Source organism: Archocentrus centrarchus, chromosome 1, assembly GCF_007364275.1.
Source record: "Archocentrus centrarchus isolate MPI-CPG fArcCen1 chromosome 1, fArcCen1, whole genome shotgun sequence".
NCBI classification, from domain to species: domain Eukaryota; kingdom Metazoa; phylum Chordata; class Actinopteri; order Cichliformes; family Cichlidae; genus Archocentrus; species Archocentrus centrarchus.
Genome location: NC_044346.1, coordinates 18,096,391 through 18,157,338, shown reverse-complemented (window position 1 = coordinate 18,157,338; position 60,948 = coordinate 18,096,391). Strand labels below are relative to the sequence as shown.

The 60,948-nt window shown below is 38.7% G+C and overlaps 3 protein-coding genes across 4 annotated transcripts; all 3 read right to left on the bottom strand.

Moving 5' to 3' along the window:
• Positions 1–862: 862 nt before the first annotated feature.
• On the bottom strand, positions 863–33,086 carry tacr3a (tachykinin receptor 3a). The gene is made up of 5 exons (XM_030755241.1): positions 32,489–33,086; positions 27,483–27,671; positions 26,555–26,705; positions 6,476–6,672; positions 863–3,686 (listed from the first exon to the last, which is right to left on the bottom strand). Exons 1-5 carry the CDS (start codon positions 32,854–32,856, stop codon positions 3,353–3,355), a joined length of 1,239 nt encoding a protein of 412 aa, XP_030611101.1. The 5' UTR covers positions 32,857–33,086; the 3' UTR covers positions 863–3,352.
• Positions 33,087–41,445: 8,359 nt separating this feature from the next.
• Positions 41,446–47,994, bottom strand: cnga1a (cyclic nucleotide gated channel subunit alpha 1a). 2 transcript variants are annotated; one of them, XM_030727703.1, is made up of 8 exons: positions 47,798–47,994; positions 47,124–47,237; positions 46,958–47,020; positions 46,493–46,684; positions 46,306–46,410; positions 44,518–44,624; positions 43,758–44,368; positions 41,446–43,654 (listed from the first exon to the last, which is right to left on the bottom strand). In XM_030727703.1, exons 2-8 carry the CDS (start codon positions 47,213–47,215, stop codon positions 42,620–42,622), a joined length of 2,205 nt encoding a protein of 734 aa, XP_030583563.1. In that variant the 5' UTR covers positions 47,216–47,237; positions 47,798–47,994; the 3' UTR covers positions 41,446–42,619. The 2 variants fall into 2 exon arrangements, with proteins under 2 accessions (XP_030583563.1, XP_030583555.1); XM_030727695.1 differs by lacking the exons at positions 46,493–46,684; positions 46,958–47,020; positions 47,124–47,237; positions 47,798–47,994 and having other exon boundaries at positions 44,518–44,715; positions 46,306–46,387.
• Positions 47,995–48,916: 922 nt separating this feature from the next.
• Positions 48,917–51,173, bottom strand: enam (enamelin). The gene is made up of 7 exons (XM_030743982.1): positions 51,138–51,173; positions 50,882–50,940; positions 50,739–50,762; positions 50,514–50,576; positions 50,356–50,397; positions 50,018–50,101; positions 48,917–49,412 (listed from the first exon to the last, which is right to left on the bottom strand). Exons 2-7 carry the CDS (start codon positions 50,933–50,935, stop codon positions 49,029–49,031), a joined length of 651 nt encoding a protein of 216 aa, XP_030599842.1. The 5' UTR covers positions 50,936–50,940; positions 51,138–51,173; the 3' UTR covers positions 48,917–49,028.
• Positions 51,174–60,948: the final 9,775 nt, after the last annotated feature.

The following is a 60,948-nucleotide window of genomic DNA, read 5'->3' as shown; positions in this document are numbered from 1 at the left end:
ACTGTGATATTATGATTCAACTTGATCGACAGAGAGATTTGGCCACAGGGGGAAAAAAATTAAAAATTTACCAGCTGCCTAATGAGTTTAACTCAGTTATAACCTAGACAGTTTTTCTTTTTCACTTGACTAGTGACTGTCACATCAAGCTACTGCAACCAAAATACTGATGAATAAGTAAAAAGAACGAAGTAATCAAGGAAAGTAATATTGAGTGTTCTATTTTGATGACAAAACCACTGGAAGCTAAAAGCTCCTGTTAAGCACATCAATTTCAAAGCGCTTTTAGATTAGACAAGTCACGCAGTAATGATGCTTTGAGGCGGCAGAGAGATGAAACATATCTAAGCGGCATAGCTTGTAATTGAAAAAGTTAGGTGATTGAGACAGCAGCAGATAAAATTTCATTTACTCATTCTCGAAACAGCTAAACACGATTAGCCATCTCACTGTGAAAACTCAATAAGATACCTCAAAGCTGTTTTTTTTTTTTTGGTCACCTTCAAGTTTCTTTAATACTATTCATTTTTTTTCCTTTAGCCATGCTTACACAGCCTTTAGTACACTGCCCACAAATCAAATCAGATTTACTCCCAGTGATATCTGCCATAAAGACAGTTTGTAGAACTGACATCATTTTGAAGAATTGCCTCAACAACTTCAGATGGTCCCCTTGAGAGACTGGTGGCAAATGAGTACCTGGTACTGAACCCCTTTTCCTCCAATGTTTATACTGTGACACTATAATAAATTTGGCTGGTTTGTCAAACACTTTTATATAACAAAACAGAGGACGCAACACGCATTGGTTGTTTATTAAAGTTTAATATAATGTTATAATCTGTAACATTGTGCTGTTGATTTTTTTTTTCCCTTTCATGATGACTGATCTTTGCACTGCATTTCACTAGTCAGACAGCAGCTGCTAAACCACAAAATAGATGTGAGTTATCGTTCAGTAACTGCAGGCACTAAAACTGACATAATGACAGAGAGCAGGATTAAAGTCTGTGTGCTGTGCAGCGATAATGTCTACAGAGAGCAATGTTTAGGATTAGGCATGCACACATCAAATACAGTTTGCTGTGTTTTTAATCTCTGATTGCCAAAAATTAGCTCATCTCTTGTTATTTATTTTTTTTCTACTAAGGACTCACTTTTCAAAATTCAGTTAGCTGATATTTACAACAGCACATGTAAAATATTCAAACACACCGACCGAGGTCGACACAGAAATACATCACAATAATGAAAAGATGACGCAAGATGAATAATAAAGAGAAAACGATCTCATAACTGCAAAATCAAATTGTCTAAACATGGTAATTTACTGCATGTGGCCGAGCTAACTGCACAAAACATCATTCTTGGATTCATGCACTTTTTCCCCATTATGTTGAATCTATGCTGTACAGTATAATATTTTGAAGTATAAATAAACAGCAATTCTGAAAAGCTGAGGATTATTAGGATACCCTCCTGTTGTTTTTATGACATTTAACACACTTTTCTTTTTCTCATTAAAAGTTTGCAATAAGTCACAGCTACATTTCATCATAGGCATGTTTAATCACTTGTAAACACTCATAATGCTACAAAGAAGACCAAAATGCAGTAAAGCCACAATAAGCAAATATATCAGTACTCACCACTGCAGAGCAATGAGAAATCTTTTGGAGGCCTTCATATAAGAAATATTATATAGAATTACAAAGTTAATATTAATTATTTGACACTTACCAGGTATAATAACTATTTGGTTAAAGAATACTTCTTTTACATCAAAAACAAAGAAAGAGGCCCAGGCTGAAAAAAAAAAATCGTAACGACACAAGAAAAAATACAGTCACCACTTAACAGAGAGAGGCACACACTGTGCTGTACATTCAAACAAACATGTTTAAAAATGGCTTGATTATTACATACAAATATTTATACAACCTTAATAAAAAAATGATTAGACAACTTAAAAAAAAAAGCAAAACACTGAAATGTACATTCTTCAAAAATACTTTCATGAGTCTTGTAAAATTCAAATCTGTTGGGGATAATTAAGGACATTTGTGTGGTGTTTGTATGGCTCTACGTTATGGCTGATTTAAAAAAAAAAATTAACTATTACTTTCTTTACTATGTGGCAGATGAATGTCTGGGAACTCTTTGCTATGCGTGAGTCAACATGGAATATACATGACAAAATACTGAAACTACTTTCATCACAATTATACAGCTAATCTTTTTTTTTTTTGTTGCTTTTTTGCTTTATTTTTAAACTAGTTTTGTTCAGTAGGAAACTAAAACTATGAATATGTTTAATTACTGAAACAAGTGAGAAATCCCTCAACAGCAAAATCTCAGAGTCCACTAAGTGAAAATGTTCTCAGTCACTACCAGTCACATCCGAGTCTCGATGAATACTGATTCGGAGAGGATCCGTCACAGTATGTTCCACTTTACTGTAAGCTCAACATAACACAGGTTGGTGTGCTGCCCGGTGCCATCTCAACACCTGATGCTCATACAAGCAAGAATCAACATGTGACACAGGAAAACAGCGTTGAAACATCAGCAGCAGCACCGGTGGCAGTGGCAGGCCAACATTATTCTCTTTTTTTCACTACTTGTTGTAGAAAGGCATTTTAAGCAAGCAGTATACTGCACTTCATTATGCAACTTCCTGTATTTTCTTTTTACCAAAAAAAATAAAATAAATGACACTCTAGCCTCTGGATGGTTAGTTTGCTTTCAGTAAGCTCATCGAGCTTGCCTGTTTACTGACATGCTGGAAATGTTTACTGGATTTCACCTCTGGCTTGTTGTAGGTCACCAGGAAATGCTCCTTACAACAGTTACATAACCAAGAGTTACACTCAGAGCCACACATGTGGTGCTAGAAAAAAATTCAATCAGCAGCTATTCCATTGGTGACTCTCTGCAGGCACTCATTCATGGCTTCAGGGGAAAATAGATCCAAAGCCCAGCCTTTGTATCACATGAAGCTCACAGCTGTTACAGGCCGAAATGAAAAGTATGGCATACTTGCTTTATTACAGTGATGAATATTCAGACTTTTAATAGTCATTCTCTCTCAGAACTGAATAATTTTGTCATCTACTAAATGAGCTGTAGGCCAGAGATGTTAATAGACACTCTGGCTGAGTTTAAATGCTTCTTACACTGTTTTTGTAACAAAGAGTGACCTCAGTCGGAGAAGAGTTAAGCTTTTCTCCACGGTGAAATCACTAAACTAAGCAAACACCATGCGCACTGTTTATATGTGCAGTGCATTATGCATGCACATAAACGTCTACACACGGAAATGTTTTGTTGTATACATGTTTGGAAATGCTCTTCAAGGGAATTCCTCAGGCTGAGTGCTGGGAGTGCTTCCATTTTGCGTTTTCACACTGTTCTCACTGCATCCAGCGATCTCTGTATGACGAGAAGTGATGTAGCTTCTCTTCCTACCAGGCAGGGAGTGCTTCCTTCCAGTGCCGCCTACAGCGTTGCCATCACCTTCAGCAGGGTCATAAACTACCACCATAGTGTTATCCATTCGCGTCAGTGTGTACATACTGCTCTGGCGTGTTTGGGTCAGCCGTGTAGAGCGTAGTTCCAGCTCATCGTAGCTGGACACCTTGATGAACGGGCACCAACGAAATGCTTGCTTAAAGCCTGCTCGAAACCTGTTGTAGAGAGAAGAACACATGACCAAAAAAAAAAAAAATGACTTAGTACTAGTATTTTCTCCTATTTGAAGAAATGAACCTGAAGCTTTTAAACAGGCAGCTGGTGTCTGTGTCAGTGTGTGTGGAAATGCAGTGTTATTTAGAAGGAGGTAAACAATAAACAGACAGTGTTTGAGATTGTGAAAGCACCAACAAACCAAACATCAGTTGCTTGACTGAAGCGGCACAAGATGTAATCCACTTCTCCATTTATAAACACAGCAGAGAGCTGCGTGTCAGCATTCTGAACTCACATCTTCTGAGGTCTAGAAATGCACAAATCCATCACCCACTAGGACATATCTGGAGAACTAGCCACTGTGTTTATGAGGGACTAAACTAATTGCTCTTTTCTCTAACAGAGGAGATTTCCTCTCATAGGAAGCAAGTGGTTTCCCCTCCTGGGGTTGTGAATGAACCACCCCATGAGGTGGGGACAGCATACAGCGAACTGCTGTCTGAATCACTTGGTTAGTGCTCTCATAAGCCAATTTGAGTCGGTGTGTTCTGAATTTTTGATTCTCAGTGATACTGGTGACAGGCTAGTCTGCAATACATGGAGGAAATTGCTTTCCTGCGTAGCGAGATGCAGAACAGCTGAGTCTGTATTATCCATCCGATATATTGGTCAGGAGAATGTTGTCACTCTCTCTGAAGACTGAGTGAACAAACCCTTTTGCAGTAATGATTTTGGTTTGTTTTGCTTTTTTTTTAATTGACCCTTGGCACAGTATTCAGGTGCAACAGTTGGGCCAACTTTAGTTTCTGCCAGTGGAAAGTGTCTCCACTTGCTAAACAAAGTATCAGTATCAGTATATGCGCTGTGCAGACATAAACAGTCCTGTCATTTGGGTGGTAGGCATTGTGGAGAGAGCTGCTCCAAAGAGCCTCTGAGAAAAATGTCAATAAAGTCCCATTTCTCCTTGGTGAAGAGAGCAGTGAAGCCTCTAAGCTTGTACCTGCAGAACTATGACTCCATCCAAAGCCTGATTTGAGTGGTGGTAGCACAAACATTCTCTAAGAAAAGTCCAGCCCTTAGGTAGGCAAAGACCTATCACTTGCCAAAGCTGTACTTGAGGATGGGGCTTTGCAACACAACTCACTGTTGCCAGGGGTGGATTGTGGTCATCAGTGATGAGAAGATCCAACAGACACATCATCACCCACCAGTGGAATACTCCTGTGGCAGCGGGTCTACAGTGTCAAACTGCTTGCCCCAAGTTACAGTATGTGTCTAGAATTCCAAGGCCATCACTGGGTCATTGCAGGACAAGTTCATTTGACAGGCCAGTCAACATTAGAGCACCTTAGGTTCATAAGTGTTTGCAGTTGGCTGAAGACTCAAGGGCAGTTTTGGTAGTTTCAAGACATATATCACACAAACTGGGTGTATGTGGTCTGTATCTTACTGCCACAGACACAGACTCGTGTCTGCATTTTCTTCTTTGCTTTAGTGGGAAGCAAAGTGATATCCATCATTATTAGTAGGGATGCTAGACGTGAATCTCCTTGACAGAGAGCTGTTATATTACTGTGGACCAGTGACGTGCAATCAGGGGAGGCAGGTGAGGCACGGCCTCACCTGTCATCGTGGAAATATAAAATTAAAAAATAAATTAAATGGTTATATTCATTCAGTGATTTGTATTTTAAAGTTCTTTTCCATTTAACTACACCATTTTTAGATTAGTTTTTTTCAAAATCGTTGAATTTTCGCATTTGCCGGTCAAATACTAAGAGACGAACGGTGAGGCACCAGCCCGGCGAGCCGTGGTGCGGCTCAGTATAGTCATTGCCAATGACTACTAACTGTGCTGGCATGCTATGCAGTGAGACCGGATTACTTTCCCTTTGCATGTGGCTATTAAAATGTTCTAACACTTTTACTATATGAACTAAATTTCTATATTTTAGCTGGTGTGTATAATGCACAGTTTTTTTTTTTGTTTTTTCATTAACAACTGTATGTGTGTGTAATGCATTCTTGTGTTGAGCGATCATGAAACTGCTGCGAAGAGACACTAGGTGAGGCACGCAGTTCTCGTGCCTCATGGTAGGGGGCGCTGGTGATCCCAGGGACTCTACGACTCCTCGGCGGCAAGCTACCATAAACAGTTAGCAAGGCCAGTTAGTTTTTCCTGTTGCTTGGCCTTATGTTCAACATGGAAGATTACATAACTCAACTGAAAGAATTTTCTAAACTGGACTTTCAATCGAAGCAGAAGATAATAATTAAAGGAAGACCAACACCGGAGCTAAAAGGTTTGCTTCAGACTATGTTAATGTTAAACAAAACAACTGTTGCCAATCAAATGGTGAATAAGCTATATGTTTGTAAATCTGATGTGATGACGTCAGTGCCTCACCAGTCACGACCCTCACCGCACGTCACTGCTGTGGACTGATTACTATAGTTGAGCAAATTCAGATGGATTGAGAGATGTGGTAGTGGAACTTCTGGTTGTAGAAAGAAGAGGTTTTCCAATTATTGTTGGGCAGTGTTAACCCTGCTTATAGAGAGGGGTATCCTAGCCAGCAGAATAGCTTACACTGAGGTCACACTGTAGGCCTTCCTACACATCATACAAATGCAATGAAGGGGAATGGAAATGTCTTATTTCAACATTGTTTATCTTTCTCCTACATTTATGAGAGAATAACAACCCCCACACTGCTTTTTAGTTGCCTTTATAGAATTAGTTGCACTTTTGTAACAATGCTACATTAGCAATGGTGTTGTTACCCACCTGCTGTTGAGGCAGCAGTAGATGATGGGATTGTACATGGTGGAACTCATTGCAAGCCACATAACTGACAGGTAAACCTGCTGGATGTACTTCCATTTGCTCAGACGCTTGTTGAGGCCTGTTGCGATGAAGTAAACATGGTATGGCAGCCAGCAGAGGGCAAACGTCACCACTACAATGATCATCATCTTAACCACCTGAAACAGAGAGAGCGCCCAATGGTGAGAAACATTCATAGATGAATGATAAAAATTTGACTGAAGAAGACAGTGCACATAACTTCATTCCGTTTGCGTACACGCAGGTAAATGACAAATGCATTAAAGCACATGTAATGCTATATAATAGGAAACAGGATAGCGTGTTCCAGTTCTACTGTTATGATAGCAATTCCACATCTGATCTCAGTATACACACATGAATGTGTATAACACAAAAGACTTAATCCCAAAAAGAGCTACTCTTCCAACTCTGTTACCATAATAGTGGCCCTAAAATTAGTGCTAAACAGCACCCTTCAGTTTCTGTGGAACGGACTGAAGCGATAAAGATTCCCTATCTGCCTCTACTTCTACTTTTTACACATGACAATTGAAATAATAATAATAATAATCATAATCACAATAGTGTCATGGCACCACTGTGTGGCAGACAGAAATAGGACCCCAATGTAGAATGAGAGGAGAGTGGAAACAGCTGGGGAGAACAGGTGAACTGAAACACACTTACAAAACAAGGGGAAGCAAAACTGGATACAAAACACCCGATGCAAAGGGCTGCCAAAGTAAAACAGGAAGTGTCAATTAATGGAGCTATGTATGTGAGGAAGAAGGTGGGTGGCTGGGTGGGTGGATGGATGGATGGATGGAACATATCTGCCAAATCTTCCCTTATTCTGCTACTGACTCTTGTTTCAGGTTTGTGACAATCATTGTCATTACTGGAGGCAATCTCAGTGCAGAGACATATCAAAATGACATCCTACAACCAGAGGCAATCCCATATCGCATAGCCCATATCACAGTCTAAGACCAAACTCTATCCTCCAAAATGACATCCCTCACCCCTACAGAGCAGGGAGTGAAGAGGATGGAATGACCTTCCTGCAGTCCTGACCTCAACTCCATTGAAGACTTGTGGGATCAGCCTGGGCTTGCTGTTTGTGCCAGAGTGACCAGCACATCCAAACTGGCTGACTTGTGACAAATGCTGGTTGAAGAATGGGATGCCATCCCACAGCAGCGTGTGATCAAGCACGCACCTCCAGCATGAGAAGGAGGTGCCAAGCTTTTGTGGCTGTGCATGCTTCTTTCACATGCTACCTGTTTGTTCAATGAATAGATTGTTAAATTGCCAATATGTCTTGTTTCTTCAGACTTCAATCAGTCTGATTCACCTTGTATTCCTGCTCGGCTCTTTGAGAAAAATTAAGTTAAATAAAAATCAACTTAAAGGAGAACATACTCTTTTGCCTGAGTATTACTATTCCCCATTATTAAGTGTTATTAGGATTACTCATTAGCATTCATCATTACTATTACCAGTGCTGTCATTACCATTACAATATTGTCTTTAAAACTTGTCCAGTGATGATAGTTGAAAAAAAAAAATCCCTTTTTTTTTTATACCTTAGAATAGTTCTAAGAGTTTCTACTAATGTGCACTGCCCCTGTAGAAATCAATAAAGTCTAACTTGTAACAACAAAAAACCTATTTCATTTTATGTAAAGGGATTTGAGCTTAATCTCCTAAATTGCTGCTCATAATTGTTGAAAAATTGATCCATCTACTCACATTTCAGTAATCGTTTTGTGTCTCCTTAATGGGAAAATTTAACTGCAGTGGACTGTATCTGGGTGGTTACCAGGAACAAAATCTGCAATAATTTATGTGTCTTCAGCGCCAGGCTGGAGAGGCACCATGAGCAGAAACATTTGCAGAGACAAAACAGACATGACTGAGTTCCCTCTGAAATTTAAACAGAAATCTTGGCACCCTTTGTTTTGAGCGCATGTTTTAAAAAGACGTTTATGGTATAATACAAGCTGTGTGGTAAACTGCAGTGTGTGGCTGCTAAACAGCGGTGAACCAGTGTTGATGTTTTGTTTAATGGCAATATGATCATTAAATGAGGGATGCTCCCAAAAAGATAAAATGCAACTTAAACATGGAGACATAGAAGTTGTTATGTGCATAGTGGAAAACTTTCCATTGCATGTAAGATCATCTGTAGCCAAAGAATCCTCCAACAGTTTGGGGAGCAGAGCGGAAGGCGATGACTCCAAAGTTTATTTTAAACGACATTATTTGTAGGACCTACCTACAGTTATGAAAGACTGAACAGATTTTTGTATGCGTGTCGCTGAGGCAGAAGAAAAATTAATACTACTTGAGCAACAAATTTTTGGCAGTTTATAATCACCTTGATTTGTGTTAACTGATTGTAAGTGCTGCCTGAGAAACACTGAATCCTATGTCAATATTTATATCTTATGGTCTACACTGTTTTTGTATGTGCTTGTTCATCTTTTAGTTATATATATATATTTAACTTACTTTTTTCTTAATGTTCTAACAAGCATTTAGCACACGCAGAAGTCTCAAAGTAAACTTCTGTAATAATAATTCATAACAAGAAACAGTGTGGCTAAATATTTGAATATCACCTGTGGGCTGTAGTGGAGGTCTGTGCCACAGAAGAATAGCCGACTAACTGCTGGTAAATTAGAGTAGTTAGCAAGTTAGTTATCAATGCTACAAAACCAACTTGTTACACTGTTGAACTCTTGCGATTACACTTTAAAAGGCTAAGCCACACATATACTTCCTCTGCAGGCTAAACATGTAAATAAACTTAAGGAAGATAGACATTTGCTAACCTCTCTTAGGTTCTTGTTTAAAACCTAAGAGGATTTATAGAAAACTCAGTCAAAGATCCCAAATGTAAACATTTAAAGTAGGCATATGTTTCTTGGTCTTGACTTATTGTACTTTAAGAACTTTGCTTTACATATAAGACTGAAATACTACATTAGCAAACAGAATATGGAAAAGTTGACCTGAATGCACAGCATTTTCTTTGAAGTCTTGGATACCAAACACATTGTGCATCACATACTCGCAGCTAAAATAGAACAAAAAAAAGCACCTGTTTTGCTAAAACAGTGTTTTGAAAATGTCAGAGCAAGAGCATGCATTGTTTTCAAGCTTTTACATTAAAATAAAGTACACACTGGTCAACATATTATGTACAATAGAAAGAACCCTCTTCCTCATTCAGCTGTGGTACATAAATAATATTAAAAGGGATAAAAGGATGTCCTGTGACACACAAGAGACTGAAACAAATAATGGCAAGAGTGCAAAAGGTTTATTTCTACATGCACTATCTTCGGTATATTAGAGGTTAGGAAAAGGACAAAATACATGGGAACAAAGGGCTTATTCTGTCTGCCACTGTGCTCAAATAAGTTTTGAATTCAAAATGATGTCAGGCAATATTAGACTGAAAAAATGAGCACACATAGGGGCTCATATCTAAAATTATATAAGATCATAACAGCGAGCTTAAATTTGAGTTAAGCCTAGTGAAAACAGTAAGAAAGATGTACCAACAATTATTTTAAACCCAGCCCAATTACAGTATTTGGAGTAATTTAGCACCAGGATGCTTCACGAAGAAAACTCCAAACAAATGACAAAAGTAAGAACAGGGTAAGCATGGAGTCTAATGAGTCACATTCTTCTATAAATTTAAAAAAAAGTTGCAGTCTAATACCAGTGTTTTTTTTTAAATAATGAATTCACAAAATGTCACTTAAAAAAGACAAAACACACAGACATGAAAACAAAAACAAACAAATAAACAAAAGCACGGTTCTTGGCATGGACAGTGTGGAGTATAGATGTGAGGACCCAATTGCAGGAGGCCAGCTAAATGGCTTAACCAAAGAGGAAGATTTAATAACTGATCCAAAATTAATAAAGACAAAGAGTATATATACACAAACTTGATTTTTTTTTTAACCTTTGGCTGTAAACAATTTTACAATATAGTTGTTCTATAAGCATTACTAAGCACCTATTTGTATTTGTGGACTTTACACCAGTTGCAGGTGGACTAAGCCTATATTTGAATACTGTTTTCGTGTTTATTCTTTACTTGCTCTCACACTATTAAACACCATTGAGGCTGCAGCTGAAAGAATAAAAACTAAAACAGTGTTATGCAAATTTGAACATTAATTTAATGGCAAACTCGATTATAAATGCCTGTGTCTTAGTAATTGAGCCAATATTGATAAATCTGTTAACTCACACAGTTGCCATTTTTGCCGGCTTTTCTTACAGCCTTCAATTAAGCTACACTTAATTAATATAGTAGCTTTTTCCAGTCTTACTGATCAAGAAATTTAACCCTTTATAAGGCACTCACTGAAATACTTTAGTGCTTACTTAAAGTGTTATTGGAGGACATAATAGGCCTTAATTACTTTTGTGACATTTTTCGAAATGTTTCATTTTCATGTATAAAATCAAGGTCAATGAAATTACCATATTTGGTTCCTTGTCGTGAAAAAAAGTTCCAAGAACTGGACAAGAAAAAGACATATATGGTGAACAGAACATGTATTTTAGAACTTATAACAGATTCATTACAACATCACTTTTTAGAACATTACAACATACACATTAAAACTTTAAACAACATTAGGCCATTTCTTCATGATCACATGTTTCTTAACCTCACTGAGACACGGGAAGGGCGTCATCTATAAGGAAATTACCAAAAATATTCACTTGCCCTGTACAGGGTTAAAGTGCACACATTCATGCAACACTACTGCAGAGTGAGTTTCCTCTCAGATCACTGATTTATCTGGAACAGCTCTGTTGCTTTAACACTGTATTATGCATGTAACCTCTTCATATTTTTCCAATATTAGAGTTCACTCTTCCATTAGAGAATCAGCTGCTCAGTTGCCGGTACAATAATCACTGTGGCTGGTCAGATGCTGCTAACGCCACCCCATTTATGAGAATGTGCTCCTATCCAGATCAGGAAACCCTGGGTTAACTTATCAAGTTGATAACCAACTTAATGTGACTGCTTATCCTGATAACCAATGTTAGGGTAAGAAAGTACCCTAGGTACTTTGGACTTCTTTTGTAGCACAAGGCCCAGGAAGGGCATTTGGCATAAACATAAATTTCTTGTAAACAAGGGAGCAGGTGCAAATAATCAGGTAAGGACAATCAGACAAGAAGGAAGCAAAACATAAAGCAAGACACAGCAGAAAAATATCAAAGCTACGCTACATTGCCAGAAGGCTCTCCTGCCTTCCCACACATGCGAACTTGAGTGATATACTATTCTTAATCTGTGGGGTTTAAAATGATGTCACACTCAGCATCCACTGACCTGGCGCTGTCATTTTACGTGGCCTACCACTTCATGGCTGAGTTGCCAATTGCTTCTATTTTGTTATAATAGCACTAACAGTTGACTGTGGAATATTCAGTAGAAAGAAATTTCACAACTAGATTTGTTGCACAAAAGGAATCCTATCACCTATGGCCATGGACGTGATTGGAACACCTGAATTAAGAAGTCACAAACAAAAACATGGATAAAACTATAAGAATAACAATCAAGTCAAACAGGAGTCAAAACATGGGATCGCAAAGCTGAAAATCATTCTTATGATAACTTTGAAGTTAAAAAAGGTTAAATACCACTAGAAATAAGGCTGACTGTTAGAATAATAGTTCAACAAAAATCAACACACACAAAAATCGAAACTTAAAACACTAGAATAGTAAACAAAAAACAAACGCAAACCAAAACTCTATAACATAAACCAACTAAATTCACTAAAAAGACAAAAATACAAAATTGAAAAACATTGATTTTCTACTGCTTATAGCTGGGTCTCAGAGGCAGCAGTCTAAGCAGAGCAGCCTGGACCTCCTTTTTCCCAGCCACTACTTTTATCTCTCCTGGCTCAACACTGAGGCGTGCCCAATGCAGCTGAGAGACATGATCTCGCCAGCATGGCCAGGACATGCCTGAATCCATGGGTCATTCTAGATAGATGCCTAAATGACTGTGTTTGATGCGGAAGAGCAGCAGCGATACTCTGAGCCCCTCCTAAATGACTGAGCCTCGCCTTATCTCTAAGGGTGACCCCAGACACTCTTTGGAGGAAGCTCATTTCTGCCGCTTGTATCTGTATCTTGTTTTTTATTCTTTATATCACTATCCACAGCTTGGGGCCATACATCAACCAGTAAATTGACAGCTTTGCCTTCATGCCCTGCTCTTTCAAGCAAGTTCTTCACTCCTGAACTGAAGTCCTTGTCAATCTCCTGCTCAATACTTTCCCCAATTATAAACAAGACTCCTAAATACTCCTCTGGGCAGCAGCTTATCTCTGTTGAGATCAAGTTCATATATATAACACCTGCTGTGAAAGAAAAACAGCATATACAAAGATATAGCCTTTTTATTCACTAAGATTATCTTGTCTGAACTAATTATTGTGTCCTTGTTTTAATATGAGGATAAAAAGGTTGTTTTGCTTCTAGATTAGGCAGTGATAACATGCACATGCTCATTTTTGCTAGATTAATAAAAAAGAATGGAATTAAATTGGTTGAGTCCTGGAAAAATTCACCTGGGGTTTTTTGGGATAATAAATATTTAAATGACCTGGTGCAGCTCTTTGCCTGCATTAAAGAAGCGAAAGACATTTTCTTCCTTAACAAAGAATTGTATTTTTTGCCCTTTCAGCAAAACACAAGAATGGTGCTGGTGCCCGTATGAGCACACGTACTTACAGTAAACATCTGCATGCATGCTAGTTGCTCAATGTTGATGAATATGGATATAAATAATAGAGCCTCTTCACAATTAACAGCTTGTTGCAATCAATCTATCCCACGCTAAACATGAATGAAAAGTGCTTGTGAGATAGTGATTGAATTATAAGCCAATTCAATTTGAAGAAGATTGTTTTTATGGGCATGTTAATTTTGCTACAGCAGCGGGGTAGCAGAGTAAGATCTCTGGAAAATCATAACATAATTAAATCAGTGTCTTAAAACTGAACTCAACATATTTACTCAGTTTTATCTTGAGAGAAAATATTAAATGCCTTTGAGACCGCTCCAAGAGACTGGCTGACACCTGCAGTTATTATCATGTAAGCCCTTTTGTCTGAAGAGGCCAGCCCAACACTCAAGTCATCAAATAATCACGGTCATGACCTTGTTTGGTTATTTGATGCTGGCTTCAAAAGCCATCTCACTGTGCTAAGTGCACAGCTGCTTGTTGCACATGTTTTAATACTAGGAAGGATTGTATTTTAACCCAAATCATTTACTAAAATTATTCAGTTGTTTTGTCTTCTAAAACTAACCAAACATTGACTGAGAGCAAAAAGCCAAAAATAATAATTAAAAGGGCTAGCCTACAGTGGAAATAAGATCCCATCTTTTTAATGGTAGTGGTGTGAACTGACGTCTCAGTAAGATGCTATTCTGTATTACTTCCAAATGTGCTGAAAAAAAAAATATTAAAGGGAGCCAGCTGAGATGTTTAGACAGTTTCAGGCCCCTCCTCTGTGCAACCAGCTCCCAGTTTGGATTTGGGAGAGAGACCCCCACTTTATTTTTAAGATTAGGCTTAAAACTTTCCTTTTTGATCACGCTTATAGTTAGGCTGGATCAGGTGATCTGGAACCATCCCTTACTGTAGTTATGTTGCAATAGACCTAGGCTGCTTAATCTGTTTATACACCACTCTGCATTTAATCATTAGTTATTATTAATCTCTGTCTCCCTCCCCTCAGCCCCAACTAGTCACAGCAGATGACTGCCCCTCCCTGAGCCTGCTGGAGGTTTCTTCCTGTTAAAAGGAAGTTTTTCCTTCCCACTATCACCAAGTGCTTGCTCATAGGGGGTTCATTTTGACTGTGGGGTTTTCTCTGTAATTATTGCAGGGTCTTTACCTTACAATATAATGCACCTTGAGACAACTGTTTGTTGTGATTTGGTGCTATATAAATAAAATTGAATTGAACTGAATATGACAAGGATCCCTCCTAGGGAATTCAAGAACCCACAGAAGCCCACAGTGTAATCTATAAATTTTATATCACAACACAGAAAAGAGGGACTGAAGGTGACATTGCAGGGATTTATTTGGTCTCTTGTTGATGTAAAGCTTGTAGTGAAAGCAAAAAATACTTTACTTGCAATTTGGAAGTCATCCTGAAAAGCACAGACTGGGAATCAGATGGAATGTAGAGTTCAGTATTAACACTGAAATCATATGCATTTATATTACAGTTCTGTACATAATTTAACAATGATAACTAAAAGGAAACCTAAGTAAACATACTCACTGTACCTTGCTATCTAAATCTCCATGACCACTGTATTTCACATCTAAATTAAATGAGAAGTGGGAAATGTGAGAATACAAGTAAGACATATTGGTTTAATGCTGAGTTGCTTTTAAAAAACAAAAACTCACAAAGCTTAGACACTAGTGAGATAAGCACAGTTTGAGTGTAAGCCAGTAAAACAATCTGGGGACTAGACTGAAGCCTGTGAATTACCACACATTACTTAGACTGAAACAAGAACATGATAGAGTGAGGACAGATATTGCCAAAATGTGTGTTTGAATTAAACACACTATTGATTAGGCGATTAAGCAAGATTCAATAAAATGAAACGGTGAATGAGGAAATAAAGATGACTAAAGCACTAGTGGGAATTTTCAATATTAACTATCAACTGTATAACTAGTAAAGCTATACACCAATCAGACAAAACATTATTACCACTGAGAGGTGACGTCAGTAACATTGATTTTCTCTTCATCATGGCACCAACTGGGTGGGATATATTTGGGAGCAAGTGAGTGAGTTTGCTGACGCCTGGGTCAGAGCATCTCCAAAACTGCAGCTCTTGTGAGGTGTTCCCAGTCTGCAGTGGTCCGTATCTATCAAAAGTGGTCCAAGGAAGGAACAGTTGTGAACCGGCAGCAACAGGGTCATGGGTGGCCAAGGCTCACTGATGTACACAGGGAGTGAAGGCTGGCCTGTGTGGTCAGAGCCAACAGATGAGCTACTGTTGCTCAAATTGCCAAAAAAGTTAACACTGGTTCTGATAGAAGGGTGTCAGCATACACAGTGTATCACAGTTTATTGTGTATTGGGCTGCATAGCCACTTAGGGTACCCAAGATGACCCATGTCCACTGTTGAAATCGCCAACAGTGGGCACATGAGCATCAGAACTGGACTGTGGAAGTGGCCCGGTCTGATGAATCAGCATCTTGGTGCCAGATACCACAGCACATCTTCAGGGGTCCAGTTGAGTCCATGTCTTGATGGGCCAGGGGTGTTTCGGCAGCAAAAAGGTGGACAAACACAATATTAGGTACCTGATCACAATGTTATGCTTGATCGGCGTAAATATGAATATAATATATTAAAACTATATAACTGCTAACAATCCAGCCTATTATGTTTAAACTATGTTTAACTAATTTACAAATACAAAGGATTTTTTTTAAACTTTCTTTTACTTTTTTTCTTTAACTTCATTAATATATCACCAGTTCTTTTTGGAGTTATTGAACAAAAGAAAAGAAGATCCAAGGTACCACAGGGTCTAAATAAAGTAAAACTTTCAGCGTGATTTATGCCTTCAGTGAGCATCCCAGTTGGAGAATCTGTATTATTAATGATTATTAATTACCTTTAATAAAACGTTTGCAGTAAAACCCTCCACACTGACCTATGCTTCTATGACTGTCTCTCTCAGGATTCACACGGATCCAGATGGGATCAAAACAGTTTCATTATTGCTGGATGTTAGTGCACCATTGCATAACACTGTTGTACTTTATATATATATAAATAACTGATCTTGTAAAATAATTAATCCCAGTCCTTACATTCCCACATATAAATCCATCTGTTATACCCAAGACTCCATCTACAAAGAAAAATTGAACACTTATTACCTTAAAGAACTGCACAGCAGTCTTGCGACAGGTCACCAGTGTTTCATGTGTCAGACTGACATTTTCAATGCACAGCCCCAGGCAAGAGCTTAAAATAGAGGACCTGTGGCGCAGTGATTGCAGGAGAATGGATTAACTCAAAACAATGCACTAGTGTGAATCTTTTTTCATCAAAACTATGAGAAATGATCCACAGATGGAGATGTTTTTATTGCTTTCTATCACCTCACAGACCTGTCGCACAGGGAATCTGTGATTAGAATGAAATTTTAGAAAACTGGGCATAAATACGTTTTTATACGATTGTTTCAAATAAATAGGACACTGTCAAATCATTTCAACACCACAAAGATGCAAATGTGGCTTTAGGTATTCCAATGCAAGTTTGTCTATACAACTGAATAATATTTTGTCCAGACATTCATATTATTTAATCTGACTTATGTCTGACATTGTTAGATTTTGCATATACAGTAGACTGTTATTTAAATTTATAACACATCCCTGTCAGAATGAATAGTAACTTTTCATCTAGTATTATCAGGTAGGTAAATGTTTAATTTGTCTAATAAAAGATTTACAAAGCTAATATTAGTAGGTATACCTTATGTTTAGTACTAAATAACAGATCTGTTAACACACAAAACTAAAATGTGAACATGGAAAAAAAAACTACCTACAAATGACTTTCATATTAGCGCTGTCATTTGTCATGTTAATTTGCATGCTGATTAACATGACAGTAGACACTCAGGCAGAAGACCCACTGAAGGCAGTTTAGCATGAGGAAGATATGAGCAAATCATTTCACAAAAGTGCACTGAAAAAGAAAGGAGGGGTTCAATAGTTTAAAGTATTAAAATTTATGCAAGTGAAGGTATCATTTGACTGATGACTGCAGTGTTTTGCCAAATGAAAAAATAACATAGTAGTGTGTAGGTAATTTTTTATTTTTTACCTGCTACAGCTAAACAAATGAGTATACAATTTCTATTTCTAAAAGAAAATCGGGAAACCACTTTTATTGTTGTTTTGATTGCATTTCAGAACAACACCTGTAAACTGAATTGTACCCGTAGCGCTCGGCCCCAATTATTATTATTATTATTATTCAAATCTTTTTATTTGTTTTAAACATGTAATAACAACAATGAAACAAAAACAAAAACAAAACCAAAATGGCAACAGGTGCTGACATCATATATGTAACAGGAAGGAGGGGAAGGGAGGAGGGAGGAGGATATAGAGGGGAGGGCAGGTGGGAGGGCTATATGCTCAAGAGATCTTTGTCTCAAAATACAAAAGAAATGGCTGCAAGGTGATGTTGTATTGTTGAATTGTTTCAGATGCTCAAGCTTCAGATGGAACATAACATCTTCTATCCATTGCTTATGAGACGGAGGAGCAGCTCTCTTCCAGTTGACTAATATTAGGCGTCTTGCAAGTAGTGTAACAAATGCTGTGGCATTGGCCTGCTGCGTTGTTATTGGTGTTGTCAGAGGGACAACCCCAAATAAGGCAGTTAGTGCACTTCGATCAATATTCCTCTTACATATAAATGTAATCGTCCTAAAGATTGACTCCCAAAAGGGGAGGAGCCTGGGGCAGAGCCAAAACATATGACTGAGATCAGCAGGGCTGTGCCCACACCTAACACAAGATGAGTCTACGCCAGGAAACATTCTAGATAGTTTATTAGGGGACAGGTGTAATCTGTGCAGCACCTTAAACTGTAGCAGGCTATGTGCGCTCGGCCCCAATGCTTGGATTTACTCTCTATGAATTCTGCTTTTGCCTCTGTTTTAAAGGTCCTACAGTATATTGAGTTCATTATTGTTACTGTGGTTTACACATTCACTTGCCAAGCGAAAAGTCGCTGGTTCATTTAAAGCTGGAGACACAAATTGGGTTTGCATCAGGAGCGGCATCCGGTGTAAAAGTCGGACAAATCAAACGTGGTGATACCTGCTGTGCCGACCCCTTGTGAATAAGGAAGCTCCCATATTGGCTTCTCTTTATTGGCTACCTGTTAAATCCAGAATTGGGCTCAAGGAGGGGCAGTCATCTGCCGTGACCGGTTGGGGCTGAGGGGAGAGAGACAGGACAAAAGACACACTGTGGAAGAGACCCAGAGATTAATAATATCTAGTGATTAAATGTGATTTGGGATGTGAATGAAAAGAAATACTCAGTGCATCATGGGAACCCCCCAGCAGCTGAGGCCTATTGCAGCATAACTAGGAGATGGTTCAGGGTCACCTGATGGAAAGGTTTTAAGCCTAATCTTAAAAATAGAGAGGGTGTCTGTCTCCTGAATCCAAACTGGGAGCGGGTTCCACAGAAGATGGGCCTGAAAGCTGAAGGCTCTGCCTCCCATTCTACTGACCACAAGTAAGCCAGCATTCTAGGAGTGAAGTGCTCTATTGGGGTGATATTATTCAAGACCTTGTATGTGAGGAGAAGAATTTTAAATTCTATTTTAAATTCTATTCTAGATTTAACAGGGAGCTAAAGAAGAGAAGCCAATATGGGAGAAATCTGCTCTCTCTTTCTAGTCCCTGTCAGTACTCTAGCTGCAGCATTTTGGATCAGCTGAAGGCTTTTCAGGGAGCTTTTAGGACTGCCTGATAATAATGAATTAGAATAGTCCAGCCTAGACGTAATAAATGCAGGAATTAACTTTTCAGCATCACTCTGAGACAGGATGTTTCTAATTTTATAAATATTGCACAAATGCAAAAAAGCGGTCCTACATATTCGTTTAGTATGTGCATTGAAGGACATATCCTGGTCAAAAATGACTCTCACAGTGTTACTGGAGGGTTAAGATAATTAACCTTAGTGTGTGAAGAAGACTCCCCATTTACATGAACAAACTGGAGTCTATGAGATAAATATGATTCAAACCACTGCAGTGCAGTACCTTTAATACCTATAGCAAGCTCTAATCTCTGTAATAAAATGTTATGGTCAACAGTATCAAAGCTGCACTGAGGTCCAACAGGACAAGAACAGAGATGAGTCCACTGTCAGAGGCTCTAAGAAGATCATTTGTAACCTTCACTAATGCTGTTTCTGTACTGTGATGAATTCTGAAACCTGACTGAAACTCTTCAAATAAACCGTTCCTCTGCAGATGATCAGTTAGCTGTTTTACAACTACTCTTTCAAGAATCTTTGAGAGAAAAGGAAGGTTGGAGATTGGCCTATAATTAGCTAAGACAGCTGGGTCAAGTGATGGCTTTTTAATAATGGTTTAATTACAGCCACCTTAAAAGTCTGTGGTACATAGCCAACTAATAAAGACAGACTGATAATATTTAAGAATGAAGCATCAATAAATGGAAAGACTTCTTTGAACAGTCTAGTAAGAATGGGATCTAATAAAAACGTTGATGGTTTGGAGTAGGGTTTAATATTTTTCCCGAAAATGACATGAATCAAATCCCGGGAAATGACGAGCCATTTCCCGGGAATCCCAGGAAAAAGTTTATTTATTTTTTTATTTTAATTAGGCCTTCTGTAGCCTGTGTCGGCCTTAACCTATTGTGATATTGTAGAGGTAGCTTTCCAGCTATGTCCTGTTATGCCCAGTAGGGGGTAACGTCGGCTTGATTAACGCAATAAAACCTACATCTCGACATTTGAGTGCTCGAGCTATGCGGTGTTGTATCGTTCCTCAACACTCCCTTAACAAATATAATTCGAATATTCCTCCATTGTACATGGAATTATACCAAGATATTTTACAACTGCTGGTGCAAAACAATACGGTTCATCTCCACAGCATTGATAAAGGCTCAGCCACGCTGTCGTGGCGACATCTGTTGCGCTATATCTCCACCAGTGGAACGCTGTAATAGTCATTGAAAAGTTAACTACTGTACTACACTATAATATGACATAACACAGGGCCTTGAGTAATGCACTACGACTTGGTCATTGCCATTCTGGCAACAGCAAATTTATAACACCGTGTCTGAGGGTTAAAGTAGGTTCGCTGTGAATCGTCTATTGAAAAACTGGCCAATCCTTATAGCCTAAAAAATATACATTTTACTCAACTCCATTTTAAAAGCGAAATATGTTAAAGCAATCTATTTCATGATCATTTCTTCACCCATTAGGCCCGTATCCTAATTCATGATTGTTAGTAAGCGGCTGCAAACGAGGAAAAGAAACACTCGAAGTTAAACAGATATTTCTTTATTGTTCAGGGCAGGCATATTTTATAGGCTATATAATGCAATATAACAATATATAATAATATGAAATTATATAATACAAAATACCTTAGGGTAAACACATTGCCTACGATTTCAACAAATTAAAGAGGAAAAAAGTACAACTGTGTAATACCTCTATTAAAACGCTTGAGATGAAGGCTGAAGCCTTAAACGGAGGCTGAACGTGCCTGAAATGTAGAGCAATGCTTTTCGCATTAAACGAACCCTTCTCTCAATATTTCCTTAAATTTAACATTCTGAAGCTTTCTTTTCTTTCTGAAAGTCAAATCGACGCGCGCGACTTTTTTCCCGGTTTCCCGTCTAACGTTTCCCGGGAAACGGGAAATTGTTCTGATCGCATTTCCCGGGAATCCCGGATCCCGGGGATTAAACCCTAGTTTGGAGGAAGTAACTACTGAAGTTAACTCTGAAAGATCAACTGGAGTGAAAGAGTCTAAACAAATACCAGAAGTGCAAAAAGCAGCCGAACATGAAGAAAAGTCTTTAAGATGGTTTTGAATAATTTTTTCTCTAATGTCTAAAATTTTATTTATAAAGAAATCCACGAAGGCATTACTAGTTAAAGTGAAAGGAATGCTCGGCTCTACAGAGCTCTGACTCTTTGTCAGCCTGGCTACAGTTCTTATTCCCTGTTCTTATTTTCTTCAATTAATGATGAATAGTAAGATGTCCTAGCTTTAAGGGGGGCTTTTTTTTTTTTATAGAGCAACAAACTCTTTTTCCAGGCTAAATGAACGTCTTCTAAATTAGTGTTTTTTTTCGGGTACTCCGGTTTCTCCCACAGTCCAAAGGCATGCAGTTAGTGGGGTTAGGTTACTTGGTGATTCTAAATTGCCCATAGGTGTGAATGTGAGCGTGATGGTTGTCTGTCTCTCTGTGCTGGCCCTGCGACAGGCTGGCAACCTATACAGGGTGTACCCTGCCTTTCGCTCAATGACAGCTGTCATTGACCTTGAACAGGATAAGTGGAAGAGAATGGATGGAATCTATGAATGAATGAAAAGTAGCTTCTAAGTCATTGGCCTGTTTGCAACGGAGCAAGCTTGTAAAAGTTGACACATCCACAATGCAATGAGCAAGAAGCAGCAGTGGCACTGCTATCTTCCTAATGCTATTACAGCTTGTTGCTTGTGAAATAGTGATGAAAAATGAATCTTTTTCATTTTTATGTCCATTGATGTGAACTGTAACATTTTTAATGTGTGTGTGTCAACGAATACAAATTTGTAAGTAATGCATTTTCAAGTTTTATAAGATGTGGCGATCATATTTTAATCCAAACCATAATATTTTTATAAATTTCACCCAGCTGCTTTTAATAACTAATCCTAATTCAGTAGTTTGTAGTTTGCATAAACCTAACCAGGTAATATATTTGTAATTATTAACATTAAAAAAAAAAAAAAAAACATATAAATGATGTGAAAAACTGTGACATGCATGACTCAAACCTGGGTCTCTATTAGTGATTTATAATTATTTAACTTACTGAAAGCTAAATATTTTTCACCACAGTTCTTTTAAAAATTGATGACATTACAACTAATTTCTTTTAGACATGTGCTGCTCCATTATTTGTATCGGATGTCAGTCCAATACTGACCAAAACACATTAAAATCAATTCACTTCAGATAAGCTGTTCTCTATTTATTTCACCACACAACAGCAGGAACTAGCATCAGATCTAACATGGCATGAAGGAAGCTAACAGGAGAGGGAGAGCAGTTTGCAGGTGCAGAGCTGTGAAAAAGTATTTGCTCCTTCCTGATTTCTTTTCTTTTTTCTTTTTCTGTTTTTCTTTTTTTTTTTTGAAGGGGGGGGGGGGGTATTTGTTACATTTACATGTTTCAGATCATCAAGCAAATTTTGATATTAGACAAGGTACATTTGGGTATACATTAAATGCAGTTTTTAAATGATGATTTCATTTATTAAGGGAAAATGGTTATTCAAACCTACTGAATTAAGAGTGATTAACCACATTTTTTGAAAAGTTGAGTTCACTAAAGCTGTACCCAGGCCTGATTACTGTCATACTTGTTGAATTAAAAAAAAAAAAATCACTTAAATAGGAACTCTCTGACAAAGGGAAGTAGGCTAAAAGATCTCAAAAAGCAGCACATTGTGCTGCCAAGAGTTATTAAATTTACATGTAAGTGTGACATATATGATAAAATCAGGAAGGGGGCAAATACTTTTTCACAGCTCTGTATGTTACACTGCCACACCAACAGCTTTGGTTAGTATGTTTGCAGAGGTTTTTTACATCAACTGCACACAGTGGTTAAAGTGAAGCTGACATCCGACAACCAGGATGCTTTCTCTCTCTCTCTCTCACTTGCTCGCTCGTGTTCAGTCAGAATACCGAATGGTATCATAACTTGTTGTTACCAACCGATTAAATATGATTTCACTCCAGTCTCCTGTCAGCTACACAACTGTGTTAGAAGGAAAAAGGAGAAACTGCTGTGACTGTAAATGATGACAATTTGCAGCCTAATGACACTCACTTTGAGATAAGACAAGTGCAAATAAATTACATGAAAAACCACAGCCAAGGTATCGGATTGCAACCAGAAATGGCTGGATTGGGCCATCCTATTTTGATCACTGAGGAAATCTACAGCCATTTATTAAAATATGCATTTCTCCAACTATAACTGCTTTTTGAAATGAGAATTTAATGACATTTAATTAAGGTGTGTGTGGTTTTAAGAAAATGGTTAATCATTCCAGAAAATTTGGAAATAATAATACTTCCTGTTTGTATATCTGCTTAAATTTTTTTGGCAACTGTGAAAAGCTAATCAGTGTTTATCATGCCGTGAACTGACAGCACTGGTCATGTGCAGCATGGTTAAAAAAATTAAACCCATGGAGAGTGCACACTGATGTATTTGAGCAAGTCTTTCCGCTGTGAACACATTATATTTAATCTGCTCAGAATTAATATGTAGAACTAAACTGGGACACAGTTAATGAGCCATATTTTTGTTCACTATCGTGAAAAGCTAAAAGCAATTTAAGGTCAATTTCGTGTTCTGTTTCCTTCAAAATGGGCTTACAATACACAGTTTGACCTCTCTGACCTCTTCGATAAAAGACATAATCCTGTAAAAACTGGGAAAAAAGATACAAAAACTCTTAAACTAACTGTAAGAACAGAGTTATAGTGACTATTTTGCTGCTGACACAACATTTCCATCACACTTATTTAAATTTCTGTGCCAGTCACCAAGCTGATTTTTTTTTTTTTTTTTTCTGAAGTGATTCAGCTCACTGACCTGAATATATTTATTTATTTAGTATGTTTTGCCAGGAGTATTGTGAAAACATTAGCTTTTGAGCCTGGGGCTGTTCTCTCCTTTCTGTAACCTATTCTGACCAGAGCCTCACAGCACTACACTCTCAGCTTACATGACATTCATCTGCTCGGATAAACATGCTGCACCGTGTAAACCAGCAATGAGAACAGGACAGTATTAGGTGATGAACATGCTTTATCATTTACAAAAAACAAATGTTATAATTTAGATTGAAAAAAAATCTTTTGTATTTTCATATAATACTCTAAAAACAAAATAGTGGATGTCTGAGGTAAAATCTGAATACTTCTGTGCATAAAAGAAACAGCACCCAAACAGATATTCATTTTTACTTCTTTTTTTTAATCTGCATAGACTCTCAGAAAACAAACAAAAACAGGAGTAAATGGTGACCATGGTGAGGCTCAGTATGGATACACAGAAAGGGTGAAAACATGCAGACAGAAATTTCGACCCTGCATTTAGTGCTGTCAGTTCAGAGTTTGTAGAATCTTCAAGGAACCCATGATATAGGATGACAAAATTAAAAGCGTACAATTAGGAAATGTAATGGAGGAGAGATCCATACAGAGTTCTACATGTGACTGGAACCTGCATCTCCTCCAGTATTTCCAATATATTTGCTTTTCCAATGTTGTCTGACAGTTTCCTATGGTTCTTTTCCACTCGTAGGTTTTATGCAGCAATAAAGTATCACTTTTCTGGCCCTTGTTAACAAAGGTGGAAATCTGAAGGCACTGCAAAATGCATTAATAGCATATCCTGTCTTTTAACAAATAGACCTTTCCTTTAAAAGAAAAAGAAAAAGAATGAAACAGCTAAACCACAGCATGATCAGAATGCAGCAGTGTTAGGATCTAATACTTGTGGGTGAGCTAACAATGTAATCTTTTTTAGTGTCTTGATCAAATATACTTTCAGTTGCATTAGGCCTCATACACATAGGCCTAGAGACCAGTCAGCAACCCTATGACAACTTCTGGTCGCTAAGAAAAAAAAGTGTGTATGCTGGCTGTCACTAGGTGAAACTGGTCACTGGGAGGGGGCTGCACTAAAAACGTTCTTGGAATGGCTGTGGTCACCAGCATATTGTCACAGTCACTTGTAGTTTGCATGGAAAATGCATACTTGTCTGCCAACTCTTGCCATTCACGCTCCCAACTGTAATGAAACATGAAAAAGTGCAACGCAAGCAATTTTAAAGCAAAAGTTGCTCCTTTTAAGATGTGCTGGTTGCGGCAGTAAGGGACAACTTTTACTCTGAAGGCAAACAGTCTCTATTTCTAGTTTGCTTCACAAGTGGGGTAAAAATGTGCATGCAGATGCCTTCCTTTTTGTTGATATTATGATAAATGTGATTTATTACAATAATCTCTGTGGTTAAAAGATCTGCTTTTTTTTTTTTTTTGCTTTATTAAAGGTATAGTATATACTACATACAAAGATGTACAAAAGATTTAGGCATTTGAAGTAAAAGAAGAAGAAGAGTTTTTACCCACAAGCCATCCGTCTGCTCAACTCTGAGCCCTAACTGGACCATTATTGCACAATGTAAATATTATAATTTATAAAAGTGTGTATAGTGTATAGTATATAGAGTATAGTGTATAGTGTGAATTACTTTTTTTTTTTTTTTATTATTCTTATTTATATGTGTGTGTATATATGGTTGCAGGTACAAAATACATTTCACTGTGCATTGTACTGTGTATAACTGTGCATGTGACAAATAAACACTATCTTAAATCTTAAATCTTAAAAGATGATTTCAAAATTAATACCCAGTGTTTGGACAGTCACTGTGGCTGCAGTCATTAGTCAAAGAAAAGTGCTCCATCAATAGCCTAACAGCAGTAATCCATTATTTTTGGAAAGTGGGCTGCAGAACATGTTACCTGTGAAAATGGTGTGTTTTAACAACAGCTGCATTTTCACAGCTTTAAATTCTCTAATGGAGACTACAAGGTCAAAATTATTTGACATCTACTTCCACTGAACGTTTATTCCAAGGCAGCATCGAACTAATCTACACCATGTCAAAGGAGTACACAAAACAGGCCATGGGAAAATAATTAGGTTTGGGGACAGTCCTGGATTTCTCTCATTCGACAATAAATCTTTCAGCCGCTGCAAATGAATGATAAAAAACAGAAGTTGCAAAATGGTATATGTACTGCTGCATTATTGCTCCGCTTTGCTGGATGCTGAAATGGTTTCTAGCTTGAACACAGCAATGACTGATACATGTGCCAAAATGGCGTGCTGTCCTTTTTCCTCCTCCTCTTTAGGTTATGAAACAGAAGCAAGATAAAAGTACCCTGGAGCGTCAGGATGCTTATTATTCCCAGTTCTCTGCCTTTTTAGCATTCAACAGTTATCACATTCACAGCACAAATTGGGTTCCCTTAGGTCATATCTTGAGTTTGAGAAACGGGTAGAGTAGTTCCCCTTTAAGCCCACTCACCTTCCTTTTAGCCCGGAGCTGTCCGTGATAGTTATCAGATGAATCTCCAGGGATCTCACCTCCCCATAGTGTCAGCCCCACTATGGTGTAAGTAATGCCCATCACCACTAAGGGCAGCACGTAGACCAGAATTGTTACTATGATATGATACCTAAGAAGAAAATGGAAAAAATGTCAAAGTAGTGAATTCCTTTTAAAATAATCATATGTAATTTACACAAACTATATTTTTATGTGGTTTAAACATATCTTGCCTTGTGTGATCTTAGTTCCTGTTGCAAATGATGAATGTAACATTCTGGGAACACTGACACTCTCCTCTATAATGCTCTATAATCCCATAAATGGCTGCATATTGTGCTGCCTTCCAGCAATATAGGGTAGTGTAAAAAAGACAGTAAATTAATAAGCAATTTTTGTTGTATTTACTTTTTTTTTTTTAAGGTACATACTGATTATGAATTTATTACCAGAAACATCTTTCTGGTCCTTGCATACAAACATTTTTGATTCTCTTTATGTTGCTAATGAACATGAAAATAAAAACTGCAACAGTGCTGCTAATGAACATTGCAAACATTCTTCATCAGATGTCCATTATAGAGTATACATGTTTTGCAAATAATTGTAATCTCTTCACATTTTAAACAGACCCACCACTATATAACTAGTCAGTTACAAGAATATTTCAAGATCACAAATAAAATACATTTTTTGGTGAGCTTAAACGCTGACATGGGAAAGAAACCTTTAGCCTGTAGTGTTTCCAATAACACTGCTCTGCTCTACTTTGTTTAAATGTATTGAGTGAGCTATAAATTGTAATATGTGTTTTATTACATTATTGCATTGTGCTAGTATTATTTGTATAAATATGAACCACATTTGAACTCAGACAAATCCGGATAAACAGGTAAATATTTCTCACATGAAGGGGTCATCCGCCATGCGGGGCCAGGCCACATAGCAGATCGTCCTGCGGGGGAGAGTTCGGATGGTTGAGAAATAGCAGAGCGGGAAAGCCAAAACTACAGCTAGACTCCAGATACAAATGATGACCCCTGTGGTGACCTTCGCTGACAATCGTGGCTTCAGAGGATGGATGATGGCCATGTACCTACAGCAAAGAGGTTAAAAAGGGAATTCTGTGTTTATATTTAATTATTGAGATGAATTTCAGAGTTTTCAAGAGAAAAAGATCATTTGTCTTATTTTTTTTTTTCTTTATTCCAAATACTTTTTATAGATTGTGACATCTTAAACCAACATAATAACTATAGGCTTAGGTTTTTTTGTCTTCCAATCAGTGGTCATTTTACAGCCTCAAGAGGTGAACATCAACAGTTCCTTTATGTTATGAATATTTGAAAAAAAATGTGAAATTTAAACAGTGTGAAGTCTATTTGGTGTACGTGATAAAGAAAAAAAAACTTACCTAAGCATTGAACTTTTACAAGCAGCAAGAAAATGAAGTATAAATTTAAAGCAGAAAATGTCACTGATGAACAAGTGGAATTGACTGAATCATCCACTAATTCAACCTATGATTCAGTGACATTTTCCACATTAAAAATATACTTCATTTTCTACAAGGCAGTCTTGTATAAGTCCAGTTACATCGGGGGGTTTCGGGGAAGCTGATGGATGATTCATTTCTAAAATGCTTTGATGAGATTTTGTTTGACTGACACAGCAAAACACTGAAAACTGACAGGAGATTATCATTTACATAAACGCAGTTCAGGATACTGGACATGATTTTCAGTAGGTGATCACAGGGGCTTAGAGCTGCTAATTCAGTCTTCATAAAGAATAGGCCTTGTCCTATCACCCCAGTGACCACAACTCTCTGGGGGGACGACAGCGAATTCACCAGTAATTGCTTGGAACTTACTGCTTTTCACTGAACCTTGTTAGATGCCCAATCAAGTATGTGCCAAAGCAGCTGACATATTTCATTTCCAACAAGCTAGCATAATGTCAGCTGAATGAACAGACTTATCAGCACTGAACAAACTTGAAAAAGCAGAATAAAATCACACACACACACACCTTTTTAGTATCTATCAAAACACATTTAGAGAGTCAGCAGAACTGGGCATGACTTGGAAGTCTGTTGTGCCTGAAGCTCCACAGGACACCTTTTGGACTGCATATTGTTTTGAAACCATGTCACAACGGTGTGACAATTACAAGTAAACACTCACTCAATCACAATCTGGTGTTTAAACTGGCTGAGATTACCTTAGATGAGACTTCCAGACCAAAAAAAAAAAAAAACGTGTAGAGCTAAATGTCAAGTATGCTCTTAAAAGTCCTCATAGGAAAGAAAAATGCTTAATCATCCTCCAAACCTCACTTCACAGTGTCACAAAAAAGACTTATTATCAAATGTTATTAGTACTTAATGCTTACTAGCAGTAGTTTTCTATGCAATTCTTTTTTCCTTTTCTTTTTGTCATTTTTCATTTTGAAATAGCATTTCATTTTCTATAATAAAGGCTACTTTCTTTTCTCTTAAGTAATTCCAATTACAACTGCACTGCTCAAAAACAAAACATTAAAGGAACACTTTTAAATCAGTGTTTAACAGTGTTGTTCCATTAGGATAAGGCAAACTGTGCTTGTCTCTATTTGTCTTCCTGTAAAAGTCACCGCACACCACTGGAGCATAGCATCAAGGCAGTTTAACTTCTGAGATATTGATCTGGTCAGTTAATTAGCAGAGGGGGTTGTTAATCAGTTTCAGCTGTTTTGGTGTTAATGAAATTAACAACAGGTGCACTGAGGGGCAACAATGAGACAATCCCCCAAACAGTTTTTTTCCCTCCTCATCTTTTGTGAGTGTGTTTTCACTAGTTTTACATTTGGCTAGGGTCGGTGTCAATGCAGGTAGCATGAGGCAATACCTGAACCCTGCAGAGGTTGCACAGGTAGTCCAACTCCTCGAAGATAGCACATCAATATGTGCCATTGCCAGAAGATTTGCTGTGTCTCCCAGCACAGCCTCAAGAGCATGGAGGAGATTTCAGGAGACAGGCAGTTACTCTAGGAGAGCTGGACAGGGCCGTAGAAGGTCCTAAACCTATCAGCAGGAGTGATTTCTGTTCCTTTGTGCAAGGAGGAACAGGATGAACACATGAGCCTTACAAAAGGTCCTCAAGCAGGCCACTGGTGTAAATGTCCCAGACCAAACAATCAGAAAGAGACTTCATGAGAGTGGCCTGAGGGCCGAATGTCCTCTAGTGGGCATTGTGCTCACTGCCCGGCACAGTGGAGCCCGATTGGCATTTGCCATACAATACCAGAATTGGCAGGTCCACCACTGGCACCCTGTGTTTTTCACAGATGAGAGGAGGTTCACCGTGAGCACATGTGCAGATGTGAAGGGATCTGGAGAAGCCATGGAGAACATTATGCTGCCTGTAACATCATTCAGCATGACTGGATTGGTTGTGGGTCAGTGATGGTGTGTGGAGGCATATCCATGGAGGGACGCACAGACCACTACAGGCTAGGCAACGACACCCTGACTGCCATTAGGTATCTCGATGAAATCTCAATGAAATCCTGACCCATTGTCAGACGCTGCACTGGTGCAGTGGATGCTAAGTTCCTCCTGGTGCACGACAATGCCTGGCCTCATGTGGTGAGAGTATGCAGGCAGTTCCTTAAAGAGGAAGGAATTTATACCATTGACTGACCCCCAAGTCCTCTGGGACATTGTGTTTTGGTCCATCTGACACCGTCAGGTTCCACCTCAGACTGTCCAGGAGATCAGTGATGCCTCAGTCCAGATCTGGGAGGAGATCCCCCAGGACACCATGAGACATCTCATTAGGAGCATGTCCCAACATTGTCAGGCATGCATTCAAGCATGTGGGGGCCACAAAAACCACTGAGTATAATTTTAAGTTGCTGCACTGACATTTTGGCAAAATAGATTAGCCTTCTGCTAATTTTTTCACTTTGATTTTCGGGGTGTCTTTGAATTCATCCGTCTGTAGGTTAATTTTCATTTCCATCAAATGATGTGGCAGCCTTTTGTTCCTAACACATTATCCAGTCCATATTGGTGTAAATATCAAGTATAATTTTTTCATACCATTGAGATCTGATACAGTATGTTCACAAAGTGCTCCTTTAATTTTTTTTTTTGAGCAGCATATTTTCAGAAAACAAAACACACACACACACACACACACACACACACACACACACACACACACACACACACTGCATTGTACAGACACATTTTAAGAGATCCATTTTTATAATGGTATTATCCCCCAAAATATAATTCAGTAATTATGTAAGGTTAAAGAAATGGTCAAATTGACCACAGTGTCGGTGTGAAGATGTCAGCAGTGTTACCTTTCACACAGAAGCCTGTGTTTCCTTCTCTGCACTGCCCAAGGAAACACACTTGGCAGCTGAGAGACTCAGCAGGAAGGACACATTCACAGATGATCACGAACTGTGGCCTCATGCCATTTCAAGACATCAGAGCAGAGACAGCACCATAGTGGGGTTACAAAAAGCATGACCGGAGGTTACATCTACATCATGTAGGTCATACTGATGTTCTCATTCTCAGTACACAGTTGACAAATTGAATGGACATTGCAGACCAAAAATACAAAGGCATGCAAGTTGCTGTAGAGAAGCCAAATTGAGTATGGCCTGAGGAAACGCATTGTTCCATTTGGGCATCAAGAAGCAGCACTGGAGGAAGAAAACACCTCAGACAATAACACAACACACTCTGACACGTGAACACTAGCTGTAGACACACACTGCACTTGCTTGCAGCTTCCACATGATTTTGTCTTTTCATTACATTCAGCCTGTGGCTGCTTCTTTCATCAGTTTAATCCCTTTATTCAAACATTATGATGTATGATGGTCCACTGATCAGTTTCAAAGCCCTAGTGTTGACTGCATCCCCACATTGCTGGAAAGCACAAGGGCAGCCAAAGAGAAATACTGCAGATGAACAAACTAAGAAAAGAGGATGTGTGAAAGAGCAAAAAAGATAAAAGAGTGTAAGCGTATGTGACAGAAAGCAAGAGAGTTAGAGCGTGTAAAAGCATGAAGCAAAGGGTGATCTTTTCTAGGTTGTTGGCACAGATAGTCATTCACTGCAGCACAGACTCTTTGCAAAACAACTGCTTCGGTGTATGATTCACTTGCATGGAAATGTAAAAACACATCTAGGAAACAGGCCCAAGGTGTATAAGATGGCAGTCACCCTTCTGAGCAACTGGCTTTCCAAAACAATTATGCAAATCACAACCTGACTATTCCACTGGGAATTGAAATAAATGTATAACAGCAGGGAGTGAGACTGAATGAAAACTGGACAAAGCCTAAGTTGACAGCTTATAAATCAGATTAAACTGCTGAGGATTCCAAATGAGTTTCTATAAGGGAACAAGTTAGTACATCCATTTGCACCACTCTTGCCAAACAAAGTTTGTCTTGAGGCAAGATATTAGAATGATTTAAGCCTTATGAAATGACAACATGCACATTCACACAACTGCTTTTTGAACCCGGAGAAGCTAAATAAAATGATCCGAAAGTGTTTGGGTTGCAAGGTTATGTTTCATCCTGTGTTTATAAAATTCTAGATCTTCTTTGGTGATTAAGTTATCTGCACTGAGATGGGATATATTCTATTCCCATTGTTACATGAAGGTTCGGTAAATATTACAAGGACACTACTTTCAAAACATTCTCACACTGAATGTTTATTTATTCCAATACTGGAAAAAAAATGAAAGAAACGGATCAAAATATTTTGTTAAACCTATAACAAAAACTTAATTAATTTACCTGCTGTCTTATAAAGGAGGAGTTGGCGTGAGGTGCATGCGGAGGACCTGACACCATCTGTTGAATATTGTTTTTTGCAGCATTTCATAAACCCACCTGTCCACAGCTATTGCAGTCATTGAGTAGATGCTTGCAAACACGGATGTGACGGGGAAGAAATTGTGGAATTTGCAATAGGCTTCACCGAAGTACCACTCCCCGTGAGCGGCGTAGATAAAGTTTATTAAAGTGTTGAAAGCAGCCATGGACGCATCCGAAAATGCCAGGTTCAGCAGAAAGTAGTTTGTCACTGTCCTCATGCGCTTGTGGGCAAGAATGATCCAGATCACAATTAGGTTTCCAAACACCGCCACCGCCAGCACGAAGCTGTAGGCAACAGACCAGAGAGCGATGCGCCATGGCGGCTGGACAAACTGGTTGGTTTGGTTCGTCGTTATGTTGGATCCGTTGTATGAAGCCGCCATCCTCTTCTCCTTTACCCCCCCTGATGTTGTAAAGGTTTCGACTGTTTCACGAGTATGATTTAGGCGCACAGCTGGATTGGCCAAGAGGATTTGCGTAGAGGCGCCATAGCGCGTAACTTAAACACCCCTAAAAACGCACATCCTTTTCCAAGACCACCGTTTGTCGGATTCAGCACGCACTTCTGTGTATACAGCTAATAAACCGCAGTGAAACTGTTCATATAACAAGTATCCTTCAGTGCCTTGATTGTGGCTATGAATGCCCAGCCTCTTCTCCAGCAGCAGGACGCCGGGCGCACTCAGTGACGCACAAGTGGCACAAAGTGAAAAAGATTGATTGATACTTGTGGCTGCTGTTTTACACTTCATGAATAACAGATGGTCCGCGGTCTCTCTCTCACTCTCTCCGCGGTATATTATCAGGCTGTATTTAGTGTATATCTTTATCTACACTGACCCGCCAGATGATCTTATTTGCTGCATTTTCAACCGAGCCACAAACAGGATATTGCATTTCATTCAGAATGCCTTTCTCTCTAACATGTGTTGTTCCAACTATGTCAGTGACTTCATAGCGATCAGTGCCATTTCCTAGTGTTGGGTTTTCCAGTTATATTAAACATTGTACTCATCATCATCATCATCATCATCATTATTATTATCATTATTTTTATTATTATTATTATTGTTGTTGTTGTTGTTGTTGAATATGCTTTAAAGTGCACCAGAGAGTCTGTGTTGTATGTGGTGCTTAAATAATGCTCAATTAGTATTAAGGAGTCCAAAGTGTGCCAAGAAAATATCCCCCACACCATTACAGCCTGGATCATTGATACAGCGTAGGATGGATCCATGCTTTCATGTTATTTATGGCAAATTCTGACCCTACCATCCAAATGTTGCAGCAGAAATCAAGACTAATGAGCCCAGGCAATGTTATTCCAGTGTTCTGTTCTCGGACTTTGGCAAGCCTGTGGGAAATGTAGCCTCACTTTCTCATTTTTAGGTGTCAGGAGTAACACCCGATGTAGTCTACTTCTTAGACACTTAAATCACCTTTCTTCCACATTCTGATGCTCAGTTTGAACTTCAGCAGGTGTTCTTGACAATATATACATGTCTAAATGCATTGAGTTGCTGCCATGTGACTGGATGACTAGATATGGATATGGAGCCTAACAAAGTAGCCGGTGAGTGTATCTCACTGTTCAATCATTTTTCCTCATTGAAACAAGGCATTCCTAGATATCCAATCACAGTCAAGTACATTTTCCTCATTCTGTGACTTTTAACTGAGTTCGATATGTGCGTTTAAACAAAACAAAGGCCTTTTGTTTACTGACTCAGCAGAATGTGTAATGTTGCATTTAAATATGAGATGACATTTATTAGACATTTTCACTCCAGTCTGCACAATTACACTGCAATGACTGTAGCCTGGGTCTCCTAGGTGGTGTCATACAAGTGCGAGATAATGTAATCTGACACAGAGATGCTGCTTATAACTTCTGAAATTCATCTTAATTGTTACAGAGACATACAGGTGCAGACAAAGATCCAAATAATACAGTATACAGAATACAAACAAGCTCTACATGTGTAGATTGTTGTTACTCTGCATGTTGACATGTAGTGGTTTTACTCTCACTGTTAACATTATGTACTTTGATGTCTATTCAGTAAGAAACCTTGTATAAGTAATTAAAAGAGTTTTGTAGCAAAACTTAAATTAATAGTAATTTTAAAAATCAGAGAATCAATATAAAATGTTCAAATGATTGATGATGTAGGCACTTAAAACAAGATATTTCATGTATTAGAGATTAGATCAGATCCGATTAGATTAGATGAGACTTCATTAATCCCCTTGGGAGGATTCTGTCAGGGAAATTAAAGTTCCAGTAGCACTTTTTACATTATAGGCACACATTCAAGCACAACAGTAGTCAGAAATAAACAAGCAAGAGAATAAAACAATAAATAATAAGCAAAGATGCAAGAAGACAGCAAGGTCAAAAGGAAGATATAAAATGTCTAACAGATGATGCGGTATTGCACCTTGATATTGCACATTGTCCAGTATTCCTTGATGTTGTATTGTGTTGTGGTCAGGCTCAGGCTGCTGCTATAAGAATGGGTCTATATAATGAGTATTTTGTTCTGCGTTGTAATCCTGCATACTAATGCTGACTAAATTAGTATCAGATGTTTGCATTTTGTTTAAGTTTTATCCGTGGCAAAGCGTTAGCAATAATGCCTTGTGTATGTGACTATAGGGCATAGCTATTTATTAAGAATTATGCAACTATGGGAATGAGCAGTAGTGATAACTGGATTTTGTGTCATATCTCTGAAATGTGAAAAAGACACCTGTTTAGATCTTAATATGAGCAATATTAAAGCTAAGTGTATTCCCTAGACAGACTTAGTCCACAGTTAAAAAAGAGAAGTACCTGTGCTTTTAGATTTTATAGGCATTATGATGAGAATATCAACTTACTTTCTGAGGAAGGCTGCAAATAAATTCTGTGATATTTAAAACATACTGCACACAATTAAGGAGGACTGTTTACAATTTGACGCAGGCAAGAAAAGCTTTGGCTACAGGAAGAAACTAAACCTTTTTTTTTGGCATTTATACAGACAGTAGAGGGTCATAATGTATACTGTGTTTATATTATTAAAGCAGCATATGAGTTGCATTAATAGTTGTCAGTATACATAGTGATTAAGACAGAAGATCCAAGCTTAAAAAAAACAAAAAAAAAAAACTTATTTTGTATGTGATGCACACCAAACTGAAATCAGCTCCTGTTTGTTCTCCCCTTGGACCACTTTGAGAATGGCTGCTTAATGAGCCGCTGTGGGCTCATTGTTTGGCCACTGCTTCTTTGCTGTGTTGTTGTTGTAAGACTTTATAGGCTTGATTGTCACTGGGAGGTTAGATTTTCTGACTTAAAATGTCATTTGTTTTGCATAATAGAATACAGTAGCTCTTATGAATATATCAGCACAGCAGATGTGTGGCTCTTTTTTCAGCTCTGTCTATGGTGCATCAGCACTCAGGTTAGGGCGCGAGACTATTTGTTTTGATCAATTCAAAATGTGACCGGGGACAGCAATTTATTTGCTAATGAAAGAGCATCACTCCTCAATTATTTACCAATTAGTCCTTAACTCAGACATTAACAGCTGAAAATTGAATTCCTAAGAAGAATATGATGTGAAGCATTTACTGTTTTACTTGCTGTAGTTCCGTTTTTATGGTCAAAGTGAGTGCGGCTATTGATCAACAACAGACTGCCACACACTAATCAATTGTTATCAGTGGTCATGCTTGCACTGCTGAAACATTATGACACAAATCGAGAAACAGGGGAGTTTTGTTGCTTTTCTCTTAATAAAAATAAGAAATAATGAGGTAGTCTGCATTAAATGCAATGTAGTTTGTTGCTATAGATAGACATCTACCAGAGCAAGCATTAACTCTCTTTACTAAAACCAGCTGCAAAGCAATTACGTATAGTAGCTGCCAAAGTCTACTGCTGTCCTGCTTTGGATGATGGTGATAAAGGAGGTGATTCACTACAATAAAGCACGTTTTCTGCATTAATGTTAGAATTCAGACAAAGAATGTGATCGTCTTCTCTTCTCTTCTCTTCTCTTCTCTTCTCTTCTCTTCTCTTCTCTTCTCTTCTCTTCTCTTCTCTTCTCTTCTCTTCTCTTCTCTTCTCTTCTCTTCTCTTCTCTTCTCTTCTCTTCTCTTCTTTTCTAGTAATTCAGGCTTTCTGCTGTGCTCATACATACAATACTTGCATTCCTTAGATGCAGGATTACTGTTTGTATACTCTGTGAGATTTGGGGAAAGGACCTTGGTGAGATATTGGCAGGTCCTTTAAATGAGTGACTTTAATTTTTTTTAAGCTTTGAGAATCAAGAGCAACAAGATAAATAGACAAGATAGAGAAGGAATTCATATAGGCCATTTTATTCATGTTAAAGTAGAAAAAGCCCACTGATCCATGTCATGAAGATGTCAGCAAAAATATTAACAGCTAGTTGAACTGAAGGCAATTTAAATCATGTCTCAGACTATTCAGCCATCCAGTCTATACAGCACGTAATTTTATAAAATTATGACATAAAGAGCAGGCAATCTGGAAGAGGGCCTTAGAGAGAAGCTAAAACTAGGCTTTTTAAACAAGGGATGAAAAGTGGTGCTACATCAGAGACATTGTTACAGTTGTACACAGCTGAGAGGTAGGAATTGGTCAGCTGAAATACAGCAACCATCATGAAACACTCCGAAAAACTGTGACATGCTAGTCTTTCTGTTTGGAGGTTGTGAGACATCCCCGATGAAGCTTTGGATTTCATCAGAGGTGGCAAAAGTATAGACATTCTGTACTTAAGTAGAAGTACAGATACTTGAGTTAAAAATTACTCTGGCAAAAGCTGAAGTACTGATAGAACTTCTTTACTCAAGCAAAAGTGAAAAAGTACAGGCTCTGAAATTAAGTAGCTCTTTGGAGGACGTTTCTACCAGCTATTTTTGTGCAAAGCTAACTGAACATTGTGCTATATAAATGTAGTATTAAAACAATATTATTACATTTATATAGCATACATGAGAAAAAGAAAGAGAATTTTAAAAATAGTTGCTGTCACCCACATTGTAGAGGGTGACTCTGCCTCATCACCTAAACACAAAAATGAGTACAGGCAGGGGTTAAAGTGGGATTCAGCAGGTGGGGGGACACTGATATCAGTTGTAGCGGCTCAGCGTAGGGAAAAGAATCCCAATATTTTCTTTTGTGAGCTCCAGTATCATCAGCATCATCAGCTTAAATTCAAACTCATCTCTGCTACACTGATATAACCTGTAACTCTGACCATGGACACCACAGCTGCTGTGCATCAGTCCAACTTAGAGCTTTACTGTAATTTCACCACAGTACAGCAAGCTAACCTGTTCATCCTGCACTAAACTGCAGTATTTTCATGCAATCTTTTAATAACACAAAGTTAGTGTACTTCAGTTTGTTTTGGAGGACATTTCATAATATGAAAAACCATAACTTCACATCATATACAGATCCAATATCTGATTAAAAAAATGAAAGGTTTAAATTTTCAGTTTATCAGATGTCCCTGATCAGTCCTTACCTTTAAATCTAACCTCTCTTCTTCCTCTCCTGTCCTCTTTCCTCCATCTTTCTCTATCTCTGAGTAAATTTCTCTCCCTGGAAATACAGCAGCAGGACCTTCAGCTCGCAGACACACTGTGTGACAAACTGCAGACACTTTGTGTCTTTGCTGATATTTGCTGAGGATATTTGCTGAGGAAAATGTGCATTTGAAATTACCTGCCACTTAAAAAGGTTACTCCCTTTATCTTTGCTCCTCTTCTTTAGTGCTAGCTAAATGCTGAAATACCACGATCACAACTTATGGACCAAAAACATTGTTCCGGATCATTCTGGTCCACTTTAACTATGATACATAAATTATATGGTTTTGCTTCTTTCATGTCTTTGTATGAGATAAGCCCCAGGGATGGATACATTTTTATGTGTCATCATTCCTTCATTTAGTCTCAGATCAGTCTGATGTTTGAAGGCGCTGGGATGGGAAATAAAAACTTCCCTCAGATGTCAAACCAAAAGTATAAAAACTAGTCAGAACAATAAATACTCAAGTAAAGTACAGATACTTGAAAATTCTACCTAAGTAAAGTAAAGAAATATTTGTACTTCGTTACTTCCCACCTCTATGATTTCATCTAGTGTGACACGTTATATGAGACAAAGCAACTACCTGCCATGCACGATGGCACATTCAATCTTCTACGTGTTGTGGATCAGAAAATAGCTGGGTTTATATTATGCTGCTGTAAAATGAAACAATATAGTAACATGTTCAGAGTCATGTCTTTAAAAAAAAATCAAGATCATACTACAGTCAAAAATACACCTCTTCTTTCTTCTGATATTGTTTTAAATTCCACAGGAGATACTTCATAGCTACTAGGAAATAGTATGCAGTGCATCCAATATATATGCAAGCAACACTGAGCAATTTTATGCTGAGTATAACCCTTTGCTCTTCACAGTCAAAGCTTAAACCTATAAGTGGAGACTGTTTTTGTTTTGGGATCTAGTATTGTGTAGCTCCTGAAACAAGCAGCAGACTCTGACCAAATCAGCCAAGTTCAATTGCAAAGTTTCTTTTATTTTGTTTTTTTCCCTCACAACCACATAATTAATCCCACCATTCTTGTTGTTACAGTTTTGAAGCTTTGGCAACCCCATAGCTGACGCAAGGGTGATGAGAGAAGTAACAACACATTCATATTTAAAGAAAATAAAATTCACAAACTGTTTCTGCCTTTGCATAAACTACCATCTGCCAGGGAAACATTGAATGGGCTGGTCAGGTCAAAGTCTTCCCAGTGACATCTTCTTGGACAGGGGACCTCAGTTCACTTCCACCATCTGGAAAGGCTTCTGCTCTCTCTATCAGCCTTGAATTTTGATTCCATCTTTAGACCAGTGGTCATGCGAAGATTTGGAAACTACACCTAGTGTCTCCCACCCTATTCAAACTCCCATGGGTTGAGCATACCTAGAATACCATGATGAGCTCTTCCACAGGTAAATCCATTTTGTCTTTGCCATTATGAGTCACCACCTTTAATTTCCCTGGAGAAAGAGATAGTTCAGTTGGTCCTGTAGGCAGCAGCTGAGACCTTCATTTAGAAGCTTTCAGCATTTTGGGCACCTCCATATTTTTTTGTTTGTTTGTTTCGTTTTGGTGCATGAAGTTATCTTATATGGTTGAAAGGGTTGCGTTATCGGTACAGGCGCAGGCACACATATATTGACTGAGTGCTGAGTAGGTAACTAATAAATTACTAGAATTTTACTCACTAACTGAAGCACAAACTTCTTGGACAGCCTGCAGCACACAGCAAGCAATACTATTAGTCAGATAATCCATTAAAATGCTCCAAAAGGCACCAACAGCACAAAGACAGAGAAGAGGTCCAGATTAAAGACTTGATGTAATGGATGAGGCCTAGAAGAAGCAGCACCAGCTGCCTGTGTCAGGACTCTGTCAATCAAAGCAGGCATGTGCCTACAGTAACTCAGTTATCCAGCTGGATGAGTTGTAAAAATATTCTCCCCACTCAGAATTGTTAAGAGAGGGAAACACTCCATAAAAGCCAAAAGTGTTTTGTGTACCAGCTACGTATGTTGGGTTGGACATTTTAACACGGGATTCTGTGGGGACTGACTCCTTTTTGGAACTAGCCTCAACTGGTCTCTAAAGAAACTATAGTTTTGTCACTTCTGCATTGGCTTCATTTTTCAGCTCTGTAGACTGCCCCTTGGTCTGTCCAGATCTACCCCCACCACTCCCTGGCACTGAGCTCCTATAGCTCTGCTCAGAGCTTCTGGACACTCCACCATTACATTTTTTTTTTTTTTTTTTTTACTGTGGTTTGTAGATAAGCTTCATTCCACATTAGTCAAAAAATATCTGCTTGGCTGTCAATCAAAGTTTAATTATCTGCTCTGCTTATTGCTCGAAAACCCATCTGCTCACTAGCCAGCCAAATCCCCCAGCTTCTCACCTTGTCACCCAGCTCAGCCAGTTAAAAACAGAGACTTGTGTTTCATCTTTCCTGCTGCCTCTTATCTGCATTTGAGTTCAATGTACATTTGTCAAAATTTCAGTTAGAGCAGAACTGTTAATATTAATAAATGTGATTACTGTACCACTTTCGTCATCTGTAGTTTTCTACCCAACTTCACTTAGTTTTAAACAGAGGGGGGGGGGGGGGGATGCCTGTCATTTATCACTGCTTTCTGAAATTTTACAGACTGAACAATTAATCACTGGAAAAAAAAAATGTAATCAATGACAAAAAGAATCCAGTTGACACACATTAATTGGCTTGGAGAGCCTTTGACACATAGAATCCAAAAGTGACTCTGCATGACTATAAAGATCGACATGGCTTCAAAAACCTGTGAACACGCCTCTGTTTACTCTCTCTTATTGAAAGATGGTGTTTATAAAATGCACTTTTAATTAAACACTAAATTGCTACCATCTGAAGTGTACTGCAATGAACCTGCTGTCGTCTCTTTATTAATCAGGACCAAGACACTGTTCTACTCTCAGAATGTACCTTCATAATTATAGAAGCGCTAGCAAATTAATGTCCTCTGTCTTACTCAGTAATTCTTGCAAGTTATCACATATTTGTTGCTTTTCTTCTTGGTTTGGCTTTATCAGTGATTTACACATGAGAGCTTGCAAATGTGACTCTTTGCTGGTGCCACACATTCATCAGCACTGAGAGAACAGCACAAAGGATGATCAATAGTCACATGCTTGGCTGATTTCACACTTTATTTAGGGAAGGGAATGTGCGGCATTTATTTGTGTTCTCTCTGAAGTCTTACTTTGATCTAAAATGGTTCATTTACTTTCACAGGTGAAGTGGAGTGGTAATAAATTGGGGGAAAAAGAATTAGGTGCTTTTGATATGAAACAAGACATTTCTTTATGGCTTTTTTGAACAAAATCAGTGTTGTAAAGAAATGTCTACTCCTGGAAACAGCTACATGACATCCCACAAACTGCCTTCATTGTAAGACTGAATGTACAATTTCATTTTAGATATCCAACTTTCCAATTTCACTAGAGGAAAAAAAATGGCTACTAAGAATATCCGTTTAGTGACACCATAGGCTTCTCTTTTTGCAGTAATCTTCACTGCAGTAGTAATACATGAACACACTGGAATGGAAAATGAACTCAGTGACTCTACAAGAATGCTCTAGCTGAGGGAAATTATTTACACTGTGTAAGACTGACAAACAAATTCTCTTAACTGTTAAATAAAAAAGGGCAATTATCATAAGAACTGTAAAGAAAATAATTAAAATGAAAGTATGTGGAGCCAAAAAGAGACAACTTTACCCATGATTCTTGACATTGATTTGAATCCTTTCTTTTAGATTTTATTTTCCTTGCTTCATGCACTGTTTAGATTTAAGCACCAAGACTACTTGGTCAAGGCCCAACCTGGGGGTTTGTCCAAAGACAAAAATGAAAGGCTCACCTGATATTTGGACTAAAGGCTACACTGCATTCTTCAGTTTTTATTATTGTTAAACAATTCATACATTTTCCTCTTTATGACTCTTAAGTTATTTTTAACAGCTTTAACACCTATGCTGGTAAAGTAAAAAGCTCCTAACCTGAGAAATTCCTGACCATAATCCTTCTGTTTCCTTGTTATCAGTTTCTAGTTGTTGTAACTGTGTTGTGCAGGCCCACACATGCACACACATGCACACATATGCTCTAATCGGCCAGTCTGTTAGAAAGGTCTGCTGAGCTGTTTGTTAAAGGCGATGTCGATATCACCCACTGACATGGCAGAAAGTCAAAGTATTTAGGCATGTAGACATGGTCAAGACGGCCTGCTGAAGATCAAACCAAACTGTTTAATTTAATGATAGTATCAACATAGGAAAACAGTTTTATGTTATTTTAACTTTATTACATATAGAATTGCAGCAGCTTTTAAGGACAACTTAAAAGTGGGTGTTTCAGTCAATCTGTAGTGTTTCATATGTTGTTTATTATATTATTGCTGACTCATTAAAAAACAAAGTCCACATCATTGTGATAAGCATTCTATTGTAGCTACATAAAAAAGAGCTTGGTGTATTACAGAAATTATTCATTTTTTCTCTTCTTCTGTAACTTCCTCATCTTTCTTCTCTTCTTTGATGTCTTCATCCTTTCTTTCTTCATCACCTGCTTCACCTGTTTTTTCTTCTTCCTTCTTTTCTTCATCTTCCTTTGTCATGTCACCTTTTTTCTCATCTTCCACTTCTTCCTCTTCGTGCTTTTCTTCCTCTTCTTTTGTTGTCTCACTTTTTTTCTCTTCTTCCACTATTTCATCTTCCTTTTTCTCCCCATCCTCCGCTTCCTCTTCTTTTTTAACTCCTCCTTCTTCCTCATCTTCTTCTACCTCCTCCCCAGTTAAGCACTCGAGATCTGCAATACGATGCCTCAGAGCTTTGTCTGCATTATCATAATTTCCTAAGATCTTCTTTAGCTTGGCCTGCATCAGCTCCATAGTGCTATACAATTTGTTGACCTTCTCCTCCAGCTCTTTTTGCTCAGGCTTGATGTTAGCTGGGTCTAAGTCTATCAGACCATCTTTCATCAGGATCTGCCGGCCCTTATCCTCAAGCATGCCTTTGGCATCTGGATACTCTACCAGTGATTCCATCAGGTCATCCTTGGAAAGGCAGAAGAGCTCTGAGTATCCAATGCTGCGAATGTTGGCTGTCCGCCTGTTACCTGCTTTGCTGCCTTTAATATTAAGAATACTAATCTCACCAAAGTAGCTGCCACTTCCGAGCACAACAAACTGTGTTACACCATCATCAGCAACAACTGCCAGTTTTCCATCTTTGATAATATACATCTCACGGCCAATGTCGCCTTTCTTACAGATGTAATCTCCAGGGCTGAACACCTGTGGCCGGAGTTTGAGCACCAGCTCAATCAACAGGCCTGCCTCACAGTCTGCAAAAATCCGAACTTTCTTTAGCGTATCCATGTGGACTTGGATGGCTATTTCCGCTTTTAGCTTGTCTGGAAGATACCTTAGCACCTCTCTTTCATCCTGTGCCTTGCCATTATTCCACAGATAGTCAAACCACTTAATGACTCGCAACTCTAGATCCTTACTAACCTTTCGAACCTGAAAATGAACAGAAAGCAAGAGCATTAACGGAATATTCAAAGTCTAGATTATTGCATTAATCTAATGTTTGATCCACGTGTTTTAGTGAATGTTCATTTACCTGCATGTACTGCTTTATATTGTCAATGCGGGCCTGGAATTGGGCTTGGGCTGCATTCATATTGGAAATCATGGTGGCAATGTTTCCCACAATGGTGGCAAAGATCAGGACTCCAACTAAAAAGTCAGCAACATGGAAGAGAAATTCTGAGTCCAAAGCTGGTGGTGGGGTTTCTCCGATGGTGGTCAGAGTCAGTGTGGACCAGTACAGGCTAAAAGCATACTTCCTCATGGGCAGCCCAAAGTCAGGCTCTTCAGGATCATCCACAGCAGGGTAAACCCAGTCGTCCGCACCAAATCCAATCGATTTGGAAAAAGAGAAGTACAAGCAGGCATTCCAGTGGATGATAATGAGGATGTACATGATAAGGTTTACAATGCGGAAGATGTTGGGGTAGTTGGTTTTAGTCTCCGTTCTGGTAAAGAACTCCATCATGCGGCCAATTCTCACCAGCTTGTTAATGCGGATTTCTGGATAGTCAATACCAAGGAGGAAGTAGAAGATGTCAGTGGGCAGCATAGAGAAAACATCGAGACGAAACTGGAAGCTGCTGATGTATCGATCCAAAAGCAGCTTCTTATCTTTCACTAACAAGCCTTGTTCAAGGTAACCTGCAATTGAAAGAGGTACAGTGTTTTCAGGGATGATGTGCATTTAAATACAATATGGAATTGTTCTCTTCATTGCTATAATCACTGTTTAAGGATCACGGTTCAAACAGTAATTATTAGCAGCAGAATGGGTAAGGTTATACTTTTACCTGTTCGGGTTCTGAAGAACATATCAGCCAGGTAGATAAGGTCAGAAGTGTAGTCCAGAATAATCCAGTAAATTATGTAGTCATGCTGCAGCTCCTCAAAACAAGCCCTGTTTGCAGGAGAAGATGACCGCCAGCAGGGTGTTTTATAAATGCGTACGAGTAACTTCATACTATGTCCTGTTGTGCTACATAATCCCACTAATCGATACCAACAAAAAAGTACAGCAAACTTCAAGTTAAAACAAAGACCTTCCAACACTGTAAAAAAATTTTACAGAATTTTCCTGTTATTTTAAAATATGTGAAATATCAATAAAATCACAAATAAAAACTTTGAAGTAAGATGTCTAATGTAAAATAATGTGAAAAAAAATTACCTGTGAGTAAACATGATTTTTTCACAGGAAAAGGACTGTAAAAATCCAGTGACAAATGTTTGTTTTAAAGATAAAACTGTTAAATTTTAGTTTATTGATGTAAATACATATCTGAAATCTGATGCACCGAGTGCATAATGACACAAAAACTGTCTGTAATTTCACATGGATTCATACATTAGGGAACAACTATGTTGAGTCATCATGGAAGTTTTCATCTGAAAGTTACTAAATTTGGCAACAAATTTACTGTAATTTTTACTATTACTATAATTTTTACACTGTTAAAATAATTCTTGTAAAATCACAAAATCTTCCGCTCCCATCTCCCCTCACTCATGAACAAGACCCTTTTTTCAGGTGTCTTGTTGCCAACTCCTCAACTTGGGGAGTGGGAGATTGACAGATTGGGGCTGCGGCTGCCGTGATGCAGATGCTGCACCGGTCCACCGTGGTGAGGAGAGAGCTGAGCATGAAAGCTAAACTGTCAATTTAATGGTCGATCTACGTCTCAAACTCTCACCTATGGTCACAATAGTGACCAAAAGAACAAGATCACGTCTCCCGGGCGCTTCTTGGGAGAGGTGTTCGGGCATGTCCTATGGGGAGGAGGCAGACCCAGGACATGCTGGAGAGATTATATCTCTCAGCTTGCCTGGGAACACTTCTGTGTCCCCCTGGACGAGCTGAAGGAGGTGGCTGGGGAGAGAGAGGTCTGGGCTTCTCAGCTTAGGCTGCTACCCCTGCGACCCGGCCACGGATAAGTGGAAGAAACGGATGGATGGAGTATGTAACGTCTGCAAGTACTAGCAAACTGTTAAAACAGTTTACAGCCTGATGATGCCTGTTCTCCTCTGAGGCCTTGATAGTACTGATTGGGAGACCAACACACGTGTCATTTTGCCTGACTGCATCGTCACCTGCTGACCAGAAAGTTGTAGTTTGAGTACTACCAACATGAGTTGGCAGGATTAAAACCTTTTTTCTAATTTTTTACGGAACGGAAAATTTGCTTCTCTAACAGAATTTTTCTGGCACACCAGAACACAGAATATTTCTGTGATTTCATGACACAGAAAATTTCAGCTTCTTTAAAGTATTTTTTGGCACCCCAGCTACCAGGATTTCATGACACAGAAAATGGTGTTTTTGAAAAAAAAAAAGTTTGGGTTTTTTTTTGGCTCCTCAGTTGCCAGAATATTTTTATGATTTAACAAGATTTTTTTTTTTTTAAATACACTTAGGTTTTTAGTATACAGTTATTTCTCTGCACAAAATCACGCTGCAGCTAGTTTGAACTGGTTCACTTAAATAAGATATGAAAAGCATTTGATGTCACTAAATGAAATCGCATAAACGTTTGACCTGTAGGGAAATTCATTTCTGAAAGAATAACTGATTTATAAGTCACCTGGCTATGATCATGGTCCAATTATACATGACTGGAAGTGTGATGATGAAGAGCCAGTTGTAATACAAATTCCCAGCTGGATTAATGACAAATATTTCTCCTGGCCTATGAAGGGAAGAATGAAAGTGTAAATTCAATAACTGAAATCATATAACACATAAAATTTCTTTTGAGAAATTTAACTTACTTATCCTTATCCTTGTTCTTGTCCTTCTCTTTTTCTTTCTCCTTTTCTTTCTCTTTCTCCTTTTCTTTCTCTTTCTCTTTCTCCTTTTCTTTCTCTTTCTCTTTCTCCTTTTCTTTCTCTTTCTCTTTCTCCTTTTCTTTCTCTTTGTCCTTTTCTTTTTCTTCTTCCTTTTCCTTCTTCTCCTCCTTCTTTCTGTAATGTGCAATTATACACTGAAGAATGCTGATACTGACAGGTATTCCTTAATAACATAGTAACATTTCCTAATGGGTTTGGAGATAAAGTAATTACTCTTTTTTTGCCTTCTTCTCTTTCTTCTCCTTCTTCTCCTTCTTCTCCTTTTTCTCCTTTTTCATTATTTTCTTTTTTTCTCTGAAAAAAATGATTAATGCAGCACATTTAACAAGATCACAGAAATCTAAAGAAGCCTTTTTTTAATCTTTCATGACTCCAAATTGAACTTACTCTTCATTGTTATTGTTGTTATTTGTGTTGCCCAAATGATGAGGATTTGATTGGTGTGCAGTTCTGGAACAAATGCAGCACATTTTATTAACTACTTGTAGAAAATCTTTGGATCTTTTTTTCCTCATCATTATTTTTTATGTATTTACATGTAAGCTTTACTTACAGGCCATCATCACTGTACTCTTCACTGTCATTGGCAAGTTGTGGTGCAACATAAGGTGGAAAGCTGAGGAGAGGATGAGTGGCTGTGGCCATTGCAGCAGACCTGCAGTATATGCTACAAAAAAATCAGGATGACAGCTTTGAGCTAGACTGGAAATTAAGTACTCTTGCATAGTAAATCATTTTTTTAGCACTGCACAATTAATGCATATTTTAAACAAACTAAAAACAAAGTATTTTGGGAGCTTATTAATCACCTAGTTTTAAAAGAAAAAACAAAAAATATTATCTGTTCTTTGATTTACTGTAGAGACTTATACCCCATGATTTTTTTGTTAGAAACAAGTGTAATACCGCCTCCATGGAGTCAGAACTGTGTTGTCAAACCTGTTTACTGTGTCACCATCTAAGTTAATAATGATGGAAAAGAATCAATAAATAAATATGTATACATACAGTACCAGTTAAAAGTTTGGAGACACTCACCAAACTTTTGACTGGCACTGTACCTAAAAAATAAATGATTTTGTTAGCTTCATCCACATCATGTACCATTTATAGCCATTGTTACTTTTGCATTTGTAGTGTTGCAGTTAGTAAACAAATTGTCTTACAAATCTGAATGAATTATAGATCCTGCAAAAATAATTTACAGTATTGTGTGATTAAACTTACCTTTTCCAATCTTTAATGGGATGTGAAGTTCATTTCCCTTTAGATTTCTTGAGGCTAGACACTCACAGTATTCATAGATTTATTGCATCATCAGTCATCAAACGCTATTTAATAATGTGTAACAACATGTAGCTAGGCAACTGACACCTGTAACAACTGAGTCTATCTAACTGTGTCATAGAGTCTCAGTGACCCTGACAGGGATTTGTGGATTAGAGTTGTCTGAGAAGAGGGGAGGCAAAGTCATTCACTCTCCCTGTTTGCCCACTCCAGCAGGAGAGATTCATATGAGTGAAGTTTCGACAAGCCTCAGTTAACCTCTTAGCCAGGATTCACAAAGCTGAAAATCATTATGTGTTGACACTGTTTTTTGAAATCTGCAACAGGCTATAATTTTCCTGCTCATTTGCGGAACAGAGGATTTAGTCTGCTTGCACACACACGCACACACACAAACACACACACACACACACACAAACACACGCACACTTCTCCTGCTCAGTCAGCACTCTCATCCATATCCTGCTTTGATCCTATTAGATCATGCCCAGTAGAACAGATTCCAGATCAGCCTTAAAGGAATAATAATGACGAGAGTGAAATCAAAGCAGAACCTCTATCAGTGAATAATGTGTCCACGAGTGTACTAAGGAAATCCTGTGGTTCAGTGGCGCTCCCTGTTGGCTGATGTGGTGTTTGCAGTTTTATAACCACAAATTTCACAGTTTGCATTTGAACTGAAGCACATTTGTGGGAATTTGGTGTACTTTATTCTACACTGAATTGATTAGGAATAAGCATAAATATATGATTTTGATGTGGTGATGTCACTGTTGAAACCTAGTGGGACACTTGACTAGAAAGAAAAACAGCGACACAAAAACAACAAGACATGGATGCAGTACACACCATACGATATTTTTTTAGGACTTTAATGGTTTTGTACTGTAGAAGGTACAGTAAAAGAAGAAAACGTTAGATAATTTTTAACTATTTATACAATGTGTTAATGAGTCACACTAAACCTTCAAGAAAAAGACAAAAAACACTCACAAAAACTCTTTCAGATCTGGACTGAAAACACATTGTAATTGATTCACTTTACAGTGTTAAAATATTTTTCCTCATTTTTTTTTTTTAAATCTCTGTTTAACTACATTATCTGTGGCTGTTTTCAGCCATAGTTTTATGTGCTAACAGAGGATGATGTTGGCTGGTGATGAGAGGCAGGCTACAGTGCAGTGGGATCTGCTGCCCCGTCTGTCATGTTAGTCTCAGCAGCCAGTGCGGCTGCACCGACATCAGTGGCACCGGCATCAACCTCAGCTGGGACATCACCAGCAGTAAGTATATCAGCCTTGGCAGGGGCAGCTGGATCAACAGCCACCCCAGGGGCTGCTAGGGCACTGTCAACAGGAACTACATCAACTGGAGGCACGTCCACAGTAGCAGCATCAACTGGAGCAGCATCTACAGGGACATCAGGGTTTGCAGAAGGTTCTGCCGCTTCAACCACGGCTGGGTCGGCCTCAGCTGCCTCCACTTCCTCGGCCTCCTCTACCTCATCAGAGTTTAGTGGGGCAGGTGATCCAGTTTTGGTGGCAGGGTTCACATCCTGCGCCGAGGAAAGGGAAAAGATACTATATCATATATATGTAAATAACAAATTATGAATTATGGCTGAATTCTTTTTGGTTGCTTCAGTTTCAGGGTTCCTACCTGTGACACTGTCATGTTTAACAAAGCTCTTGTTTGCACTAATGTTCAAGCAAAATGTTTGCAGTATTGACTGAAAAAATGTGCAACACTTTGATTCGCTGGCTTTTTCCCCCCTCCAACAGTACTGCATCTATCCTGAATGTGCCCTTTTTCAACTAGCTGTTTTAACAGTGTTTGCACATAGCACCTACTAGTGTCTTCATTTTAGCTTCAATTTATTTATTTAGGTATCTGAGGAAAAGCCTCAATTTATTCGACAAGGGGAGTGTGTTTGTTCTTCATGCATAACAAATTTTAACCCACTTTGCTTTCTTTTTCAGTTCCACAATTAGGCTCATCTAAAACCATTTCTTTGTGGACAGAAAAGTAGATGTGAGTAAACATGATAGGGTTCTAGCAAATATTTCTGTAAACAGGGAGAAAAATGTCCACATGGATTTATCTCTGTTAAGTGTTAACAAACAATATGCAGTTCAGCATGAAATGGAAATGCCTGAGCACCTCTGTCTCATCCTCTGAAGCATCTCCAACAGGGATGGGAGCTGGAGGGGGGACATCAGCTGACTGTGGCGGTGCAGCATCGACCTGCATTAAAAGTATATTTTTATTATTAATAATAATAATAACTCAAACAGGAAATAAATTTATAATATATGCAATTATAATATATGTCATAGTGCTGTGTGTATACTCACCACAGCAGGCCCATAATTTTATGTCAGTTCACAAATAAGTAACACACAAACTTCAACAATCATGCCAAAAGTTTCTTCCTTTAAGTTTTCACAGAAATCCATTACTAAACTCCTGTTCAAACAAGCTTACAAGAATAAACTTACAGAAGCATGAGCAGAGGGAAGGAAGGGATTTTGTACTATTCCCTGGAAAGAAACAATGACAAGAACAATTTTTTAAAAATTGATAATCATAAATGAGCATTCATGCAAGGACTAAGTGAAGTTTTTCTTTAGTTTAAACATCGCTGAATCCCAACAACCTGCTGCTGGTACAGCCTATACAGCTCCATCCACCTCAGGGCTTCATTAGCATGCACTGCAACCTGCAAATAAATACCAGACGTCTTCAGACATGTGCTGCAATTAAACCAATTATGCCCTGTCTCTCAGACAGCTATCATACTGAACAATTGATGACATGACAAAAACACAGTCATAGCAGACAGACCCAAAGCTTAACAGAAAAGTTAAAAAGGCGTTCTTACCTCAGTGCTTTCACTTGCTGGAGCCTGCAATTTAAGGAAGAGAAATGAACAAACAGCAGTTAGATGTGACCTGACCCAAAGGACAGCTGTGTTTGAAAAAGGGATCAGATGACAGATTGAAAAATACACAATATAAGACTCACAGGAGCAGCCAAGGTAGAGACCAGGAGGCACATGAAGAACACAAGCTGCTTCATTTTGACTGTTTCAATAGAAAAACATGTAAAACACACAATGCAGGTTTTTAGCTTCAGTTTCTTTGCTGAATGAGGGAAAATATTTTTCAAAATTGAGACAGAAATTATTTTAAAAATTATAAAAGTTATTTGTGAAGAAAACAATGTCAACAAAAAAAAAAGAAAATTCTTTCCATATGTAAATTCATTAAAATTTTCTTACCTTGCTGTGCAGAGAAATCGTGAAGAAGTAGCTCCTCAGTAATGAAGAGTAGTCTACTTCATGTCCCATATGGATGCCACTTATATGCTGGAATATCCTGTAACAGCCAATCACATCCAGTAAAACATGTACAACTATGTGTTTGAAGATTTCTTCTTACATGTCAAAAGTGAAAAAAAGAGGTATCTAGGGTTGAGGCCCCTGTTGTTGTTAATTACATGCTATGCAAGTATGCTTAGCACACATGCCCACCTTCATTGCCCTAAAGCCAAACTTAAAAAAAAAATAGACACCATGAAGTAGACATAAGCATGTAACGATATGACAGAGAGTCCCTTCTTAGTTTGACTTGAAAACAATGAAAAGGAAAATAAATAACTTAAGTATCTGCAACATCTTATTATTAAAAATACTGTGAGTACTGATGATAGCCGCTGAAACATACCAAAATGCTCATCCTCCAAAGTATGGCACTCAGTTGAACAGAATTATGTGCATTTTGCTCATAATATATTTGTGTCTAAGAATTCTGAAGGCAGCAACTTGCAATGATAGATAGATAGATAGATAGATAGATAGATAGATAGATAGATAGATAGATAGATAGATAGATAGATAGATAGATAGATAGATAGATAGATAGATAGATAGATAGATAGATAGATAGATAGATAGATAGATAGATACTGTTTTACAGTACTGTTTTATAGAATGGATGCATGCTGATGAGTTTAGTCAAACAACTACGTTTTTCTCAATTGAACAGCACATTTCACACAAGTTTTCCAAAGAGTATTTTCATCTAAATGAATAGTAAAACTTACAGTGGGTTTAAGTGTCAGTGGCAAGCACCTCTTTTGTGGTGTCTGAGCTTTAACTAATGTGTTTGCTTTAGGTGGTGTGGCTGTACATCACAGTCATTTTGAACATTGTAGGTTACTTGTGTTTATTTTTTCAGGTTCCAGATCAGATAATGAAGGAGTTACTCTGTAATTTACAGAACTCTATACTGCTCTTGCCTCAAATGTGCTGAGCTAATCAGTTTTGCACAAAGATAATCTCTTCATGCATTCTGATTATTTCATTTTTGTGCAAATGCATTTACAAAATTGTGGTTATAAAGTGATCATCTGTTCCAACAGGAATATTAAACTTTTAACCTTCAAACTATGCTTTGTTTCATGGAAACTACAGTTCTGTTTTACAAATAAATGCCATGCTTTCAGAATTATAATTTTCATTTTATGCATAATTATGCAATGAGAATGTGTTTTAAGAATAAAAGCAACAACTAAGTTCCTGTCTCGGCCAGTAAACTCTTGAAAAGGAGATTTTGTTTTTCCTGGTTAAATAAAAAATAAATAAATAAAAAATTAAGCAGTGTAAATTTGGAGGTTGGCTTCTTAAATGTCACAGAATGAAATAAATAATTTTTCTCAAAGTGAAAAAATTAAAACTAAAATTAACTTGCACCAAAGGACTGCGAGCTTCATAAAAGTCTATAGCAGGGGTCTTCAACTCCAGGCCTCGAGAGTCCCTGTCCTGCAGGTTTTAGATGTGTCTCTGCTTCAACACATCTGAGCCAAATATAGTCATTAGCAGGAGTCTGGAGAACTTGACTGCATTCTGAGGAGGTAATTCATCCATTTGATTCAGGTGTGTTGGATCAGGGACACATCTAAAACCTGCAGGACAGGGGCTCTCGAGGCCTGGAGTTGAAGAGCCCTGGTCTATAGGGAAGCAACCCTATGTTTCCCATGTACATCACCTCAGCAAACAAAAGTGACTTAGCCCTACTTTCAAGTCTTAGGCCTCAGACACACAGCCCTAAGGACCAGTTGGTGACTCCCTGGCAACCACTAGTCTCTAGGGAAAAATGTGTATTCCCTAACTAGTTGGTGAGTGGTTTGCAAGTAGTTGCAATAGGTGAAATTAGTCACAGAGAGGTACAGTTTACAGTGTTGCTCCAAAAGCCTACTTGCAGTTTCTTTGGTCACTAGCAGATTGCTGTGGTAGTTTGCATGAAAGATGACAACTTGTCTGTAAACACTCACCAGACAGTGAGAGAGGACAGAAGACACACTGTACAAAAATTGTGACAAGACAAAACAGAACAAAACAAAACATGCAAACATATAAGTGTGGTTCCAAATACACAAATATAATCTGACTATAGAAGCATGCATATGTACAATGTCACAATAATCAAGCACAGATAAAACTGTCGATTATACTGTGGTCTTACAACTCATGAATGAGAAACGAGCTTTATTTCTATATAGAAATTCGATCTTCAGCTTTAATTTTCTTGAAAGGTGTTTCACATGGTTTTTAAAAGTGACTCTAGCATCCAGCCAAAGTCCTAAGTGTCCATCCATCCATCCATCCATCCATTTTCTTCTGATTATCCGGGGCCGGATTGCGGGGGCAGGAGCCTAACCAAAGAAGCCCAGGTTTCCCTCTCCCCAGCCACCTCCTCCAGCTCATCCAGAGGGACCCCAAGGCGTTCCCAGGCCAGTCGAGAGATATAATCTTCTCAGTGTGTCCTGGGATTACCATGGGGCCTCCTTCCGGTGGGACATGCCCGGAACACCTCACCCAAGAGGCGGCCAGAAGGCATCCTAATCAGATGCCCAAGCGTGGAGGATGTGGAGGAGCAGTGGCTCTACTCTGAGCTCCTGCTGGATTGCCGCACTCCTTACCTTATCTCTAAGAGAGAGGCCAGCCACCCTTCGAAGGAAACTCATTTCTGTTGCTTGATTTGCGATCTTATTCTTTCGGTCACTACCCAAAGCTCGTGACCATAGGTGAGGGTAGGAACGTGGATCGACCGGTAAATCGAGAGCTTCACTTTTACACTAATCTCCCTCTTCACCATGATGGACCGGTGCAGCATCCGCATCACTGCAGAAGCAGCCCCGATCCGTCTGTCGATCTCCCGCTCCCTTCTCCCGTCAATCGTGAACAAAACCCCGAGATACTTGAACTCCTCCACTTGGGGCAGAAACTCGTCCCTGAGCCAGAGAGGGCACTCCACCCTTTTCTGGCTGAGGACCATGGCCTCAGACTTAGAGGTGCTGATTCTCATTCCAGCCGCTTCACACTCGGCTGCGAACCATTCCACTGCAAGCTGGAGGCCACCCCCTGATGAAGCCAACAGGATCGCGTCATCTCCAAAGAGCAGAGATGAGACTCTGAGGCCACCAAGGAAGAAGCCTTCCGCCACCTGGCTACGTCTAGAAATTCTGTCCATAAAAATTATGAACAGAATCGGTGACAAAGGGCAGCCCTGACGGAGTCCAACACCCACAGGAAACAAATCCGACTTATTACCGGCTATACGGGCCAAGCTCTCACTGTGGTTGTACTCCGGTTGTACAGAGACTGAATGGACCCCAAAAGGACCTCGCACAGGATACCCCGAGGGACACGGTCAAATGTCTTCTCCAAGTCCACATAGCACATGTAGACTGGTTGGGCAAACTCCCACGCACACTCAAATATCCTTGATAGGATGAAGAGCTGGTCCAGCCTTCCACGACCAGGACAAAAACCACATTGTTCCTCCTGGATCCAAGGTTCAACTAATGGGTGGACCCTCCTTTCCACTACCCTAGCATAGACCTTACCGGGGAGGCTGAAGAGTGTGATCCCCCAAAAGTCGGAGCACACCCTCCGATCTCCCTTCTTAAAGATGGGGACCACCACCCCAGTCTGCCAATCCAATGGCACTGCCCCAGATCTCCACGTGATGTTGCAGAGGCGTGTCAACCAAAAGTCTTTTTCCATAGCCTCATGAACTCCTCCCACACCTGAGTTTTTGCTTCGCCCACTGCCCGAGCTGAGTTCCGCTTGGCCTTCCGATACCTGTCAGCTGCCTCCGGAGTCCCACAGGCTAACCAAGCCTGATAGAACTCCTTCTTCAGCTCCCTTCACCTCTGGTGACCACCATCTGGTTCGGGGGTTACCACTACGACAGGCACCAACCACCTTGCAGCCACAGCTCTGAGCAGCAGCCTCAACAGTGGTGGTGCGGAACATGGTCCATTTGGACTCAATGTCCTCAGCCTCCCTCAGAATTCTGTCAACGTTCTGCCGGAGGTGGGAGTTGAAGATCTCCCAGACTGGATCTTCTGCCAGGCGTTCCCAGCGCACCCTCATAATACGTTCAGGTGCTCCAGGTCTGTTCAGCATCTTCTCCCACCACCTGATCCAACTCACCCATCAGGTGGTGATCAGTTGACAGCTCAGCTCCTCTCTTCACCTGAGTGTCCAGAATATACGACCGCATATGTGGTGATACGATTATAAAATCAATCATCGACCTGCAACCTAGGGTGTCCTGTGTCCCATAAGTTCCATGTGCACGTATGGACATCCTTATGTTTGAACATGGTGTTCAAACATAAGGATGTCCCGATGTCCCCTCCCTCCCGATGTCCCCTCCCTCCAGGTCATTGCCCACGTGAGCATTGAAGTCTCCCACCAAGACTATGGAGTCACTGGATGGAGCACTCTCCAGCACCTCACCCAGCGACTCCAAAAAGGGTGGGTACTCTAAACTGTCATTCGGCACATAAGCGCAAACAACAGTCAGGACCCTTTCCCGGCCTGAAGGCGCAGGGAAACAACCCTCTCATCCACTGGTGAAAATTCCGACATGCAGGCAGCAAGCCGGGGGGATACAAAAATACCTACCCCAGCTTGCCGCCACACACCAAGGGCAACTCCAGACTGGAACAGATTCCAGTCCCTCTCCAGAAGACTGGTTCCAGAGCCCAGGCCACGCGTTGAGGTGAGCCCTACTTTATCTAGCTGGTATCGCTCAACCTCACGCACTAGCTCAGGCTCCTTCCCCACCAGAGAGGTGACATTCCATAGCCGGGGATCGGTCCACCAGGGCCTTCGCCCTTGGCCACCGCCCGACACACACTGCACTCAACCCCTACAACGCCTCCTGTGAGTGCTGGGCCTACAGGAGGGCGGGCCCATGTAACCTCTTTGGACTGAGCCCGGCTGGGCACCACGGGCTAATGTCCCTCGAGCTCTCTCCCTAGGCCTGGCTCCAGGGTGGGGCCCCAGTAACCCTATCCCGGCCAGGGTAAACTGTTCCCTCGTTGTTGCAGACATCAGGGTCTTCTGAACTGCTTTTTGTCTGGACCCTCACTCAGGACCAGTTTGCCATGGGAGACCCTACCAGGGGGACAAGCCCCTGGGCAACATAGCTCCTGGGATCACTGGGACACACAAACCCCTCCACCACGATAAGGTGGCGATTCACAGAGGAGCCCTGAAGTTGAAATTCAGTTCAATTCAATTCAATTCAATTCAATTCAATTCAATTCAATTCAATTCATTTCAATTCAATTCAATTCAATTCAATTCAATTCAATTCAATTCAATTTTATTTATATAGCGCCAAATCACAACAAACAGTCACCTCAAGGCGCTTTGTATTGTGGGTAAAGACCCTACAATAATACAGAGAAAACCCAACAGTCAAAACGACCCCCTATGAGCAAGCACTTGGCGACAGTGGAAAGGAAAACTCCCTTTTAACAGGAAGAAACCTCCAGCAGAACCAGGCTCAGGGAGGGGCAGTCATCTGCCGCGACCGGTTGGGCTGAGGGGAGAGAAAAGACATGCTGTGGAAGAGAGCCAGAGATTAATATCAATTAATGATTAAATGCAGAGTGGAGTATAAACAAAGTAAATAAGGTGAATGAGAAGAAACAGTGCATTATGTGAACCCCCCAGCAGACTAGTCCTATAGCAGCATAACTAAGTGATGGTTCAGGGTCACCTGATCCAGCCCTAACTATAAGCTTTATCATAAATGAGGAATGAGGCCTAAGTGTTTGTAACAGTAAACAATTTGAATTTTATAACCATTAAAGGTTTGAACATGTACTGTAGGCTGGATACTTTTAGGTGACCTTGTAAATATCATACACCTAGTTTTATCAGAGTTAAAAAAATATACATTTGAAATGAATATTATGAAAAGTGCAGTACAATACAGATGATTATCAAAGGCTTCAATAACATTATTGAGTACACAAACTGCAGCTGTTGTGCTGTGACATGATCTAAAACCTGACTTCTGTGATTGTAAAATGTTATTTGATTACAGATACTCTTTCATTTGAGCATTCATTATGGACTTTTGAAATAGGGTGGTAATTATTTAATTAACTCGGCTCACAACCTTTATGGAGTGGGAGCACTTGTGCTGCCTTCCAGATTTTTGGAATTTTGCCTGTGCAAGTAATAAATTAAGAATATCAGTTCAGTTCTAAGACAAAAAAGGGATGGGTCGAAACCGTCCTCATCCTCAGATATCTTTGGGTTTAAGGTGGCTAGTTTACAACTTCCCTACTGTCACCTACAGGATATTTGGTGGAGATTACATAAAATCAGGGGTACTATTTTGATCAGACAAGTGTTTTGAAAATAAAGTCCCAGTTGAAATGAATATCTGATGTACTAGTTACATGCTAATTTTCAACACAGATTTTTGAAAGAATTTTTGCAAGTGGATTATTTTTCAAGGTTTTGAAGGCTTTCCAGAACTTGTATGTATTTCTAAAGATGTTTGCAACTTAAGACATACAGAAATAAGATTTGGCTTTTCTAATGAGTAATTTTGTGCTTGTCTAAAATTTTGAGATAGATGTTCATCCACATGACAGCAACACTACAAACATGATGATTTCATAGAATATGATGTATTATTGTGGATTATTGTGGAACTATGCACCAGGAAATAAAGAATTTAAAATGAGCTCAACCTTAAACATCTGCAGCATAAAACACAACATGCACATTAAAGTAGCAGGATTATGAACCCATAAACATCATATATAACTGTACAATCCTGAAAAGGGACTTTTTTCTTTTTTCGCACTTTCTTTTTAAATTTGCCTTTAACTATAGTTCCAGTAAAGAATCATTTGAAGGGGAGACAGTAATAGCGTGAGAGGCCAATGTCTGTGTATTTGATGTGGTTTTGAAGAGGTAAGTGTTCTGTCATGTTGGGACAGGCTTTTGTCCCCAGGTGAGCCAGGATTTTGCTTTCCTGTAATGTTTTTTATTTATCAAAGACAATTACATTATACAGTGGGGAACTTTTCCCACCCACTGTGAAAATTCATGTCTGCAGTATGATGTTCTGTAATAGTCCTTTATGTAACATACATATATGGTTCTTTTAATGTATATGTTGTGTGATCAAAAACTTTGAGAATTGGGCTCTAAAAATCAAAAATCATTTTAAACTTCTCCTGTTCATGATGATCTTCTCAGGCATGTCCAGGTGAATATTTTTAGATTGCTTTGTGGAAGTCCGGGTCTGCTCTGCAGTTTCATTATGGAACTTAAAGTTGTGCAAAGAGCCTACATTCTGTTTTAAACTGACCCGTGTGAAGGATTATCACCGGTGATGAGACCTGGGTCTCTGGCCACATTCAAGCAACTTTCACTTGAAGTATCTAAAATTTCCAAGCCCAGAGGCATCACCTCAGATGAGAAACAAGACAGTATTTTTCAACATTTATGGGGTTCTTTTTTGCTCCTCCCAACTTTGTCCACGTTCCAAAAAATTATTTTTTATAGAGTCACGTTCAAGTCAAGTACAAGAGGATGTCATAGGAGTAACACCAGGTAAGGGTTTAGAGTTTTGTAGACTAATTTTGAGCAGATTTATTTATATTTCTATGAGTACTTTATGTATAAGTTTTATTTTTAATTTATTTATAGACATGATTTAATTAACCAGAAAGTGTTTCTTCTTACTATGCTGATGGTGCTAGAGTATTTTCTGCCAAATTTTTTTAGTGATTAGCAGGATGGCCATTTGTCTATGTGTTTATACTAAGTCAATTTTGATGACATAATAATCAATCAGTAGTCAGCTGAAATAATGTATTATTTAAGGTGGAATTTGCTTAGCTCTATTCAGGAATATATACAAAAAATAAACATTTTTATTTTAATTTACTGTCTTAAACATATATAATTATGCTCTCCTTATAACTTATATTTTGCTTCATTCCTTATACATTCATAGATTAGTTTTCATAATATCACCTCTTTAAATGTAGAAAGTTCAATTCAAATAATCCTGTTTATGATTATTTTATTGTCTTGAGCTTCTAGTAACACAGATATTGAAATAGAGTTGTTGCTGCCATTGTTACTCTATTTAACATACTGAAAAGATACGACTGCTAAAAAAAAAAAAATGTTAATTCCATGTTTTGTCAAGCTGAGGCTATGGTGTGTGAGGTATTAAATATTTGAGAGAAAAACTTCAGACCCTAACTAATTTGAGTTCTAAGGACAAGAGTTTTTAAAAAGAACGTCTATTGAAATATGCTTTGAATATTAGCACAGCTTAAGTCAAGCTGATACTTGATAATTATCCAGCCATACATACATACATTTTCTTCTGCTTATTCAACTGAGGGTCGTGGGGAGGCTGGAGCTATCCCAGCTGCCATAGGGCGAGAGGTGGGGTACACCCTGGAGAGGTCAGCAGTCTATTGTAGGCCTACTTGAACTTGATAACCCACCTAGCTTTATAATACTGCAATAATAAACCATGGGCTACAACTAAAGGAAAAATAAAACTATTTAATCACAGGCCACCATCAAAAAATACCAGCTGTACATGTGCTTAAATAAGCAGTAAAAGTGACAAAAGCTTGCTTCAAAAAGTAGATTTTATTTATTAAAAGAAAATTATATCTAAGGAAAAGTTACAGTGAAGTAATTAATTTATGGTCAAAACGCAGCATCACAGTGTGACATCACTTCATAGAGTCTGCAGTTCTACAACAGGTTATTGTTAATGTGTGAAGATGATAAGGGGAAGCAAAGAGTACTTCAGAAATATGTTTAATTTCATGCAGATTACCTTACTATTCTTTAGTTTCGTAGTCTTGTGATTTGTTAATAAAAAATGTTATTTTATGATAACCTTTGCATGTTATTTTAACTTAGGTTAGCACTTTCAGAAACAGCATCACTGATGATTCATCATCCACTGCCGACGTCTAAATGTTCATATGTTTACGCCTTTGCTGGCATCTATAAAGACAAATGAGCAATTTCAAAATCACATACATTTCAAACAGCACTCCCTTGTTTTTACAGAGGTACTATGAAGACTGATCTCTTGATTGTTACCTGGCTTGTCTGTATGGGCTGGTCCTGTGGGTGCAGCTTTGGGGGGTCCTGGGATGGAAGAGCATTGGCACCAAATGGTGAAATCTGGAAAACAGAAAATAAATGCACCGACTTTACAACAGGAACTTCTTCAAAGCACAATGAGATAATATTTTTTTCTTTTGTATTTTCCTCACATTCATGTTTTGCTGTGGAATATTTTGAGTTGGATAGTCAAATGGGAGAACCTGTGAAAAACAAACCAAAGCGGCGCATTAAGAAACGCATTTTTTTTTTTTTTTTTTTTAAGAAGAGAAGTGAAGATGGGAGAATCAGAATAAATAAAGTCTTACTTCTGGCACTATGGGGCCATTTGTCATGGGTGGGATGTTTGGGATTATCTGTGCCAAAGTATATATGGTATTTAGTTTCATAATATATAGAAATATACAATGCATATGTTTCTAATTGCAAATTTAAAATAACTATCTAAAAGTTCAACATTCTTACCCTTTGCTGAGCAAAGTCATATGCATAGAACTGCAAATGTAAAAACACAAGAATGTTCAAAAATATGTTTAATGTACCAAAAACACCTCTATGAGCAGAAAATGATTTTCTGACCCAAAAGTTTCTGTAATGC

Bases quoted from the DNA above. Each gene is read 5' to 3' on its own strand.
- tacr3a (XM_030755241.1), bottom strand. From the start codon at position 32,856: ATGGCGGCTTCATACAACGGATCCAACATAACGACGAACCAAACCAAC. The intron at 26,706-27,482 runs GTGAGAAATATT...TTTTCTTCTTAG, and splicing joins ATGGCGGATGACCCCTTCAT to GTATCATATCATAGTAACAA. The intron at 6,673-26,554 runs GTGAGTGGGCTT...TCTCTGTTTCAG, and splicing joins AGCTCCGGGCTAAAAGGAAG to GTGGTTAAGATGATGATCAT.
- cnga1a (XM_030727703.1), bottom strand. From the start codon at position 47,215: ATGGCCACAGCCACTCATCCTCTCCTCAGCTTTCCACCTTATGTTGCA. The intron at 46,411-46,492 runs GTAAGTTAAATT...TTCCCTTCATAG, and splicing joins AAGAACAAGGATAAGGATAA to GCCAGGAGAAATATTTGTCA. The intron at 44,369-44,517 runs GTAAAAGTATAA...TTTCAATTGCAG, and splicing joins GTTCTTCAGAACCCGAACAG to GTTACCTTGAACAAGGCTTG.
- enam (XM_030743982.1), bottom strand. From the start codon at position 50,935: ATGAAGCAGCTTGTGTTCTTCATGTGCCTCCTGGTCTCTACCTTGGCT. The intron at 50,763-50,881 runs GTGAGTCTTATA...CTTAAATTGCAG, and splicing joins TCTCTACCTTGGCTGCTCCT to GCTCCAGCAAGTGAAAGCAC. The intron at 50,577-50,738 runs GTAAGAACGCCT...ATTTATTTGCAG, and splicing joins CAGCAAGTGAAAGCACTGAG to GTTGCAGTGCATGCTAATGA.